Source organism: Osmia lignaria, unplaced genomic scaffold (assembly GCF_051020975.1).
Source record: "Osmia lignaria lignaria isolate PbOS001 unplaced genomic scaffold, iyOsmLign1 scaffold0005, whole genome shotgun sequence".
Taxonomy (NCBI): domain Eukaryota; kingdom Metazoa; phylum Arthropoda; class Insecta; order Hymenoptera; family Megachilidae; genus Osmia; species Osmia lignaria.
The window spans coordinates 15878223-15950311 of NW_027478162.1; positions in this window are offsets into that span (position 1 = coordinate 15878223).

A 72089-nucleotide genomic window follows, 5' to 3' on the forward strand; every position below is an offset into this window, starting at 1 on the left:
TCCAGTTTAGCTGTGCAGAAGAAGAACAACAAGAAGAAGAAATATCTCGAAATATGTCCGTCAGGACCCTTCCCTTGAGATAAATCTGCAAATATCTCGGAAACGAAGCGAGCTACGGCAAAACGTTAAGAGACCTTTTTTGTAGAGAATTATGTTTCCTACAATTTATGTTCTATGATATTTTTTGATCAGATGCGTAGTTCTCGAGATATATCAAGATATTTAAAAGTTCCGAAGCCGCACCAACATAATAGAGATACAGAAACACCGTGGCCCCTTTCTTTGAGATAACTCTGCACTATTGCGACCTGCAAACGCCAGTTCCAGCTTAGCTGTGCAGAAGAGGAACAACAAGAAGAAGAAATATCTCGAAATATGTCCGTCAGGCCCCTTCCCTTGAGATAAATCTGCAAATATCTCGGAAACGAAGCCAGCTATGGCAAAATGTTAAGAGACCTTTTTTGTAGAGAATTAAGTTTCCTACTTTTTATGTTCTATGATATTTTTTGATCAGATGCGTAGTTCTCGAGATATATCAAGATATTTAAAAGTTCCGAAGCCGCACCAACATAATAGAGATACAGAAACACCGTGGCCCCTTTCTTTGAGATAACGCTGCACTAGTGCGAGCCGCAAATGCCACTTCCAGCTTAGCTGTGCAGAAGAAGAACAACAAGAAGAAGAAATATCTCGAAATATGTCCGTCAGGCCCCTTCCCTTGAGATAAATCTGCAAATATCTCGGAAACGAAGCGAGCTATGGCAAAATGTTAAGAGACCTTTTTTGTAGAGAATTAAGTTTCCTACCTTTTATGTTCTATGATATTTTTTGATCAGATGCGTAGTTCTCGAGATATATCAAGATATTTAAAAGTTCCGAAGCCGCACCAACATAATAGAGATACAGAAACACCGTGGCCCCTTTCTTTGAGATAACTCTGCACTAGTGCGAGCCGCAAATGCCACTTCCAGCTTAGCTGTGCAGAAGAAGAACAACAAGAAGAAGAAATATCTCGAAATATGTCCGTCAGGCCCCTTCCCTTGAGATAAATCTGCAAATATCTCGGAAGCGAAGTGAGCTATGGCAAAATGTTAAGAGACCTTTTTTGTAGAGAATTAAGTTTCCTACTTTTTATGTTCTATGATATTTTTTGATCAGATGCGTAGTTCTCGAGATATATCAAGATATTTAAAAGTTCCGAAGCCGCACCAACATAATAGAGATACAGAAACACCGTCGCCCCTTTCTTTGAGATAACTTTGCACTATTGCGAGCTGTAAATGCCACTTCCAGCTTAGCTGTGCAGAAGAAGTACAACAAGAAGAAGAAATATCTCGAAATATGTCCGTCAGGCCCCTTCCCTTGAGATATATCTGCAAATATCTCGGAAACGAAGCGAGCTATGGCAAAATGTTAAGAGACCTTTTTTGTAGAGAATTATGTTTCCTACAATTTATGTTCTATGATATTTTTTGATCACAAGCGTAGTTTTCGAGATATATCGAGATATTTAAAAGTTCCGAAGCCGCACCAACATAATAGAGGTACAGAAACACCGTGGCCCCTTTCTTTGGGATAACTCTGCACTATTGCGAGCTGGAAATGCCACTTCCAGTTTAGCTGTGCAGAAGAAGAACAACAAGAAGAAGAAATATCTCGAAATATGTCCGTCAGGACCCTTCCCTTGAGATAAATCTGCAAATATCTCGGAAACGAAGCGAGCTACGGCAAAACGTTAAGAGACCTTTTTTGTAGAGAATTATGTTTCCTACAATTTATGTTCTATGATATTTTTTGATCAGATGCGTAGTTCTCGAGATATATCAAGATATTTAAAAGTTCCGAAGCCGCACCAACATAATAGAGATACAGAAACACCGTGGCCCCTTTCTTTGAGATAACTCTGCACTATTGCGACCTGCAAACGCCAGTTCCAGCTTAGCTGTGCAGAAGAGGAACAACAAGAAGAAGAAATATCTCGAAATATGTCCGTCAGGCCCCTTCCCTTGAGATAAATCTGCAAATATCTCGGAAACGAAGCCAGCTATGGCAAAATGTTAAGAGACCTTTTTTGTAGAGAATTAAGTTTCCTACTTTTTATGTTCTATGATATTTTTTGATCAGATGCGTAGTTCTCGAGATATATCAAGATATTTAAAAGTTCCGAAGCCGCACCAACATAATAGAGATACAGAAACACCGTGGCCCCTTTCTTTGAGATAACGCTGCACTAGTGCGAGCCGCAAATGCCACTTCCAGCTTAGCTGTGCAGAAGAAGAACAACAAGAAGAAGAAATATCTCGAAATATGTCCGTTAGGCCCCTTCCCTTCAGATAAATCTGCAAATATCTCGGAAACGAAGCGAGCTATGGCAAAATGCTAAGAGACCTTTTTTGTAGAGAATTATGTTTCCTACAATTTATGTTCTATGATATTTTTTGATCAGAAGCGTAGTTTTCGAGATATATCGAGATATTTAAAAGTTCCGAAGCCGCACCAACATAATAGAGATACAGAAACACCGTGGCCCCTTTCTTTGAGATAACTCTGCACTAGTGCGAGCCGCAAATGCCACTTCCAGCTTAGCTGTGCAGAAGAAGAACAACAAGAAGAAGAAATATCTCGAAATATGTCCGTCAGGCCCCTTCCCTTGAGATAAATCTGCAAATATCTCGGAAACGAAGCGAGCTATGGCAAAATGTTAACAGACCTTTTTTGTAGAGAATTAAGTTTCCTACTTTTTATGTTCTATGATATTTTTTGATCAGATGCGTAGTTCTCGAGATATATCAAGATATTTAAAAGTTCCGAAGCCGCACCAACATAATAGAGATACAGAAACACCGTGGCCCCTTTCTTTGAGATAACTCTGCACTAGTGCGAGCCGCAAATGCCACTTCCAGCTTAGCTGTGCAGAAGAAGAACAACAAGAAGAAGAAATATCTCGAAATATGTCCGTCAGGCCCCTTCCCTTGAGATAAATCTGCAAATATCTCGGAAACGAAGCGAGCTATGGCAAAATGTTAAGAGACCTTTTTTGTAGAGAATTAAGTTTCCTACTTTTTATGTTCTATGATATTTTTTGATCAGATGCGTAGTTCTCGAGATATATCAAGATATTTAAAAGTTCCGAAGCCGCACCAACATAATAGAGATACAGAAACACCGTCGCCCCTTTCTTTGAGATAACTTTGCACTATTGCGAGCTGTAAATGCCACTTCCAGCTTAGCTGTGCAGAAGAAGTACAACAAGAAGAAGAAATATCTCGAAATATGTCCGTCAGGCCCCTTCCCTTGAGATATATCTGCAAATATCTCGGAAACGAAGCGAGCTATGGCAAAATGTTAAGAGACCTTTTTTGTAGAGAATTATGTTTCCTACAATTTATGTTCTATGATATTTTTTGATCACAAGCGTAGTTTTCGAGATATATCGAGATATTTAAAAGTTCCGAAGCCGCACCAACATAATAGAGATACAGAAACACCGTGGCCCCTTTCTTTGAGATAACTCTGCACTAGTGCGAGCCGCAAATGCCACTTCCAGCTTAGCTGTGCAGAAGAAGAACAACAAGAAGAAGAAATATCTCGAAATATGTCCGTCAGGCCCCTTCCCTTGAGATAAATCTGCAAATATCTCGGAAACGAAGCGAGCTAAGGCAAAATGTTAAGAGACCTTTTTTGTAGAGAATTAAGTTTCCTACTTTTTATGTTCTATGATATTTTTTGATCAGATGCGTAGTTCTCGAGATATATCAAGATATTTAAAAGTTCCGAAGCCGCACCAACATAATAGAGATAGAGAAACACCGTGGCCCCTTTCTTTGAGATAACTCTGCACTATTGCGAGCTGGAAATGCCACTTCCAGCTTAGCTGTGCAGAAGAAGAACAACAAGAAGAAGAAATATCTCGAAATATGTCCGTCAGGCCCCTTCCCTTGAGATAAATCTGCAAATATCTCGGAAACGAAGCGAGCTATGGCAAAATGTTAAGAGACCTTTTTTGTAGAGAATTATGTTTCCTACAATTTACGTTCTCTGATATTTTTTGATCAGAAGCGTAGTTTTCGAGCTATATCGAGATATTTAAAAGTTCCGAAGCCGCACCAACATAATAGAGATACAGAAACACCGTGGCCCCTTTCTTTGAGATAACTCTGCACTATTGCGACCTGCAAACGCCAGTTCCAGCTTAGCTGTGCAGAAGAGGAACAACAAGAAGAAGAAATATCTCGGAATATGTCCGTCAGGCCCCTTCCCTTGAGCTAAATCTGCAAATATCTCGGAAACGATGCCAGCTATGGGAAAATGTTAAGAGACCTTTTTTGTAGAGAATTAAGTTTCCTACTTTTTATGTTCTATGATATTTTTTGATCAGATGCGTAGTTCTCGAAGTATATCAAGATATTTAAAAGTTCCGAAGCCGCACCAACATAATAGAGATACAGAAACAACGTGGCCCCTTTCTTTGAGATAACTCTGCACTATTGCGCGCTGCAAATGCCACTTCCAGCTTAGCTGTGCAGAAGAAGAACAGCAAGAAGAAGAAATATCTCGAAATATGTCCGTCAGGCCCCTTCCCTTGAGATAAATCTGCAAATATCTCGGAAACGAAGCCAGCTATGGCAAAATGTTAAGAGACCTTTTTTGTAGAGAATTAAGTTTCCTACTTTTTATGTTCTATGATATTTTTTGATCAGATGCGTAGTTCTCGAGATATATCAAGATATTTAAAAGTTCCGAAGCCGCACCAACATAATAGAGATACAGAAACACCGTGGCCCCTTTCTTTGAGATAACGCTGCACTAGTGCGAGCCGCAAATGCCACTTCCAGCTTAGCTGTGCAGAAGAAGAACAACAAGAAGAAGAAATATCTCGAAATATGTCCGTCAGGCCCCTTCCCTTGAGATAAATCTGCAAATATCTCGGAAACGAAGCGAGCTATGACAAAATGTTAAGAGACCTTTTTTGTAGAGAATTAAGTTTCCTACTTTTTATGTTCTATGATATTTTTTGATCAGATGCGTAGTTCTCGAGATATATCAAGATATTTAAAAGTTCCGAAGCCGCACCAACATAATAGAGATACAGAAACACCGTGGCCCCTTTCTTTGAGATAACTCTGCACTATTGCGAGCTGGAAATGCCACTTCCAGTTTAGCTGTGCAGAAGAAGAACAACAAGAAGAAGAAATATCTCGAAATATGTCCGTTAGGCCCCTTCCCTTCAGATAAATCTGCAAATATCTCGGAAACGAAGCGAGCTATGGCAAAATGTAAAGAGACCTTTTTTGTAGAGAATTAAGTTTCCTACTTTTTATGTTCTATGATATTTTTTGATCAGATGCGCAGTTCTCGAGATATATCAAGATATTTAAAAGTTCCGAAGCCGCACCAACATAATAGAGATACAGAAACACAGTGGCCCCTTTCTTTGAGATAACTTTGCACTATTGCGAGCTGCAAATGCCACTCCCAGCTTAGCTGTGCAGAAGAAGTACAACAAGAAGAAGAAATATCTCGAAATATGTCCGTCAGGCCCCTTCCCTTGACATATATCTGCAAATATCTCGGAAATGAAGCGAGCTATGGCAAAATGTTAAGAGACCTTTTTTGTAGAGAATTATGTTTCCTACAATTTATGTGCTATGATATTTTTTGATCAGATGCGTAGTTTTCGAGATATATCGAGATATTTAAAAGTTCCGAAGCCGCACCAACATAATAGAGATACAGAAACACCGTGGCCCCTTTCTTTGAGATAACTCTGCACTAGTGCGAGCCGCAAATGCCACTTCCAGCTTAGCTGTGCAGAAGAAGAACAACAAGAAGAAGAAATATCTCGAAATATGTCCGTCAGGACCCTTCCCTTGAGATAAATCTGCAAATATCTCGGAAACGAAGCGAGCTACGGCAAAACGTTAAGAGACCTTTTTTGTAGAGAATTATGTTTCCTACAATTTATGTTCTATGATATTTTTTGATCAGATGCGTAGTTCTCGAGATATATCAAGATATTTAAAAGTTCCGAAGCCGCACCAACATAATAGAGATAGAGAAACACCGTGGCCCCTTTCTTTGAGATAACTCTGCACTATTGCGAGCTGCAAATGCCACTTCCAGCTTAGCTGTGCAGAAGAAGAACAACAAGAAGAGGAAATATCTCGAAATATGTCCGTCAGGCCCCTTCCCTTGAGATAAATCTGCAAATATCTCGGAAACGAAGCGAGCTATGGCAAAATGTTAAGAGACCTTTTTTGTAGAGAATTATGTTTCCTACAATCTACGTTCTCTGATATTTTTTGATCAGAAGCGTAGTTTTCGAGATATATCGAGATATTTAAAAGTTCCGAAGCCGCACCAACATAATAGAGATACAGAAACACCGTGGCCCCTTTCTTTGAGATAACTCTGCACTATTGCGACCTGCAAACGCCAGTTCCAGCTTAGCTGTGCAGAAGAGGAACAACAAGAAGAAGAAATATCTCGGAATATGTCCGTCAGGCCCCTTCCCTTGAGATAAATCTGCAAATATCTCGGAAACGAAGCCAGCTATGGCAAAATGTTAAGAGACCTTTTTTGTAGAGAATTAAGTTTCCTACTTTTTATGTTCTATGATATTTTTTGATCAGATGCGTAGTTCTCGAGATATATCAAGATATTTAAAAGTTCCGAAGCCGCACCAACATAATAGAGATACAGAAACACCGTGGCCCCTTTCTTTGAGATAACGCTGCACTAGTGCGAGCCGCAAATGCCACTTCCAGCTTAGCTGTGCAGAAGAAGAACAACAAGAAGAAGAAATATCTCGAAATATGTCCGTCAGGCCCCTTCCCTTGAGATAAATCTGCAAATATCTCGGAAACGAAGCGAGCTATGACAAAATGTTAAGAGACCTTTTTTGTAGAGAATTAAGTTTCCTACTTTTTATGTTCTATGATATTTTTTGATCAGATGCGTAGTTCTCGAGATATATCAAGATATTTAAAAGTTCCGAAGCCGCACCAACATAATAGAGATACAGAAACACCGTGGCCCCTTTCTTTGAGATAACTCTGCACTATTGCGAGCTGGAAATGCCACTTCCAGTTTAGCTGTGCAGAAGAAGAACAACAAGAAGAAGAAATATCTCGAAATATGTCCGTTAGGCCCCTTCCCTTCAGATAAATCTGCAAATATCTCGGAAACGAAGCGAGCTATGACAAAATGTTAAGAGACCTTTTTTGTAGAGAATTAAGTTTCCTACTTTTTATGTTCTATGATATTTTTTGATCAGATGCGTAGTTCTCGAGATATATCAAGATATTTAAAAGTTCCGAAGCCGCACCAACATAATAGAGATACAGAAACACCGTGGCCCCTTTCTTTGAGATAACTCTGCACTATTGCGAGCTGGAAATGCCACTTCCAGTTTAGCTGTGCAGAAGAAGAACAACAAGAAGAAGAAATATCTCGAAATATGTCCGTTAGGCCCCTTCCCTTCAGATAAATCTGCAAATATCTCGGAAACGAAGCGAGCTATGGCAAAATGTAAAGAGACCTTTTTTGTAGAGAATTAAGTTTCCTACTTTTTATGTTCTATGATATTTTTTGATCAGATGCGCAGTTCTCGAGATATATCAAGATATTTAAAAGTTCCGAAGCCGCACCAACATAATAGAGATACAGAAACACAGTGGCCCCTTTCTTTGAGATAACTTTGCACTATTGCGAGCTGCAAATGCCACTCCCAGCTTAGCTGTGCAGAAGAAGTACAACAAGAAGAAGAAATATCTCGAAATATGTCCGTCAGGCCCCTTCCCTTGACATATATCTGCAAATATCTCGGAAATGAAGCGAGCTATGGCAAAATGTTAAGAGACCTTTTTTGTAGAGAATTATGTTTCCTACAATTTATGTTCTATGATATTTTTTGATCAGAAGCGTAGTTTTCGAGATATATCGAGATATTTAAAAGTTCCGAAGCCGCACCAACATAATAGAGATACAGAAACACCGTGGCCCCTTTCTTTGAGATAACTCTGCACTAGTGCGAGCCGCAAATGCCACTTCCAGCTTAGCTGTGCAGAAGAAGAACAACAAGAAGAAGAAATATCTCGAAATATGTCCCTCAGGCCCCTTCCCTTGAGATAAATCTGCAAATATCTCGGAAAGGAAGCGAGCTATGGCAAAATGTTAAGAGACCTTTTTTGTAGAGAATTAAGTTTCCTACTTTTTATGTTCTATGATATTTTTTGATCAGATGCGTAGTTCTCGAGATATATCAAGATATTTAAAAGTTCCGAAGCCGCACCAACAGAATAGAGATACAGAAACACCGTGGCTCCTTTCTTTGAGATAACTCTGCACTATTGCGAGCTGGAAATGCCACTTCCAGTTTAGCTGTGCAGAAGAAGAACAACAAGAAGAAGAAATAACTCGAAATATGTCCGTCAGGCCCCTTCCCTTGAGATATATCTGCAAATATCTCGGAAACGAAGCGAGCTATGGCAAAATGTTAAGAGACCTTTTTTGTAGAGAATTATGTTTCCTACAATTTATGTTCTATGATATTTTTTGATCACAAGCGTAGTTTTCGAGATATATCGAGATATTTAAAAGTTCCGAAGCCGCACCAACATAATAGAGATACAGAAACACCGTGGCCCCTTTCTTTGGGATAACTCTGCACTATTGCGAGCTGGAAATGCCACTTCCAGTTTAGCTGTGCAGAAGAAGAACAACAAGAAGAAGAAATATCTCGAAATATGTCCGTTAGGCCCCTTCCCTTCAGATAAATCTGCAAATATCTCGGAAACGAAGCGAGCTATGGCAAAATGTTAAGAGACCTTTTTTGTAGAGAATTAAGTTTCCTACTTTTTATGTTCTATGATATTTTTTGATCAGATGCGCAGTTCTCGAGATATATCAAGATATTTAAAAGCTTCGAAGCCGCACCAACATAATAGAGATACAGAAACACCGTGGCCCCTTTCTTTGAGATAACGCTGCACTAGTGCGAGCCGCAAATGCCACTTCCAGCTTAGCTGTGCAGAAGAAGAACAACAAGAAGAAGAAATATCTCGAAATATGTCCGTCAGGCCCCTTCCCTTGAGATAAATCTGCAAATATCTCGGAAACGAAGCGAGCTATGACAAAATGTTAAGAGACCTTTTTTGTAGAGAATTAAGTTTCCTACTTTTTATGTTCTATGATATTTTTTGATCAGATGCGTAGTTCTCGAGATATATCAAGATATTTAAAAGTTCCGAAGCCGCACCAACAGAATAGAGATACAGAAACACCGTGGCTCCTTTCTTTGAGATAACTCTGCACTATTGCGAGCTGGAAATGCCACTTCCAGTTTAGCTGTGCAGAAGAAGAACAACAAGAAGAAGAAATAACTCGAAATATGTCCGTTAGGCCCCTTCCCTTGAGATAAACCTGCAAATATCTCGGAAACGAAGCGAGCTATGGCAAAATGTTGAGAGACTTTATTTGTAGAGAATTAAGTTTCCTACTTTTTATGTTCTATAATATTTTTTGATCAGATGCGTAGTTCTCGAGATATATCAAGATATTTAAAAGTTCCGAAACCGCACCAACATAGTAGAGATACAGAAACACCGTGGCCCCCTTCTTTGAGATAACTCTGCACTATTGCGAGCTGGAAATGCCACTTCCAGTTTAGCTGTGCAGAAGAAGAACAACAAGAAGAAGAAATATCTCGAAATATGTCCGTTAGGCCCCTTCCCTTCAGATAAATCTGCAAATATCTCGGAAACGAAGCGAGCTATGGCAAAATGTTAAGAGACCTTTTTTGTAGAGAATTAAGTTTCCTACTTTTTATGTTCTATGATATTTTTTGATCAGATGCGCAGTTCTCGAGATATATCAAGATATTTAAAAGTTCCGAAGCCGCACCAACATAATAGAGATACAGAAACACAGTGGCCCCGTTTCTTTGAGATAACTCTGCACTATTGCGAGCTGCAAATGCCACTTCCAGCTTAGCTGTGCAGAAGAAGAACAACAAGAAGAAGAAATATCTCGAAATATGTCCGTCAGGCCCCTTCCCTTGAGATAAATCTGCAAATATCTCGGAAACGAAGCGAGCTATGGCAAAATGTTAACAGACCTTTTTTGTAGAGAATTAAGTTTCCTACTTTTTATGTTCTATGATATTTTTTGATCAGATGCGTAGTTCTCGAGATATATCAAGATATTTAAAAGTTCCGAAGCCGCACCAACATAATAGAGATACAGAAACACCGTGGCCCCTTTCTTTGAGATAACTCTGCACTAGTGCGAGCCGCAAATGCCACTTCCAGCTTAGCTGTGCAGAAGAAGAACAACAAGAAGAAGAAATATCTCGAAATATGTCCGTCAGGCCCCTTCCCTTGAGATAAATCTGCAAATATCTCGGAAACGAAGCGAGCTATGGCAAAATCTTAAGAGACCTTTTTTGTAGAGAATTAAGTTTCCTACTTTTTATGTTCTATGATATTTTTTGATCAGATGCGTAGTTCTCGAGATATATCAAGATATTTAAAAGTTCCGAAGCCGCACCAACATAATAGAGATACAGAAACACCGTCGCCCCTTTCTTTGAGATAACTTTGCACTATTGCGAGCTGTAAATGCCACTTCCAGCTTAGCTGTGCAGAAGAAGTACAACAAGAAGAAGAAATATCTCGAAATATGTCCGTCAGGCCCCTTCCCTTGAGATATATCTGCAAATATCTCGGAAACGAAGCGAGCTATGGCAAAATGTTAAGAGACCTTTTTTGTAGAGAATTATGTTTGCTACAATTTATGTTCTATGATATTTTTTGATCACAAGCGTAGTTTTCGAGATATATCGAGATATTTAAAAGTTCCGAAGCCGCACCAACATAATAGAGATACAGAAACACCGTGGCCCCTTTCTTTGGGATAACTCTGCACTATTGCGAGCTGGAAATGCCACTTCCAGTTTAGCTGTGCAGAAGAAGAACAACAAGAAGAAGAAATATCTCGAAATATGTCCGTTAGGCCCCTTCCCTTCAGATAAATCTGCAAATATCTCGGAAACGAAGCGAGCTATGGCAAAATGTTAAGAGACCTTTTTTGTAGAGAATTAAGTTTCCTACTTTTTATGTTCTATGATATTTTTTGATCAGATGCGCAGTTCTCGAGATATATCAAGATATTTAAAAGCTTCGAAGCTGCACCAACATAATAGAGGTACAGAAACACCGTGGCCCCTTTCTTTGGGATAACTCTGCACTATTGCGAGCTGGAAATGCCACTTCCAGTTTAGCTGTGCAGAAGAAGAACAACAAGAAGAAGAAATATCTCGAAATATGTCCGTTAGGCCCCTTCCCTTCAGATAAATCTGCAAATATGTCGGAAACGAAGCGAGCTATGGCAAAATGTTAAGAGACCTTTTTTGTAGAGAATTAAGTTTCCTACTTTTTATGTTCCATGATATTTTTTGATCAGATGCGCAGTTCTCGAGATATATCAAGATATTTAAAAGTTCCGAAGCCGCACCAACATAATAGAGATACAGAAACACAGTGGCCCCGTTTCTTTGAGATAACTCTGCACTATTGCGAGCTGCAAATGCCACTTCCAGCTTAGCTGTGCAGAAGAAGAACAACAAGAAGAAGAAATATCTCGAAATATGTCCGTCAGGCCCTTTGCCTTCAGATAAATCTGCAAATATCTCGGAAACGAAGCGAGCTATGGCAAAATGCTAAGAGACCTTTTTTGTAGAGAATTATGTTTCCTACAATTTATGTTCTATGATATTTTTTGATCAGAAGCGTAGTTTTCGAGATATATCGAGATATTTAAAAGTTCCGAAGCCGCACCAACATAATAAAGATACAGAAACACCGTGGCCCCTTTCTTTGAGATAACTCTGCACTAGTGCGAGCCGCAAATGCCACTTCCAGCTTAGCTGTGCAGAAGAAGAACAACAAGAAGAAGAAATATCTCGAAATATGTCCGTCAGGCCCCTTCCCTTGAGATAAATCTGCAAATATCTCGGAAACGAAGCGAGCTATGGCAAAATGTTAACAGACCTTTTTTGTAGAGAATTAAGTTTCCTACTTTTTATGTTCTATGATATTTTTTGATCAGATGCGTAGTTCTCGAGATATATCAAGATATTTAAAAGTTCCGAAGCCGCACCAACATAATAGAGATACAGAAACACCGTGGCCCCTTTCTTTGAGATAACTCTGCACTAGTGCGAGCCGCAAATGCCACTTCCAGCTTAGCTGTGCAGAAGAAGAACAACAAGAAGAAGAAATATCTCGAAATATGTCCGTCAGGCCCCTTCCCTTGAGATAAATCTGCAAATATCTCGGAAACGAAGCGAGCTATGGCAAAATGTTAAGAGACCTTTTTTGTAGAGAATTAAGTTTCCTACTTTTTATGTTCTATGATATTTTTTGATCAGATGCGTAGTTCTCGAGATATATCAAGATATTTAAAAGTTCCGAAGCCGCACCAACATAATAGAGATACAGAAACACCGTCGCCCCTTTCTTTGAGATAACTTTGCACTATTGCGAGCTGTAAATGCCACTTCCAGCTTAGCTGTGCAGAAGAAGTACAACAAGAAGAAGAAATATCTCGAAATATGTCCGTCAGGCCCCTTCCCTTGAGATATATCTGCAAATATCTCGGAAACGAAGCGAGCTATGGCAAAATGTTAAGAGACCTTTCTTGTAGAGAATTATGTTTCCTACAATTTATGTTCTATGATATTTTTTGATCACAAGCGTAGTTTTCGAGATATATCGAGATATTTAAAAGTTCCGAAGCCGCACCAACATAATAGAGATACAGAAACACCGTGGCCCCTTTCTTTGAGATAACTCTGCACTAGTGCGAGCCGCAAATGCCACTTCCAGCTTAGCTGTGCAGAAGAAGAACAACAAGAAGAAGAAATATCTCGAAATATGTCAGTCAGGCCCCTTTCCTTGAGATAAATCTGCAAATATCTCGGAAACGAAGCGAGCTATGGCAAAATGTTAAGAGACCTTTTTTGTAGAGAATTAAGTTTCCTACTTTTTATGTTCTATGATATTTTTTGATCAGATGCGCAGTTCTCGAGATATATCAAGATATTTAAAAGCTTCGAAGCTGCACCAACATAATAGAGGTACAGAAACACCGTGGCCCCTTTCTTTGGGATAACTCTGCACTATTGCGAGCTGGAAATGCCACTTCCAGTTTAGCTGTGCAGAAGAAGAACAACAAGAAGAAGAAATATCTCGAAATATGTCCGTCAGGACCCTTCCCTTGAGATAAATCTGCAAATATCTCGGAAACGAAGCGAGCTACGGCAAAACGTTAAGAGACCTTTTTTGTAGAGAATTATGTTTCCTACAATTTATGTTCTATGATATTTTTTGATCAGATGCGTAGTTCTCGAGATATATCAAGATATTTAAAAGTTCCGAAGCCGCACCAACATAATAGAGATAGAGAAACACCGTGGCCCCTTTCTTTGAGATAACTCTGCACTATTGCGAGCTGCAAATGCCACTTCCAGCTTAGCTGTGCAGAAGAAGAACAACAAGAAGAAGAAATATCTCGAAATATGTCCGTCAGGCCCCTTCCCTTGAGATAAATCTGCAAATATCTCGGAAACGAAGCGAGCTATGGCAAAATGTTGAGACCTTTTTTGTAGAGAATTATGTTTCCTACAATTTACGTTCTCTGATATTTTTTGATCAGAAGCGTAGTTTTCGAGATATATCGAGATATTTAAAAGTTCCGAAGCCGCACCAACATAATAGAGATACAGAAACACCGTGGCCCCTTTCTTTGAGATAACTCTGCACTATTGCGACCTGCAAATGCCAGTTCCAGCTTAGCTGTGCAGAAGAAGAACAACAAGAAGAAGAAATATCTCGGAATATGTCCATCAGGACCCTTCCCTTGAGATAAATCTGCAAATATCTCGGAAACGAAGCGAGCTATGGCAAAATGTTAAGAGACCTCTTTTGTAGAGAATTATGGTTCCTACAATTTATGTTCTATGATATTTTTTGATCAGAAGCGTAGTTCTCGAGATATATCAAGATATTTAAAAGTTCCGAAGCCGCACCAACATAATAGAGATACAGAAACACCATGGCCCCTTTCTTTGAGATAACTCTGCACTATTGCGAGCTGCAAATGCCACTTCCAGCTTAGCTGTGCAGAGGAAGAACAACAAGAAGAAGAAATATCTCGAAATATGTCCGTCAGGCCCCTTCCCTTGAGATAAATCTGCAAATATCTCGGAAACGAAGGGAGCTATGGCAAAATGGTAAGAGACCTTTTTTGTAGAGAATTAAGTTTCCTACTTTTTATGTTCTATGATATTTTTTGATCAGATGCGCAGTTCTCGAGATATATCAAGATATTTAAAAGTTCCGAAGCCGCACCAACATAATAGAGATACAGAAACACCGTGGCCCCTTTCTTTGAGATAACTTTCCACTATTGCGAGCTGTAAATGCCACTTCCAGCTTAACTGTGCAGAAGAAGAACAACAAGAAGAAGAAATATCTCGAAATATGTCCGTCAGGACCCTTCCCTTGAGATAAATCTGCAAATATCTCGGAAACGAAGCGAGCTATGGCAAAACGTTAAGAGACCTTTTTTGTAGAGAATTATGTTTCCTACAATTTATGTTCTATGATATTTTTTGATCAGATGCGTAGTTCTCGAGATATGTCAAGATATTTAAAAGCTTCGAAGCTGCACCAACATAATAGAGGTACAGAAACACCGTGGCCCCTTTCTTTGAGATAACTCTGCACTATTGCGAGCTGCAAATGCCACTTCCAGCTTAGCTGTGCAGAAGAAGAACAACAAGAAGAAGAAATATCTCGAAATATGTCCGTCAGGCCCCTTCCCTTGAGATAAATCTGCAAATATCTCGGAAACGAAGCGAGCTATGGCAAAATGTTAAGAGACCTTTTTTGTAGAGAATTAAGTTTGCTACTTTTTATGTTCTATGATATTTTTTGATCAGATGCGTAGTTCTCGAAGTATATCAAGATATTTAAAAGTTCCGAAGCCGCACCAACATAATAGAGATACAGAAACACCGTGGCCCCTTTCTTTGAGATAACTTTCCACTATTGCGAGCTGTAAATGCCACTTCCAGCTTAGCTGTGCAGAACAAGAACAACAACAAGAAGAAATATCTCGAAATATGTCCGTCAGGACCCTTCCCTTGAGATAAATCTGCAAATATCTCGGAAACGAAGCGAGCTATGGCAAAACGTTAAGAGACCTTTTTTGTAGAGAATTATGTTTCCTACAATTTATGTTCTATGATATTTTTTGATCAGATGCGTAGTTCTCGAGATATGTCAAGATATTTAAAAGCTTCGAAGCTGCACCAACATAATAGAGGTACAGAAACACCGTGGCCCCTTTCTTTGAGATAACTCTGCACTATTGCGAGCTGCAAATGCCACTTCCAGCTTAGCTGTGCAGAAGAAGAAGAACAAGAAGAAGAAATATTTCGAAATATGTCCGTCAGGTCCCTTCCCTTGAGATAAATCTGCAAATATCTCGGAAACGAAGCGAGCTATGGCAAAATGTTAAGAGACCTCTTTTGTAGAGAATTACGTTTCCTATTTTTTATGTTCTATGATATTTTTTGATCAGATGCGTAGTTCTCGAGATATATCAAGATATTGAAAAGTTCCGAAGCCGCACCAACATAATAGAGATACAGAAACACCGTGGCCCCTTTCTTTGAGATAACTCTGCACTAGTGCGAGCCGCAAATGCCACTTCCAGCTTAGCTGTGCAGAAGAAGAACAACAAGAAGAAGAAATATCTCGAAATATGTCCGTCAGGCCCCTTTCCTTGAGATAAATCTGCAAATATCTCGGAAACGAAGCCAGCTATGGCAAAATGTTAAAAGACTTTTTTGTAGAGAATCATGTTTCCTACAATTTATGTTCTATGATATTTTTTGATCAGAAGCGTAGTTTTCGAGGTATATCGAGATATTTAAAAGTTCCGAAGCCGCACCAACATAATAGAGATTCAGAAACACCGTGGCCCCTTTCTTTGAGATAACTCTGCACTAGTGCGAGCCGCAAATGCCACTTCCAGCTTAGCTGTGCAGAAGAAGAACAACAAGAAGAAGAAATATCTCGAAATATGTCCGTCAGGCCCCTTCCCTTGAGATAAATCTGCAAATATATCGGAAACGAAGCGAGCTATGGCAAAATGTTAAGAGACCTTTTTTGTAGAGAATTAAGTTTCCTACTTTTTATGTTGTATGATATTTTTTGATCAGATGCGTAGTTCTCGAGATATATCAAGATATTTAAAAGTTCCGAAGCCGCACCACCATAATAGAGATACAGAAACACCGTGGCCCCTTTCTCTGAGATAACTCTGCACTATTGCGAGCTGGAAATGCCACTTCCAGTTTAGCTGTGCAGAAGAAGAACAACAAGAAGAAGAAATATCTCGAAATATGTCCGTCAGGCCCCTTCCCTTGAGCTGAATCTGCAAATATCTCGGAAACGAAGCGAGCTATGGCAAAATGATAAGAGACGTTTTGTGTAGAGAATTATGTTTCCTACAATTTATGCTCTATGATATTTTTTGATCAGAAGCGTAGTTTTCGAGATATATCGAGATATTTAAAAGTTCCGAAGACGCACCAACATAATAGAGATACAGAAACACCGTGGCCCCTTTCTTTGAGATAACTCTGCACTAGTGCGAGCCGCAAATGCCACTTCCAGCTTAGCTGTGCAGAAGAAGAACAACAAGAAGAAGAAATATCTCGAAATATGTCCGTCAGGCCCCTTCCCTTGAGATAAATCTGCAAATATCTCGGAACGAAGCGAGCTATGGCAAAATGTTAAGAGACCTTTCTTGTAGAGAATTAAGTTTCCTACTTTTTATCTTCTATGATATTTTTTGATCAGATGCGTAGTTCTCGAGATATATCAAGATATTTAAAAGTTCCGAAGCCGCACAAACATAATAGAGATACAGAAACACCGTGGCCCCTTTCTTTGAGATAACTCTGCACTATTGCGAGCTGAAATGCCACTTCCAGTTTAGCTGTGCAGAAGAAGAACAACAAGAAGAAGAAACATCTCGAAATATGTCCGTCAGGCCCCTTCCCTTGAGATAAATCTGCAAATATCTCGGAAACGAAGCGAGCTATGGCAAAATGTGAAGAGACCTTTTTTGTAGAGAATTATGTTTCCTACTTTTTATCTTCTATGATATTTTTTGATCAGATGCGTAGTTCTCGAGACATATCAAGGTATTTAAAAGTTCCGAAGCCGCACCAACATAATAGAGATACAGAAACACCGTGGCCCCTCTCTTTAAGATAACTCTGCACTATTGCGAGCTGGAAATGCCACTTCCAGTTTAGCTGTGCAGAAGAAGAACAACAAGAAGAAGAAATATCTCGAAATATGTCCGTCAGGCCCCTTCCCTTGAGCTGAATCTGCAAATATCTCGGAAACGAAGCGAGCTATGGCAAAATGATAAGAGACGTTTTGTGTAGAGAATTATGTTTCCTACAATTTATGCTCTATGATATTTTTTGATCAGAAGCGTAGTTTTCGAGATATATCGAGATATTTAAAAGTTCCGAAGCCGCACCAACATAATAGAGATACAGAAACACCGTGGCCCCTTTCTTTGAGATAACTCTGCACTATTGCGAGCCGCAAATGCCACTTCCAGCTTAGCTGTGCAGAAGAAGAACAACAAGAAGAAGAAATATCTCGAAATATGTCCGTCAGACCCCTTCCCTTGAGATGAATCTGCAAATATCTCGGAAACGAAGCGAGCTATGGCAAAATGTTAAGAGACCTTTTTTGTAGAGAATAATGTTTCCTACAATTTACGTTCTATGATATTTTTTGATCAGAAGCGTAGTTCTCGAGATATATCAAGATATTTAAAAGTTCCGAAGCCGCACCAACATAATAGAGATACAGAAACACCGTGGCCCCTTTCTTTGAGATAACTCTGCACTATTGCGAGCTGAAATGCCACTTCCAGTTTAGCTGTGCAGAAGAAGAACAACAAGAAGAAGAAACATCTCGAAATATGTCCGTCAGGCCCCTTCCCTTGAGATAAATCTGCAAATATCTCGGAAACGAAGCGAGCTATGGCAAAATGTTAAGAGACCTTATTTGTAGAGAATTAAGTTTCCTACTTTTTATCTTCTATGATATTTTTTGATCAGATGCGTAGTTCTCGAGATATATCAAGATATTTAAAAGTTCCGAAGCCGCACCAACATAATAGAGATACAGAAACACCGTGGCCCCTCGCTTTGAGATAACTCTGCACTATTGCGAGCTGCAAATGCCACTTCCAGCTTAGCTGTGCAGAAGAAGAACAACAAGAAGAAGAAATATCTCGATATATGTCCGTCACGCCCCTTCCCTTGAGATAAATCTGCAAATATCTCGGAAACGAAGCGAGCTATGGCAAAATGATAAGAGACGTTTTGTGTAGAGAATTATGTTTCCTACAATTTATGCTCTATGATATTTTTTGATCAGAAGTGTAGTTTTCGAGATATATCGAGATATTTAAAAGTTCCGAAGACGCACCAACATAATAGAGATACAGAAACACCGTGGCCCCTTTCTTTGAGATAACTCTGCACTAGTGCGAGCCGCAAATGCCACTTCCAGCTTAGCTGTGCAGAAGAAGAACAACAAGAAGAAGAAATATCTCGAAATATGTCCGTCAGGCCCCTTCCCTTGAGATAAATCTGCAAATATCTCGGAACGAAGCGAGCTATGGCAAAATGTTAAGAGACCTTTTTTGTAGAGAATTAAGTTTCCTACTTTTTATCTTCTATGATATTTTTTGATCAGATGCGTAGTTCTCGAGATATATCAAGATATTTAAAAGTTCCGAAGCCGCACCAACATAATAGAGATACAGAAACACCGTGGCCCCTTTCTTTGAGATAACTCTGCACTATTGCGAGCTGCAGATGCCACTTCCAGCTTAGCTGTGCAGAGGAAGAACAACAAGAAGAAGAAATATCTCGAAATATGTCCGTCAGGCCAGTTCCTTTGAGCTGAATCTGCAAATATCTCGGAAACGAAGCGAGCTATGGCAAAATGTGAAGAGACCTTTTTTGTAGAGAATTAAGTTTCCTACTTTTTATCTTCTATGATATTTTTTGATCAGATGCGTAGTTCTCGAGATATATCAAGATATTTAAAAGTTCCGAAGCCGCACCAACATAATAGAGATACAGAAACACCGTGGCCCCTCGCTTTGAGATAACTCTGCACTATTGCGAGCTGCAAATGCCACTTCCAGCTTAGCTGTGCAGAAGAAGAACAACAAGAAGAAGAAATATCTCGATATATGTCCGTCACGCCCCTTCCCTTGAGATAAATCTGCAAATATCTCGGAAACGAAGCGAGCTATGGCAAAATGATAAGAGACGTTTTGTGTAGAGAATTATGTTTCCTACAATTTATGCTCTATGATATTTTTTGATCAGAAGCGTAGTTTTCGAGATATATCGAGATATTTAAAAGTTCCGAAGACGCACCAACATAATAGAGATACAGAAACACCGTGGCCCCTTTCTTTGAGATAACTCTGCACTAGTGCGAGCCGCAAATGCCACTTCCAGCTTAGCTGTGCAGAAGAAGAACAACAAGAAGAAGAAATATCTCGAAATATGTCCGTCAGGCCCCTTCCCTTGAGATAAATCTGCAAATATCTCGGAACGAAGCGAGCTATGGCAAAATGTTAAGAGACCTTTTTTGTAGAGAATTAAGTTTCCTACTTTTTATCTTCTATGATATTTTTTGATCAGATGCGTAGTTCTCGAGATATATCAAGATATTTAAAAGTTCCGAAGCCGCACCAACATAATAGAGATACAGAAACACCGTGGCCCCTTTCTTTGAGATAACTCTGTACTATTGCGAGCTGAAATGCCACTTCCAGTTTAGCTGTGCAGAAGAAGAACAACAAGAAGAAGAAACATCTCGAAATATGTCCGTCAGGCCCCTTCCCTTGAGATAAATCTGCAAATATCTCGGAAACGAAGCGAGCTATGGCAAAATGTGAAGAGACCTTTTTTGTAGAGAATTAAGTTTCCTACTTTTTATCTTCTATGATATTTTTTGATCAGATGCGTAGTTCTCGAGACATATCAAGGTATTTAAAAGTTCCGAAGCCGCACCAACATAATAGAGATACAGAAACACCGTGGCCCCTCTCTTTAAGATAACTCTGCACTATTGCGAGCTGGAAATGCCACTTCCAGTTTAGCTGTGCAGAAGAAGAACAACAAGAAGAAGAAATATCTCGAAATATGTCCGTTAGGCCCCTTCCCTTGAGATAAATGTGCAAATATCTCGGAAACGAAGCGAGCTATGGCAAAATGTTGAGAGACCTTTTTTGTAGAGAATTATGTTTCCTACAATTTATGTTCTATGATATTTTTTTATCAGAAGCGTAGTTTTCGAGATATATCGAGATATTTAAAAGTTCCGAAGCCGCACCAACATAATAGAGATACAGAAACACCGTGGCCCCTTTCTTTGAGATAACTCTGCACTATTGCGAGCTGCAGATGCCACTTCCAGCTTAGCTGTGCAGAGGAAGAACAACAAGAAGAAGAAATATCTCGAAATATGTCCGTCAGGCCAGTTCCTTTGAGCTGAATCTGCAAATATCTCGGAAACGAAGCGAGCTATGGCAAAATGTGAAGAGACCTTTTTTGTAGAGAATTAAGTTTCCTACTTTTTATCTTCTATGATATTTTTTGATCAGATGCGTAGTTCTCGAGACATATCAAGGTATTTAAAAGTTCCGAAGCCGCACCAACATAATAGAGATACAGGAACACCGTGGCCCCTCTCTTTAAGATAACTCTGCACTATTGCGAGCTGGAAATGCCACTTCCAGTTTAGCTGTGCAGAAGAAGAACAACAAGAAGAAGAAATATCTCGAAATATGTCCGTTAGGCCCCTTCCCTTGAGATAAATGTGCAAATATCTCGGAAACGAAGCGAGCTATGGCAAAATGTTAAGAGACCTTTTTTGTAGAGAATTATGTTTCCTACAATTTATGTTCTATGATAATTTTTTATCAGAAGCGTAGTTTTCGAGATATATCGAGATATTTAAAAGTTCCGAAGCCGCACCAACATAATAGAGATACAGAAACACCGTGGCCCCTTTCTTTGAGATAACTCTGCACTATTGCGAGCTGCAAATGCCACTTCTAGCTTAGCTGTGCAGAAGAAGAACAACAAGAAGAAGAAATATCTCGAAATATGTCCGTCAGACCCCTTCCCTTGAGATGAATCTGCAAATATCTCGGAAACGAAGCGAGCTATGGCAAAATGTTAAGAGAGCTTTTTTGTAGAGAATAATGTTTCCTACAATTTACGTTCTATGATATTTTTTGATCAGAAGCGTAGTTCTCGAGATATATCAAGATATTTAAAAGTTCCGAAGCCGCACCAACATAATAGAGATACAGAAACACCGTGGCCCCTCGCTTTGAGATAACTCTGCACTATTGCGAGCTGCAAATGCCACTTCCAGCTTAGCTGTGCAGAAGAAGAACAACAAGAAGAAGAAATATCTCGATATATGTCCGTCACGCCCCTTCCCTTGAGATAAATCTGCAAATATCTCGGAAACGAAGCGAGCTATGGCAAAATGATAAGAGACGTTTTGTGTAGAGAATTATGTTTCCTACAATTTATGTTCTATGATATTTTTTGATCAGATGGGTAGTTCTCGAGATATATCAAGATATTTAAAAGTTCCGAAGCCGCACCAACATAATAGAGATACAGAAATACCGTGGCCCCTTTCTTTGAGATAACTGTGCACTAGTGCGAGCCGCAAATGCCACTTCCAGCTTAGCTGTACAGAAGAAGAACAACAAGAAGAAGAAATATCTCGAAATATGTCCGTCAGGCCCCTTCCCTTGAGATAAATCTGCAAATATCTCGGAAACGAAGCGAGCTATGGCAAAATGTTAAGAGAGCGTTTTTGTAGAGAATTAAGTTTCCTACTTTTTATGTTCTATGATATTTTTTGATCAGACGCGTAGTTCTCGAGATATATCAAGATATTTAAAAGTTCCGAAGCCGCACCAACATAATAGAGATACAGAAACACCGTGGCCCCTTTCTTTGAGATAACTCTGCACTAGTGCGAGCCGCAAATGCCACTTCCAGCTTAGCTGTACAGAAGAAGAACAACAAGAAGAAGAAATATCTCGAAATATGTCCGTCAGGCCCCTTCCCTTGAGATAAATCTGCAAATATCTCGGAAACGAAGCGAGCTATGGCAAAATGTTAAGAGAGCGTTTTTGTAGGGAATTAAGTTTCCTACTTTTTATGTTCTATGATATTTTTTGATCAGATGCGTAGTTTTCGAGATATATCGAGATGTTTAAAAGTTCCGAAGCCGCACCAACATAATAGAGATACAGAAACACCGTGGCCCCTCTCTTTGAGATAACTCTGCACTATTGCGAGCTGAAATGCCACTTCCAGTTTAGCTGTGCAGAAGAAGAACAACAAGAAGAAGAAATATCTCGAAATATGTCCGTCAGGCCCCTTCCCTTGAGATAAATCTGCAAATATCTCGGAAACGAAGAGAGCTATGGCAAAATGTTAAGAGACCTTTTTTGTAGAGAATTAAGTTTCCTACTTTTCATGTTCTATGATATTTTTTGATCAGAAGCGTAGTTTTCGAGATATATCGAGATATTTAAAAGTTCCGAAGCCGCACCAACATAATAGAGATACAGAAACACCGTGGCCCCTTTCTTTGAGATAACTCTGCACTAGTGCGAGCCGCAAATGCCACTTCCAGCTTAGCTGTGCAGAAGAAGAACAACAAGAAGAAGAAATATCTCGAAATATGTCCGTCAGGCCCCTTCCCTTGAGATAAATGTGCAAATATCTCGGAAACGAAGCGAGCTATGGCAAAATGTTAAGAGACCTTTTTTGTAGAGAATTAAGTTTCCTACTTTTTATGTTCTATGATATTTTTTGATCAGATGCGTAGTTTTCGAGATATATCGAGATATTTAAAAGTTCCGAAGCCGCACCAACATAATAGAGATACAGAAACACCGTGGCCCCTCTCTTTGAGATAACTCTGCACTATTGCGAGCTGAAATGCCACTTCCAGTTTAGCTGTGCAGAAGAAGAACAACAAGAAGAAGAAATATCTCGAAATATGTCCGTCAGGCCCCTTCCCTTGAGATAAATCTGCAAATATCACGGAAACGAAGAGAGCTATGGCAAAATGTTAAGAGACCTTTTTTGTAGAGAATTAAGTTTCCTACTTTTCATGTTCTATGATATTTTTTGATCAGAAGCGTAGTTTTCGAGATATATCGAGATATTTAAAAGTTCCGAAGCCGCACCAACATAATAGAGATACAGAAACACCGTGGCCCCTTTCTTTGAGATAACTCTGCACTAGTGCGAGCCGCAAATGCCACTTCCAGCTTAGCTGTGCAGAAGAAGAACAACAAGAAGAAGAAATATCTCGAAATATGTCCGTCAGGCCCCTTCCCTTGAGATAAATCTGCAAATATCTCGGAAACGAAGCGAGCTATGGCAAAATGTTAAGAGACCTTTTTTGTAGAGAATTAAGTTTCCTACTTTTTATCTTCTATGATATTTTTTGATCAGATGCGTAGTTCTCGAGATATATCAAGATATTTAAAAGTTCCGAAGGCGCACCAACATAATAGAGATACAGAAACACCGTGGCCCCTCTCTTTGAGATAACTCTGCACTATTGCGAGCTGGAAATGCCACTTCCAGTTTAGCTGTGCAGAAGAAGAACAACAAGAAGAAGAAATATCTCGAAATATGTCCGTTAGGCCCCTTCCCTTGAGATAAATCTGCAAATATCTCGGAAACGAAGCGAGCTATGGCAAAATGTTAAGAGACCTTTTTTGTAGAGAGTTAAGTTTCCTACTTTTTATGTTCTATGATATTTTTTGATCAGATGGGTAGTTCTCGAGATCTATCAAGATATTTAAAAGTTCCGAAGCCGCACCAACATAATAGAGATACAGAAACACCGTGGCCCCTTTCTTTGAGATAACTCTGCACTATTGCGAGCTGTAAATGCCACTTCCAGCTTAGCTGTGCAGAAGAAGAACAACAAGAAGAAGAAGTATCTCGAAATATGTCCGTCAGGCCCCTTCCCTTGAGATAAATCTGCAAATATCTCGGAAACGGAGCGAGCTATGGCAAAATGTTAAGAGACCTTTTTTGTAGAGAATTAAGTTTCCTACTTTTTATGTTCTATGATATTTTTTGATCAGATGCGTAGTTCTCGAGATATATCAAGATATTTAAAAGTTCCGAAGGCGCACCAACATAATAGAGATACAGAAACACCGTGGCCCCTCTCTTTGAGATAACTCTGCACTATTGCGAGCTGGAAATGCCACTTCCAGTTTAGCTGTGTAGAAGAAGAACAACAAGAAGAAGAAATATCTCGAAATATGTCCGTTAGGCCCCTTCCCTTGAGATAAATCTGCAAATATCTCGGAAACGAAGAGAGCTATGGCAAAATGTTAAGAGACCTTTTTTGTAGAGAATTAAGTTTCCTACTTTTTATCTTCTATGATATTTTTTGATCAGATGCGTAGTTCTCGAGATATATCAAGATATTTAAAAGTTCCGAAGGCGCACCAACATAATAGAGATACCGAAACACCGTGGCCCCTCTCTTTGAGATAACTCTGCACTATTGCGAGCTGGAAATGCCACTTCCAGTTTAGCTGTGCAGAAGAAGAACAACAAGAAGAAGAAATATCTCGAAATATGTCCGTTAGGCCCCTTCCCTTGAGATAAATCTGCAAATATCTCGGAAACGAAGCGAGCTATGGCAAAATGTTAAGAGACCTTTTTTGTAGAGAGTTAAGTTTCCTACTTTTTATGATCTATGATATTTTTTGATCAGATGGGTAGTTCTCGAGATATATCAAGATATTTAAAAGTTCCGAAGCCGCAACAACATAATAGAGATACAGAAACACCGTGGCCCCTTTCTTTGAGATAACTCTGCACTAGTGCGAGCCGCAAATGCCACTTCCAGCTTAGCTGTGCAGAAGAAGAACAACAAGAAGAAGAAATATCTCGAAATATGTCCGTCAGGCCCCTTCCCTTGAGATATATCTGCAAATATCTCGGAAACGAAGCGAGCTATGGCAAAATGTTAAGAGACCTTTTTTGTAGAGAATTAAGTTTTCTACTTTTTATGTTCTATGATATTTTTTGATCAGATGCGTAGTTCTCGAGATATATCAAGATATTTAAAAGTTCCGAAGCCGCACCAACATAATAGAGATACCGAAACACCGTGGCCCCTCTCTTTGAGATAACTCTGCACTATTGCGAGCTGGAAATGCCACTTCCAGTTTAGCTGTGCAGAAGAAGAACAACAAGAAGAAGAAATATCTCGAAATATGTCCGTTAGGCCCCTTCCCTTGAGATAAATCTGCAAATATCTCGGAAACGAAGCGAGCTATGGCAAAATGTTAAGAGACCTTTTTTGTAGAGAGTTAAGTTTCCTACTTTTTATGTTCTACGATATTTTTTGATCAGATGGGTAGTTCTCGAGATATATCAAGATATTTAAAAGTTCCGAAGCCGCACCAACATAATAGAGATACAGAAACACCGTGGCCCCTTTCTTTGAGATAACTCTGCACTATTGCGAGCTGTAAATGCCACTTCCAGCTTAGCTGTGCAGAAGAAGAACAACAAGAAGAAGAAATATCTCGAAATATGTCCGTCAGGCCCCTTCCCTTGAGATATATCTGCAAATATCTCGGAAACGAAGCGAGCTATGGCAAAATGTTAAGAAACCTTTTTTGTAGAGAATTATGTTTCCTACAATTTATGTTCTATGATATTTTTTGATCAGAAGCGTAGTTTTCGAGATACATCGAGATATTTAAAAGTTCCGAAGGCGCACCAACATAATAGAGATACAGAAACACCGTGGCGCCTCTCTTTGAGATAACTCTGCACTATCGCGAGCTGGAAATGCCACTTCCAGTTTAGCTGTGTAGAAGAAGAACAACAAGAAGAAGAAATATCTCGAAATATGTCCGTTAGGCCCCTTCCCTTGAGATAAATCTGCAAATATCTCGGAAACGAAGCGAGCTATGGCAAAATGTTAAGAGACCTTTTTTGTAGAGAGTTAAGTTTCCTACTTTTTATGTTCTATGATATTTTTTGATCAGATGCGTAGTTCTCGAGATATATCAAGATATTTAAAAGTTCCGAAGCCGCACCAACATAATAGAGATACAGAAACACCGTGGCCCCTTTCTTTGAGATAACTCTGCACTATTGCGAGCTGAAATGCCACTTCCAGTTTAGCTGTGCAGAAGAAGAACAACAAGAAGAAGAAATATCTCGAAATATGTCCGTCAGGCCCCTTCCCTTGAGATAAATCTGCAAATATCTCGGAAACGAAGAGAGCTATGGCAAAATGTTAAGAGACCTTTTTTGTAGAGAATTAAGTTTCCTACTTTTCATGTTCTATGATATTTTTTGATCAGAAGCGTAGTTTTCGAGATATATCGAGATATTTAAAAGTTCCGAAGCCGCACCAACATAATAGAGATACAGAAACACCGTGGCCCCTTTCTTTGAGATAACTCTGCACTAGTGCGAGCCGCAAATGCCACTTCCAGCTTAGCTGTGCAGAAGAAGAACAACAAGAAGAAGAAATATCTCGAAATATGTCCGTCAGGCCCCTTCCCTTGAGATAAATGTGCAAATATCTCGGAAACGAAGCGAGCTACGGCAAAATGTTAAGAGACCTTTTTTGTAGAGAATTAAGTTTCCTACTTTTGATGTTCTATGATATTTTTTTATCAGATGCGTAGTTCTCGAGATATATCAAGATATTTAAAAGTTCCGAAGCTGCACCAACATAATAGAGGTAGAGAAACACCGTGGCCTCTTTCTTTGAGATAACTCTGCACTATTGCGAGCTGCAAATGCCACTTCCAGCTTAGCTGTGAAGAAGAAGAACAACAAGAACAAGAAATATCTCGGAATATGTCCGTCAGGCCCCTTCCCTTGAGCTAAATCTGCAAATATCTCGGAAACGATGCCAGCTATGTGAAAATGTTAAGAGACCTTTTTTGTAGAGAATTAAGTTTCCTACTTTTTATGTTCTATGATATTTTTTGATCAGAAGCGTAGTTCTCGAGATATATCAAGATATTTAAAAGTTCCGAAGCTGCACCAACATAATAGAGGTACAGAAACACGTTGGCCTCTTCCTTTGAGATAACTCTGCACTATTGCGAGCTGCAAATGCCACTTCCAGCTTAGCTGTGCAGAAGAAGAACAACAAGAAGAAGAAATATCTCGAAATATGTCCGTCAGGCCCCTTCCCTTGAGATAAATCTGCAAATATCTCGGAAACGAAGCGAGCTACGGCAAAATGGTAAGAGACCTTTTTTGTAGAGAATTAAGTTTCCTACTTTTTATGTTCTACGATATTTTTTGATCAGATGCGTAGTTCTCGAGATATATCAAGATATTTAAAAGCTCCGAAGCTGCACCAACATAATAGAGGTACAGAAACACCGTGGCCCCTTTCTTTGAGATAACTCTGCACTATTGCGAGCTGCAAATGCCACTTCCAGCTTAGCTGTGCAGAAGAAGAACAACAAGAAGAAGAAATATCTCGAAATATGTCCGTCAGGCCCCTTCCCTTGAGATAAATCTGCAAATATCTCGGAAACGAAGCGAGCTATGGCAAAATGTTAAGAGACCTTTTTTGTAGAGAATTAAGTTTCCTACTTTTTATGTTCTATGATATTTTTTGATCAGATGCGTAGTTCTCGAGATATATCAAGATATTTAAAAGTTCCGAAGCCGCACCAACATAATAGAGATACAGAAACACCGTGGCCTCTTTCTTTGAGATAACTCTGCACTATTGCGAGCTGCAAATGCCACTTCCAGCTTAGCTGTGCAGAAGAAGAACAACAAGAAGAAGAAATATCTCGAAATATGTCCGTCAGGCCCCTTCCCTTGAGATAAATCTGCAAATATCTCGGAAACGAAGCGAGCTATGGCAAAACGTTAAGAGACCTTTTTTGTAGAGAATTAAGTTTCCTACTTTTTATGTTCTATGATATTTTTTGATCAGATGCGTAGTTCTCGAGATATATCAAGATATTTAAAAGTTCCGAAGCCGCACCAACATAATAGAGATACAGAAACACCGTGGCCCCTTTCTTTGAGATAACTCTGCACTATTGCGACCTGCAAATGCCACTTCCAGCTTAGCTGTGCAGAAGAAGAACAACAAGAAGAAGAAATATCTCGAAATATGTCCGTCAGGCCCCTTCCCTTGAGATAAATCTGCAAATATCTCGGAAACGAAGCGAGCTATGGCAAAATGTTAAGAGACCTTTTTTGTAGAGAATTAAGTTTTCCACTTTTTATGATCCATGATATTTTTTGATCAGATGCGTAGTTCTCGAGATATAACAAGATATTTAAAAGTTCCGAAGCTGCACCAACATAATAGAGATACAGAAACACCGTGGCCCCTTTCTTTGAGGTAACTCTGCACTAGTGCGAGCCGCAAATGCCACTTCCAGCTTAGCTGTGCAGAAGAAGAACAACAAGAAGAAGAAATATCTCGAAATATGTCCGTCAGGCCCCTTCCCTTGAGATAAATCTGCAAATATCTCGGAAACAAAGCGAGCTATGGCAAAATGTTAAGACACCTTTTTTGTAGAGAATTAAGTTTCCTACTTTTTATGTTGTATGATATTTTTTGATCAGATGCGTTGTTCTCGAGATATATCAAGATATTTAAAAGTTCCGAAGCTGCACCAACATAATAGAGATACAGAAACACCGTGGCCCCTTTCTTTGAGATAACTCTGCACTATTGCGAGCTGCAAATGCCACTTCCAGCTTAGCTGTGCAGAAGAAGAACAACAAGAAGAAGAAATATCTCGAAATATGTCCGTCAGACCCCTTCCCTTGAGATAAATCTGCAAATATCTCGGAAACGAAGCGAGCTATGGCAAAATGTTAAGAGACCTTTTTTGTAGAGAATTAAGTTTCCTACTTTTTATGTTGTATGATATTTTTTGATCAGATGCGTTGTTCTCGAGATATATCAAGATATTTAAAAGTTCCGAAGCTGCACCAACATAATAGAGATACAGAAACACCGTGGCCCCTTTCTTTGAGATAACTCTGCACTATTGCGTGCTGCAAATGCCACTTCCAGCTTAGCTGTGAAGAAGAAGAACAACAAGAAGAAGAAATATCTCGAAATATGTCCGTTAGGCCCCTTCCCTTGAGATAAATCTGCAAATATCTCGGAAACGAAGCGAGCTATGGCAAAATGTTAAGAGACCTTTTTTGTAGAGAATTAAGTTTCCTACTTTTTATGTTCTATGATATTTTTTGATCAGATGCGCAGATCTCCAGATATATCAAGATATTTAAAAGTTCCGAAGCCGCACCAACATAATAGAGATACAGAAACACCGTGGCCCCTTTCTTTGAGATAACTCTGCACTATTGCGAGCTGCAAATGCCACTTCCAGCTTAGCTGTGCAGAAGAAGAACAACAAGAAGAAGAAATATCTCGAAATATGTCCGTCAGGCCCCTTCCCTTGAGATAAATCTGCAAATATCTCGGAAACGAAGCGAGCTATGGCAAAATGTTAAGAGACCTTTTTTGTAGAGAATTAAGTTTTCCACTTTTTATGATCCATGATATTTTTTGATCAGATGCGTAGTTCTCGAGATACAACAAGATATTTAAAAGTTCCGAAGCTGCACCAACATAATAGAGATACAGAAACACCGTGGCCCCTTTCTTTGAGGTAACTCTGCACTAGTGCGAGCCGCAAATGCCACTTCCAGCTTAGCTGTGCAGAAGAAGAACAACAAGAAGAAGAAATATCTCGAAATATGTCCGTCAGGCCCCTTCCCTTGAGATAAATCTGCAAATATCTCGGAAACGATGCCAGCTATGGGAAAATCTTAAGAGACCTTTTTTGTAGAGAATTAAGTTTCCTACTTTTTATCTTCTATGATATTTTTTGATCAGATGCGTAGTTCTCGAGATATATCAAGATATTTAAAAGTTCCGAAGCTGCACCAACATAATAGAGGTACAGAAACACCGTGGCCCCTTTCTTTGAGATAACTCTGCACTATTGCGAGCTGCAAATGCCACTTCCAGCTTAGCTGTGAAGAAGAAGAACAACAAGAAGAAGAAATATCTCGAAATATGTCCGTTAGGCCCCTTCCCTTGAGATAAATCTGCAAATATCTCGGAAACGAAGCGAGCTATGGCAAAATGTTAAGAGACCTTTTTTGTAGAGAATTAAGTTTCCTACTTTTTATGTTCTATGATATTTTTTGATCAGATGCGTAGTTCTCGAGATATATCAAGATATTTAAAAGTTCCGAAGCTGCACCAACATAATAGAGGTACAGAAACACCGTGGCCTCTTCCTTTGAGATAACTCTGCACTATTGCGAGCTGCAAATGCCACTTCCAGCTTAGCTGTGCAGAAGAAGAACAACAAGAAGAAGAAATATCTCGAAATATGTCCGTCAGGCCACTTCCCTTGAGATAAATCTGCAAATATCTCGGAAACGAAGCGAGCTATGGCAAAATGTTAAGAGACCTTTTTTGTAGAGAATTAAGTTTCCTACTTTTTATGTTCTATGATATTTTTTGATCAGATGCGTAGTTCTCGAGATATATCAAGATATTTAAAAGCTCGGAAGCTGCACCAACATAATAGAGGTACAGAAACACCGTGGCCCCTTTCTTTGAGATAACTCTGCACTATTGCGAGCTGCAAATGCCACTTCCAGCTTAGCTGTGCAGAAGAAGAACAACAAGAATAAGAAATATTTCGAAATATGTCCGTCAGGCCTCTTCCCTTGAGATAAATCTGCAAATATCTCGGAAACGAAGCGAGCTACGGCAAAATGTTAACAGACCTTTTTTGTAGAAAATTAGGTTTCCTACTTTTTATGTTCTATGATATTTTTTTATCAGATGCGTAGTTCTCGAGATATATCAAGATATTTAAAAGTTCCGAAGCTGCACCAACATAATAGAGGTAGAGAAACACCGTGGCCTCTTTCTTTGAGATAACTCTGCACTATTGCGAGCTGCAAATGCCACTTCCAGCTTAGCTGTGCAGAAGAGGAACAACAAGAAGAAGAAATATCTCGGAATATGTCCGTCAGGCCCCTTCCCTTGAGCTAAATCTGCAAATATCTCGGAAACGATGCCAGCTATGGGAAAATGTTAAGAGACCTTTTTTGTAGAGAATTAAGTTTCCTACTTTTTATCTTCTATGATATTTTTTGATCAGATGCGTAGTTCTCGAGATATATCAAGATATTTAAAAGTTCCGAAGCTGCACCAACATAATAGAGGTACAGAAACACCGTGGCCTCTTCCTTTGAGATAACTCTGCACTATTGCGAGCTGCAAATGCCACTTCCAGCTTAGCTGTGCAGAAGAAGAACAACAAGAAGAAGAAATATCTCGAAATATGTCCGTCAGGCCACTTCCCTTGAGATAAATCTGCAAATATCTCGGAAACGAAGCGAGCTATGGCAAAATGTTAAGAGACCTTTTTTGTAGAGAATTAAGTTTCCTACTTTTTATGTTCTATGATATTTTTTGATCAGATGCGTAGTTCTCGAGATATATCAAGATATTTAAAAGCTCGGAAGCTGCACCAACATAATAGAGGTACAGAAACACCGTGGCCCCTTTCTTTGAGATAACTCTGCACTATTGCGAGCTGCAAATGCCACTTCCAGCTTAGCTGTGCAGAAGAAGAACAACAAGAATAAGAAATATTTCGAAATATGTCCGTCAGGCCTCTTCCCTTGAGATAAATCTGCAAATATCTCGGAAACGAAGCGAGCTACGGCAAAATGTTAACAGACCTTTTTTGTAGAAAATTAGGTTTCCTACTTTTTATGTTCTATGATATTTTTTTATCAGATGCGTAGTTCTCGAGATATATCAAGATATTTAAAAGTTCCGAAGCTGCACCAACATAATAGAGGTAGAGAAACACCGTGGCCTCTTTCTTTGAGATAACTCTGCACTATTGCGAGCTGCAAATGCCACTTCCAGCTTAGCTGTGAAGAAGAAGAACAACAAGAAGAAGAAATATCTCGGAATATGTCCGTCAGGCCCCTTCCCTTGAGCTAAATCTGCAAATATCTCGGAAACGATGCCAGCTATGTGAAAATGTTAAGAGACCTTTTTTGTAGAGAATTAAGTTTCCTACTTTTTATGTTCTATGATATTTTTTGATCAGAAGCGTAGTTCTCGAGATATATCAAGATATTTAAAAGTTCCGAAGCTGCACCAACATAATAGAGGTACAGAAACACGTTGGCCTCTTCCTTTGAGATAACTCTGCACTATTGCGAGCTGCAAATGCCACTTCCAGCTTAGCTGTGCAGAAGAAGAACAACAAGAAGAAGAAATATCTCGAAATATGTCCGTCAGGCCCCTTCCCTTGAGATAAATCTGCAAATATCTCGGAAACGAAGCAAGCTACGGCAAAATGTTAACAGACCTTTTTTGTAGAAAATTAGGTTTCCTACTTTTTATGTTCTATGATATTTTTTTATCAGATGCGTAGTTCTTGAGATATATCAAGATATGTAAAAGTTCCGAAGCTGCACCAACATAATAGAGGTACAGAAACACCGTGGCCTCTTTCTTTGAGATAACTCTGCACTATTGCGAGCTGCAAATGCCACTTCCAGCTTAGCTGTGCAGAAAAGGAACAACAAGAAGAAGAAATATCTCGGAATATGTCCGTCAGGCCCCTTCCCTTGAGCTAAATCTGCAAATATCTCGGAAACGATGCCAGCTATGGGAAAATGTTAAGAGACCTTTTTTGTAGAGTTAAGTTTCCTACTTTTTATGTTCTATGATATTTTTTGATCAGATGCGTAGTTCTCGAGATATATCAAGATATTTAAAAGTTCCGAAGCCGCACCAACATAATAGAGATACAGAAACACCGTGGCCTCTTTCTTTGAGATAACTCTGCACTATTGCGCGCTGCAAATGCCACTTCCAGCTTAGCTGTGCAGAAGAAGAACAACAAGAAGAAGAAATATCTCGAAATATGTCCGTCAGGCCCCTTCCCTTGAGATAAATCTGCAAATATCTCGGAAACGAAGCGAGCTATGGCAAAATGTTAACAGACCTTTTTTGTAGAAAATTAGGTTTCCTACTTTTTATGTTCTATGATATTTTTTGATCAGAAGCGTAGTTTTCGAGATATATCGAGATATTTAAAAGTTCCGAAGCCGCACCAACATAATAGAGATACAGAAACACCGTGGCCCCTTTCTTTGAGATAACTCTGCACTATTGCGAGCTGCAAATGCCACTTCCAGCTTAGCTGTGCAGAAGAAGAACAACAAGAAGAAGAAATATCTCGAAATATGTCCGTCAGGCCCCTGCCCTTGAGATAAATCTGCAAATATCTCGGAAACGAAGCGAGCTATGGCAAAATGTTAAGAGACCTTTTTTGTAGAGAATTACGTTTCCTACTTTTTAAGTTCTATGATATTTTTTGATCAGAAGCGTAGTTTTCGAGATATATCGAGATATTTAAAGGTTCCGAAGCCGCACCAACATAATAGAGATACAGAAACACCGTGGCCCCTTTCTTTGAGATAACTCTGCACTATTGCGACCTGCAAATGCCACTTCCAGCTTAGCTGTGCAGAAGAAGCACAACAAGAAGAAGAAATATCTCGAAATATGTCCGTCAGGCCCCTTCCCTTGAGATAAATCTACAAATATCTCGGAAACGAAGCGAGCTATGGCAAAATGTTAAGAGACCTTTTTTGTAGAGAATTATGTTTCCTACAATTTATGTTCTATGATATTTTTTGATCAGAAGCGTAGTTTTCGAGATATATCGAGATATTTAAAAATTCCGAAGCCGCACCAACATAATAGAGGTACAGAAACACCGTGGCCTCTTTCTTTGAGATAACTCTGCACTATTGCGAGCTGCAAATGCCACTTCCAGCTTAGCTGTGCAGAAGAAGAACAACAAGAAGAAGAAATATCTCGAAATATGTCCGTCAGGCCCCTTCCCTTGAGATAAATCTGCAAATATCTCGGAAACGAAGCGAGCTATGGCAAAACGTTAAGAGACCTTTTTTGTAGAGAATTAAGTTTCCTACTTTTTATGTTCTATGATATTTTTTGATCAGATGCGTAGTTCTCGAGATATATCAAGATATTTAAAAGTTCCGAAGCCGCACCAACATAATAGAGATACAGAAACACCGTGGCCCCTTTCTTTGAGATAACTCTGCACTATTGCGACCTGCAAATGCCACTTCCAGCTTAGCTGTGCAGAAGAAGAACAACAAGAAGAAGAAATATCTCGAAATATGTCCGTCAGGCCCCTTCCCTTGAGATAAATCTGCAAATATCTCGGAAACGAAGCGAGCTATGGCAAAATGTTAAGAGACCTTTTTTGTAGAGAATTAAGTTTTCCACTTTTTATGATCCATGATATTTTTTGATCAGATGCGTAGTTCTCGAGATACAACAAGATATTTAAAAGTTCCGAAGCTGCACCAACATAATAGAGATACAGAAACACCGTGGCCCCTTTCTTTGAGGTAACTCTGCACTAGTGCGAGCCGCAAATGCCACTTCCAGCTTAGCTGTGCAGAAGAAGAACAACAAGAAGAAGAAATATCTCGAAATATGTCCGTTAGGCCCCTTCCCTTGAGATAAATCTGCAAATATCTCGGAAACGAAGCGAGCTATGGCAAAATGTTAAGAGACCTTTTTTGTAGAGAATTAAGTTTCCTACTTTTTATCTTCTATGATATTTTTTGATCAGATGCGTAGTTCTCGAGATATATCAAGATATTTAAAAGTTCCGAAGCTGCACCAACATAATAGAGGTACAGAAACACCGTGGCCCCTTTCTTTGAGATAACTCTGCACTATTGCGAGCTGCAAATGCCACTTCCAGCTTAGCTGTGAAGAAGAAGAACAACAAGAAGAAGAAATATCTCGAAATATGTCCGTTAGGCCCCTTCCCTTGAGATAAATCTGCAAATATCTCGGAAACGAAGCGAGCTATGGCAAAATGTTAAGAGACCTTTTTTGTAGAGAATTAAGTTTCCTACTTTTTATGTTCTATGATATTTTTTGATCAGATGCGCAGATCTCCAGATATATCAAGATATTTAAAAGTTCCGAAGCCGCACCAACATAATAGAGATACAGAAACACCGTGGCCCCTTTCTTTGAGATAACTCTGCACTATTGCGAGCTGCAAATGCCACTTCCAGCTTAGCTGTGCAGAAGAGGAACAACAAGAAGAAGAAATATCTCGGAATATGTCCGTCAGGCCCCTTCCCTTGAGCTAAATCTGCAAATATCTCGGAAACGATGCCAGCTATGGGAAAATGTTAAGAGACCTTTTTTGTAGAGAATTAAGTTTCCTACTTTTTATCTTCTATGATATTTTTTGATCAGATGCGTAGTTCTCGAGATATATCAAGATATTTAAAAGTTCCGAAGCTGCACCAACATAATAGAGGTACAGAAACACCGTGGCCTCTTCCTTTGAGATAACTCTGCACTATTGCGAGCTGCAAATGCCACTTCCAGCTTAGCTGTGCAGAAGAAGAACAACAAGAAGAAGAAATATCTCGAAATATGTCCGTCAGGCCACTTCCCTTGAGATAAATCTGCAAATATCTCGGAAACGAAGCGAGCTATGGCAAAATGTTAAGAGACCTTTTTTGTAGAGAATTAAGTTTCCTACTTTTTATGTTCTATGATATTTTTTGATCAGATGCGTAGTTCTCGAGATATATCAAGATATTTAAAAGCTCGGAAGCTGCACCAACATAATAGAGGTACAGAAACACCGTGGCCCCTTTCTTTGAGATAACTCTGCACTATTGCGAGCTGCAAATGCCACTTCCAGCTTAGCTGTGCAGAAGAAGAACAACAAGAATAAGAAATATTTCGAAATATGTCCGTCAGGCCTCTTCCCTTGAGATAAATCTGCAAATATCTCGGAAACGAAGCGAGCTACGGCAAAATGTTAACAGACCTTTTTTGTAGAAAATTAGGTTTCCTACTTTTTATGTTCTATGATATTTTTTTATCAGATGCGTAGTTCTCGAGATATATCAAGATATTTAAAAGTTCCGAAGCTGCACCAACATAATAGAGGTAGAGAAACACCGTGGCCTCTTTCTTTGAGATAACTCTGCACTATTGCGCGCTGCAAATGCCACTTCCAGCTTAGCTGTGCAGAAGAAGAACAACAAGAAGAAGAAATATCTCGAAATATGTCCGTCAGGCCCCTTCCCTTGAGATAAATCTGCAAATATCTCGGAAACGAAGCGAGCTACGGCAAAATGTTAACAGACCTTTTTTGTAGAAAATTAGGTTTCCTACTTTTTATGTTCTATGATATTTTTTGATCAGAAGCGTAGTTTTCGAGATATATCGAGATATTTAAAAGTTCCGAAGCCGCACCAACATAATAGAGATACAGAAACACCGTGGCCCCTTTCTTTGAGATAACTCTGCACTATTGCGAGCTGCAAATGCCACTTCCAGCTTAGCTGTGCAGAAGAAGAACAACAAGAAGAAGAAATATCTCGAAATATGTCCGTCAGGCCCCTGCCCTTGAGATAAATCTGCAAATATCTCGGAAACGAAGCGAGCTATGGCAAAATGTTAAGAGACCTTTTTTGTAGAGAATTACGTTTCCTACTTTTTAAGTTCTATGATATTTTTTGATCAGAAGCGTAGTTTTCGAGATATATCGAGATATTTAAAGGTTCCGAAGCCGCACCAACATAATAGAGATACAGAAACACCGTGGCCCCTTTCTTTGAGATAACTCTGCACTATTGCGACCTGCAAATGCCACTTCCAGCTTAGCTGTGCAGAAGAAGAACAACAAGAAGAAGAAATATCTCGAAATATGTCCGTCAGGCCCCTTCCCTTGAGATAAATCTACAAATATCTCGGAAACGAAGCGAGCTATGGCAAAATGTTAAGAGACCTTTTTTGTAGAGAATTATGTTTCCTACAATTTATGTTCTATGATATTTTTTGATCAGAAGCGTAGTTTTCGAGATATATCGAGATATTTAAAAATTCCGAAGCCGCACCAACATAATAGAGGTACAGAAACACCGTGGCCTCTTTCTTTGAGATAACTCTGCACTATTGCGAGCTGCAAATGCCACTTCCAGCTTAGCTGTGCAGAAGAAGAACAACAAGAAGAAGAAATATCTCGAAATATGTCCGTCAGGCCCCTTCCCTTGAGATAAATCTGCAAATATCTCGGAAACGAAGCGAGCTATGGCAAAATGTTAAGAGACCTTTTTTGTAGAGAATTAAGTTTTCCACTTTTTATGATCCATGATATTTTTTGATCAGATGCGTAGTTCTCGAGATACAACAAGATATTTAAAAGTTCCGAAGCTGCACCAACATAATAGAGATACAGAAACACCGTGGCCCCTTTCTTTGAGGTAACTCTGCACTAGTGCGAGCCGCAAATGCCACTTCCAGCTTAGCTGTGCAGAAGAAGAACAACAAGAAGAAGAAATATCTCGAAATATGTCCGTCAGGCCCCTTCCCTTGAGATAAATCTGCAAATATCTCGGAAACGATGCCAGCTATGGGAAAATGTTAAGAGACCTTTTTTGTAGAGAATTAAGTTTCCTACTTTTTATCTTCTATGATATTTTTTGATCAGATGCGTAGTTCTCGAGATATATCAAGATATTTAAAAGTTCCGAAGCTGCACCAACATAATAGAGGTACAGAAACACCGTGGCCCCTTTCTTTGAGATAACTCTGCACTATTGCGAGCTGCAAATGCCACTTCCAGCTTAGCTGTGAAGAAGAAGAACAACAAGAAGAAGAAATATCTCGAAATATGTCCGTTAGGCCCCTTCCCTTGAGATAAATCTGCAAATATCTCGGAAACGAAGCGAGCTATGGCAAAATGTTAAGAGACCTTTTTTGTAGAGAATTATGTTTCCTACAATTTATGTTCTATGATATTTTTTGATCAGAAGCGTAGTTTTCGAGATATATCGAGATATTTAAAAATTCCGAAGCCGCACCAACATAATAGAGGTACAGAAACACCGTGGCCTCTTTCTTTGAGATAACTCTGCACTATTGCGAGCTGCAAATGCCACTTCCAGCTTAGCTGTGCAGAAGAAGAACAACAAGAAGAAGAAATATCTCGAAATATGTCCGTCAGGCCCCTTCCCTTGAGATAAATCTGCAAATATCTCGGAAACGAAGCGAGCTATGGCAAAATGTTAAGAGACCTTTTTTGTAGAGAATTAAGTTTTCCACTTTTTATGATCCATGATATTTTTTGATCAGATGCGTAGTTCTCGAGATACAACAAGATATTTAAAAGTTCCGAAGCTGCACCAACATAATAGAGATACAGAAACACCGTGGCCCCTTTCTTTGAGGTAACTCTGCACTAGTGCGAGCCGCAAATGCCACTTCCAGCTTAGCTGTGCAGAAGAAGAACAACAAGAAGAAGAAATATCTCGAAATATGTCCGTCAGGCCCCTTCCCTTGAGATAAATCTGCAAATATCTCGGAAACGATGCCAGCTATGGGAAAATGTTAAGAGACCTTTTTTGTAGAGAATTAAGTTTCCTACTTTTTATCTTCTATGATATTTTTTGATCAGATGCGTAGTTCTCGAGATATATCAAGATATTTAAAAGTTCCGAAGCTGCACCAACATAATAGAGGTACAGAAACACCGTGGCCCCTTTCTTTGAGATAACTCTGCACTATTGCGAGCTGCAAATGCCACTTCCAGCTTAGCTGTGAAGAAGAAGAACAACAAGAAGAAGAAATATCTCGAAATATGTCCGTTAGGCCCCTTCCCTTGAGATAAATCTGCAAATATCTCGGAAACGAAGCGAGCTATGGCAAAATGTTAAGAGACCTTTTTTGTAGAGAATTAAGTTTCCTACTTTTTATGTTCTATGATATTTTTTGATCAGATGCGCAGATCTCCAGATATATCAAGATATTTAAAAGTTCCGAAGCCGCACCAACATAATAGAGATACAGAAACACCGTGGCCCCTTTCTTTGAGATAACTCTGCACTATTGCGAGCTGCAAATGCCACTTCCAGCTTAGCTGTGCAGAAGAGGAACAACAAGAAGAAGAAATATCTCGGAATATGTCCGTCAGGCCCCTTCCCTTGAGCTAAATCTGCAAATATCTCGGAAACGATGCCAGCTATGGGAAAATGTTAAGAGACCTTTTTTGTAGAGAATTAAGTTTCCTACTTTTTATCTTCTATGATATTTTTTGATCAGATGCGTAGTTCTCGAGATATATCAAGATATTTAAAAGTTCCGAAGCTGCACCAACATAATAGAGGTACAGAAACACCGTGGCCTCTTCCTTTGAGATAACTCTGCACTATTGCGAGCTGCAAATGCCACTTCCAGCTTAGCTGTGCAGAAGAAGAACAACAAGAAGAAGAAATATCTCGAAATATGTCCGTCAGGCCACTTCCCTTGAGATAAATCTGCAAATATCTCGGAAACGAAGCGAGCTATGGCAAAATGTTAAGAGACCTTTTTTGTAGAGAATTAAGTTTCCTACTTTTTATGTTCTATGATATTTTTTGATCAGATGCGTAGTTCTCGAGATATATCAAGATATTTAAAAGCTCGGAAGCTGCACCAACATAATAGAGGTACAGAAACACCGTGGCCCCTTTCTTTGAGATAACTCTGCACTATTGCGAGCTGCAAATGCCACTTCCAGCTTAGCTGTGCAGAAGAAGAACAACAAGAATAAGAAATATTTCGAAATATGTCCGTCAGGCCTCTTCCCTTGAGATAAATCTGCAAATATCTCGGAAACGAAGCGAGCTACGGCAAAATGTTAACAGACCTTTTTTGTAGAAAATTAGGTTTCCTACTTTTTATGTTCTATGATATTTTTTTATCAGATGCGTAGTTCTCGAGATATATCAAGATATTTAAAAGTTCCGAAGCTGCACCAACATAATAGAGGTAGAGAAACACCGTGGCCTCTTTCTTTGAGATAACTCTGCACTATTGCGAGCTGCAAATGCCACTTCCAGCTTAGCTGTGCAGAAGAGGAACAACAAGAAGAAGAAATATCTCGGAATATGTCCGTCAGGCCCCTTCCCTTGAGCTAAATCTGCAAATATCTCGGAAACGATGCCAGCTATGGGAAAATGTTAAGAGACCTTTTTTGTAGAGAATTAAGTTTCCTACTTTTTATCTTCTATGATATTTTTTGATCAGATGCGTAGTTCTCGAGATATATCAAGATATTTAAAAGTTCCGAAGCTGCACCAACATAATAGAGGTACAGAAACACCGTGGCCTCTTCCTTTGAGATAACTCTGCACTATTGCGAGCTGCAAATGCCACTTCCAGCTTAGCTGTGCAGAAGAAGAACAACAAGAAGAAGAAATATCTCGAAATATGTCCGTCAGGCCCCTTCCCTTGAGATAAATCTACAAATATCTCGGAAACGAAGCGAGCTATGGCAAAATGTTAAGAGACCTTTTTTGTAGAGAATTATGTTTCCTACAATTTATGTTCTATGATATTTTTTGATCAGAAGCGTAGTTTTCGAGATATATCGAGATATTTAAAAATTCCGAAGCCGCACCAACATAATAGAGGTACAGAAACACCGTGGCCTCTTTCTTTGAGATAACTCTGCACTATTGCGAGCTGCAAATGCCACTTCCAGCTTAGCTGTGCAGAAGAAGAACAACAAGAAGAAGAAATATCTCGAAATATGTCCGTCAGGCCCCTTCCCTTGAGATAAATCTGCAAATATCTCGGAAACGAAGCGAGCTATGGCAAAATGTTAAGAGACCTTTTTTGTAGAGAATTAAGTTTTCCACTTTTTATGTTCTATGATATTTTTTTATCAGATGCGTAGTTCTCGAGATATATCAAGATATTTAAAAGTTCCGAAGCTGCACCAACATAATAGAGGTAGAGAAACACCGTGGCCTCTTTCTTTGAGATAACTCTGCACTATTGCGAGCTGCAAATGCCACTTCCAGCTTAGCTGTGAAGAAGAAGAACAACAAGAAGAAGAAATATCTCGGAATATGTCCGTCAGGCCCCTTCCCTTGAGCTAAATCTGCAAATATCTCGGAAACGATGCCAGCTATGTGAAAATGTTAAGAGACCTTTTTTGTAGAGAATTAAGTTTCCTACTTTTTATGTTCTATGATATTTTTTGATCAGAAGCGTAGTTCTCGAGATATATCAAGATATTTAAAAGTTCCGAAGCTGCACCAACATAATAGAGGTACAGAAACACGTTGGCCTCTTCCTTTGAGATAACTCTGCACTATTGCGAGCTGCAAATGCCACTTCCAGCTTAGCTGTGCAGAAGAAGAACAACAAGAAGAAGAAATATCTCGAAATATGTCCGTCAGGCCCCTTCCCTTGAGATAAATCTGCAAATATCTCGGAAACGAAGCAAGCTACGGCAAAATGTTAACAGACCTTTTTTGTAGAAAATTAGGTTTCCTACTTTTTATGTTCTATGATATTTTTTTATCAGATGCGTAGTTCTTGAGATATATCAAGATATGTAAAAGTTCCGAAGCTGCACCAACATAATAGAGGTACAGAAACACCGTGGCCTCTTTCTTTGAGATAACTCTGCACTATTGCGAGCTGCAAATGCCACTTCCAGCTTAGCTGTGCAGAAAAGGAACAACAAGAAGAAGAAATATCTCGGAATATGTCCGTCAGGCCCCTTCCCTTGAGCTAAATCTGCAAATATCTCGGAAACGATGCCAGCTATGGGAAAATGTTAAGAGACCTTTTTTGTAGAGTTAAGTTTCCTACTTTTTATGTTCTATGATATTTTTTGATCAGATGCGTAGTTCTCGAGATATATCAAGATATTTAAAAGTTCCGAAGCCGCACCAACATAATAGAGATACAGAAACACCGTGGCCTCTTTCTTTGAGATAACTCTGCACTATTGCGCGCTGCAAATGCCACTTCCAGCTTAGCTGTGCAGAAGAAGAACAACAAGAAGAAGAAATATCTCGAAATATGTCCGTCAGGCCCCTTCCCTTGAGATAAATCTGCAAATATCTCGGAAACGAAGCGAGCTACGGCAAAATGTTAACAGACCTTTTTTGTAGAAAATTAGGTTTCCTACTTTTTATGTTCTATGATATTTTTTGATCAGAAGCGTAGTTTTCGAGATATATCGAGATATTTAAAAGTTCCGAAGCCGCACCAACATAATAGAGATACAGAAACACCGTGGCCCCTTTCTTTGAGATAACTCTGCACTATTGCGAGCTGCAAATGCCACTTCCAGCTTAGCTGTGCAGAAGAAGAACAACAAGAAGAAGAAATATCTCGAAATATGTCCGTCAGGCCCCTGCCCTTGAGATAAATCTGCAAATATCTCGGAAACGAAGCGAGCTATGGCAAAATGTTAAGAGACCTTTTTTGTAGAGAATTACGTTTCCTACTTTTTAGGTTCTATGATATTTTTTGATCAGAAGCGTAGTTTTCGAGATATATCGAGATATTTAAAGGTTCCGAAGCCGCACCAACATAATAGAGATACAGAAACACCGTGGCCCCTTTCTTTGAGATAACTCTGCACTATTGCGACCTGCAAATGCCACTTCCAGCTTAGCTGTGCAGAAGAAGAACAACAAGAAGAAGAAATATCTCGAAATATGTCCGTCAGGCCCCTTCCCTTGAGATAAATCTACAAATATCTCGGAAACGAAGCGAGCTATGGCAAAATGTTAAGAGACCTTTTTTGTAGAGAATTATGTTTCCTACAATTTATGTTCTATGATATTTTTTGATCAGAAGCGTAGTTTTCGAGATATATCGAGATATTTAAAAATTCCGAAGCCGCACCAACATAATAGAGGTACAGAAACACCGTGGCCTCTTTCTTTGAGATAACTCTGCACTATTGCGAGCTGCAAATGCCACTTCCAGCTTAGCTGTGCAGAAGAAGAACAACAAGAAGAAGAAATATCTCGAAATATGTCCGTCAGGCCCCTTCCCTTGAGATAAATCTGCAAATATCTCGGAAACGAAGCGAGCTATGGCAAAACGTTAAGAGACCTTTTTTGTAGAGAATTAAGTTTCCTACTTTTTATGTTCTATGATATTTTTTGATCAGATGCGTAGTTCTCGAGATATATCAAGATATTAAAAAGTTCCGAAGCCGCACCAACATAATAGAGATACAGAAACACCGTGGCCCCTTTCTTTGAGATAACTCTGCACTATTGCGACCTGCAAATGCCACTTCCAGCTTAGCTGTGCAGAAGAAGAACAACAAGAAGAAGAAATATCTCGAAATATGTCCGTCAGGCCCCTTCCCTTGAGATAAATCTGCAAATATCTCGGAAACGAAGCGAGCTATGGCAAAATGTTAAGAGACCTTTTTTGTAGAGAATTAAGTTTTCCACTTTTTATGATCCATGATATTTTTTGATCAGATGCGTAGTTCTCGAGATATAACAAGATATTTAAAAGTTCCGAAGCTGCACCAACATAATAGAGATACAGAAACACCGTGGCCCCTTTCTTTGAGGTAACTCTGCACTAGTGCGAGCCGCAAATGCCACTTCCAGCTTAGCTGTGCAGAAGAAGAACAACAAGAAGAAGAAATATCTCGAAATATGTCCGTCAGGCCCCTTCCCTTGAGATAAATCTGCAAATATCTCGGAAACGAAGCGAGCTATGGCAAAATGTTAAGACACCTTTTTTGTAGAGAATTAAGTTTCCTACTTTTTATGTTGTATGATATTTTTTGATCAGATGCGTTGTTCTCGAGATATATCAAGATATTTAAAAGTTCCGAAGCTGCACCAACATAATAGAGATACAGAAACACCGTGGCCCCTTTCTTTGAGATAACTCTGCACTATTGCGAGCTGCAAATGCCACTTCCAGCTTAGCTGTGCAGAAGAAGAACAACAAGAAGAAGAAATATCTCGAAATATGTCCGTCAGGCCCCTTCCCTTGATATATATCTGCAAATATCTCGGAAACGAAGCGAGCGATGGCAAAATGTTAAGAGACCTTTTTTGTAGAGAATTAAGTTTCGTACTTTTTATGTTCTATGATATTTTTTGATCAGATGCGTAGTTCTCGAGATATATCAAGATATTTAAAAGTTCCGAAGCCGCACCAACATAATAGAGATACAGAAACACCGTGGCCCCTTTCTTTGAGATAACTCTGCATTATTGCGAGCTGCAAATGCCACTTCGAGCTTAGCTGTGCAGAAGAAGAACAACAAGAAGAAGAAATATCTCGAAATATGTCCGTCAGACCCCTTCCCTTGAGATAAATCTGCAAATATCTCGGAAACGAAGCGAGCTATGGCAAAATGTTAAGAGACCTTTTTTGTAGAGAATTAAGTTTCCTACTTTTTATGTTGTATGATATTTTTTGATCAGATGCGTTGTTCTCGAGATATATCAAGATATTTAAAAGTTCCGAAGCTGCACCAACATAATAGAGATACAGAAACACCGTGGCCCCTTTCTTTGAGATAACTCTGCACTATTGCGAGCTGCAAATGCCACTTCCAGCTTAGCTGTTCAGAAGAAGAACAACAAGAAGAAGAAATATCTCGAAATATGTCCGTCAGGCCCCTTCCCTTGAGATATATCTGCAAATATCTCGGAAACGAAGCGAGCTATGGCAAAATGTTAAGAGACCTTTTTTGTAGAGAATTATGTCTCCTACAAGTTATGTTCTATGATATTTTTTGATCAGAAGCGTAGTTTTCGAGATATATCGAGATATTTAAAAGTTCCGAAGCCGCACCAACATAATAGAGATACAGAAACACCGTGGCCCCTTTCTTTGAGATAACTCTGCACTAGTGCGGGCCGCAAATGCCATTTCCAGCTTAGCTGTGCAGAAGAAGAACAACAAGAAGAAGAAATATCTCGAAATATGTCCGTCAGGCCCCTTCCCTTGAGATAAATCTGCAAATATCTCGGAAACGAAGCGAGCTATGGCAAAATGTTAAGAGACCTTTTTTGTAGAGACTTAAGTTTCCTACTTTTTATGTTCTATGATATTTTTTGATCAGATGCGTAGTTCTCGAGATATATCAAGATATTTAAAAGTTCCGAAGCCGCACCAACATAATAGAGATACAGAAACACCGTGGCCCCTTTCTTTCAGATAACTCTGCACTATTGCGAGCTGGAAATGCCACTTCCAGTTTAGCTGTGCAGAAGAAGAACAACAAGAAGACAAAATATCTCGAAATATGTCCGTCAGGCCCCTTCCCTTGAGATATATCTGCAAATATCTCGGAAACGAAGCGAGCTATGGCAAAATGTTAAGAGACCTTTTTTGTAGAGAATTATGTCTCCTACAAGTTATGTTCTATGATATTTTTTTATCAGAAGCGTAGTTTTCGAGATATATCGAGATATTTAAAAGTTCCGAAGCCGCACCAACATAATAGAGATACAGAAACACCGTGGCCCCTTTCTTTGAGATAACTCTGCACTAGTGCGGGCCGCAAATGCCACTTCCAGCTTAGCTGTGCAGAAGAAGAACAACAAGAAGAAGAAATATCTCCAAATATGTCCCTCAGGCCCCTTCCCTTCATATAAATCTGCAAATATCTCGGAAACGAAGCGAGCTAAGGCAAAATGTTAAGGGACTTTATTTGTAGAGAATTAAGTTTCCTACTTTTTATGTTCTATGATATTTTTTGATCATATGCGTAGTTCTCGAGATATATCAAGATATTTAAAAGTTCCGAAGCCGCACCAACATAATAGAGATACAGAAACACCGTGGCCCCTTTCTTTGAGATAACTCTGCACTTGTGCGAGCCGCAAATGCCACTTCCAGCTTAGCTGTGCAGAAGAAGAACAACAAGAAGAAGAAATATCTCGAAATATGTCCGTCAGGCCCCTTCCCTTGAGATAAATCTGCATATATCTCGGAAACCAAGCGAGCTATGGCAAAATGTTAAGAGACCTTATTTGTAGAGAATTAAGTTTCCTACTTTTTGTGTTCTATGATATTTTTTGATTAGATGCGTAGTTCTCGAGATATATCAAGATATTTAAAAGTTCCGAAGCTGCACCAACATAATAGAGGTACAGAAACACCGTGGCTTCTTTCTTTGAGATAACTCTGCGCTATTGCGAGCTGCAAATGCCACTTCCAGCTTAGCTGTGCAGAACAAGAACAACAAGAAGAAGAAATATCTCGAAATATGTCCGTCAGGCCCCTTCCCTTGAGATAAATCTGCATATATCTCGGAAACCAGGCGAGCTATGGCAAAATGTTAAGAGACCTTTTTTGTAGAGAATTAAGTTTCGTACTTCTTATGTTCTATGATATTTTTTGATCAGATGCGTAGTTCTCGAGATATATCAAGATATTTAAAAGTTCCGAAGCCGCACCAACATAATAGAGATACAGAAACACCGTGGACCCTTTCTTTGAGATAACTATGCACTATTGCGAGCTGCAAATGCCACTTCCAGCTTAGCTGTGCAGAAGAAGAACAACAAGAAGAAGAAATATCTCGAAATATGTCCGTCAGGCCCCTTCCCTTGAGATAAATCTGCAAATACCTCGAAAACGAAGCGAGCTATGGCAGAATGTTAAGAGACCTTTCTTGTAGAGAATTAAGTTTCCTACTTTTTATGTAGTATGATATTTTTTGATCAGATGCGTAGTTCTCGAGATATATCAAGATATTTAAAAGTTCCGAAGCCGCACCAACATAATAGAGATACAGAAACACCGTGGCCCCTTTCTTTGAGATAACTCTGCACTTGTGCGAGCCGCAAATGCCACTTCCAGCTTAGCTGTGCAGAAGAAGAACAACAAGAAGAAGAAATATCTCGAAATATGTCCGTCAGGCCCCTTCCCTTGAGATAAATCTGCATATATCTCGGAAACCAGGCGAGCTATGGCAAAATGTTAAGAGACCTTTTTTGTAGAGAATTAAGTTTCGTACTTCCTATGTTCTATGATATTTTTTGATCAGATGCGTAGTTCTCGAGATATATCAAGATATTTAAAAGTTCCGAAGCCGCACCAGCATAATAGAGATACAGAAACACCGTGGACCCTTTCTTTGAGATAACTCTGCACTATTGCGAGCTGCAAATGCCACTTCCAGCTTAGCTGTGCAGAAGAAGAACAACAAGAAGAAGAAATATCTCGAAATATGTCCGTCAGGCCCCTTCCCTTGAGATAAATCTGCAAATATCTCTGAAACGAAGCGAGCTATGGCAAAATGTTAAGAGACCTTATTTGTAGAGAATTAAGTTTCCTACTTTTTATGTTCTATGATATTTTTTGATCAGATGCGTAGTTCTCGAGATATATCAAGATATTTAAAAGTTCCGAAGCCGCACCAACATAATAGAGATACAGAAACACCGTGGCCCCTTTCTTTGAGATAACTCTGCACTATTGCGAGCTGGAAATGCCACTTCCAGTTTAGCTGTGCAGAAGAAGAACAACAAGAAGAAGAAATATCTCGAAATATGTCCGTCAGGCCCCTTCCCTTGAGATAAATCAGCAAATATCTCGGAAACGAAGCGAGCTATGGCATAATGTTAAGAGACCTTTTTTGTAGAGAATTAAGTTGCCTACTTTTTATGTTCTATGATATTTTTTGATCAGATGCGTAGTTCTCGAGATATATCAAGATATTTAAAAGTTCCGAAGCCGCACCAACATAATAGAGATACAGAAACACCGTGGCCCCTTTCTTTGAGATAACTCTGCACTATTGCGAGCTGGAAATGCCACTTCCAGTTTAGCTGTGCAGAAGAAGAACAACAAGAAGAAGAAATATCTCGAAATATGTCCGTCAGGCCCCTTCCCTTGAGATATATCTGCAAATATCTCGGAAACGAAACGAGCTATGGCAAAATGTTAAGAGACCTTTTTTGTAGAGAATTATGTTTCCTACAATTTATCTTCTATGATATTTTTTGACCAGAAGCGTAGTTTTCGAGATATATCGAGATATTTAAAAGTTCCGAAGCCGCACCAACATAATAGAGATCCAGAAACACCGTGGCCCCTTTCTTTGAGATAACTCTGCACTAGTACGAGCCGCAAATGCCACTTCCAGCTTAGCTGTGCAGAAGAAGAACAACAAGAAGAAGAAATATCTCGAAATATGTCCGTCAGGCCCCTTCCCTCGAGATAAATCTGCAAATATCTCGGAAACGAAGCGAGCTATGGCAAAATGTTACGAGACCTTTTTTGTAGAGAATTAAGTTTCCTACCTTTTATGTTCTATGATATTCTTTGATCAGATGCGTAGTTCTCGAGATATATCAAGATATTTAAAAGTTCCGAAGCCGCACCAACATAATAGAGATACAGAAACACCGTGGCCCCTTTCTTTGAGATAACTATGCACTATTGCGAGCTGCAAATGCCACTTCCAGCTTAGCTGTGCAGAAGAAGAACAACAAGAAGAAGAAATATCTCGAAATATGTCCGTCAGGCCCCTTCCCTTGAGATAAATCTGCAAATACCTCGAAAACGAAGCGAGCTATGGCAGAATGTTAAGAGACCTTTCTTGTAGAGAATTAAGTTTCCTACTTTTTATGTAGTATGATATTTTTTGATCAGATGCGTAGTTCTCGAGATATATCAAGATATTTAAAAGTTCCGAAGCCGCACCAACATAATAGAGATACAGAAACACCGTGGCCCCTTTCTTTGAGATAACTCTGCACTAGTGCGAGCCGCAAATGCCACTTCCAGCTTAGCTGTGCAGAAGAAGAACAACAAGAAGAAGAAATATCTCGAAATATGTCCGTCAGGCCCCATCCCTTGAGATAAATCTGCAAATATCTCGGAAACGAAGCGAGCTATGGCAAAATGTTAAGAGACCTTTCTTGTAGAGAATTAAGTTTCCTACTTTTTATGTTCTATGATATTTTTTGATCAGATGCGTAGTTCTCGAGATATATCAAGATATTTAAAAGTTCCGAAGCCGCACCAACATAATAGAGATACAGAAACACCGTGGCCCCTTTCTTTGAGATAACTCTGCACTATTGCGAGCTGGAAATGCCACTTCCAGTTTAGCTGTGCAGAAGAAGAACAACAAGAAGAAGAAATATCTCGAAATATGTCCGTCAGGCCCCTTCCCTTGAGATAAATCAGCAAATATCTCGGAAACGAAGCGAGCTATGGCATAATGTTAAGAGACCTTTTTTGTAGAGAATTAAGTTTCCTACTTTTTATGTTCTATGATATTTTTTGATCAGATGCGTAGTTCTCGAGATATATCAAGATATTTAAAAGTTCCGAAGCCGCACTAACATAATAGAGATACAGAAACACCGTGGCCCCTTTCTTTGAGATAACTCTGCACTATTGCGAGCTGGAAATGCCACTTCCAGTTTAGCTGTGCAGAAGAAGAACAACAAGAATAAGAAATATCTCGAAATATGTCCGTCAGGCCCCTTCCCTTGAGATATATCTGCAAATATCTCGGAAACGAAACGAGCTATGGCAAAATGTTAAGAGACCTTTTTTGTAGAGAATTATGTTTCGTACAATTTATGTTCTGTGATATTTTTTGATCAGAAGCGTAGTTTTCGAGATATATCGAGATATTTAAAAGTTCCGAAGCCGCACCAACATAATAGAGATACAGAAACACCGTGGCCCCTTTCTTTGAGATAACTATGCACTATTGCGAGCTGCAAATGCCACTTCCAGCTTAGCTGTGCAGAAGAAGAACAACAAGAAGAAGAAATATCTCGAAATATGTCCGTCAGGCCCCTTCCCTTGAGATAAATCTGCAAATACCTCGAAAACGAAGCGAGCTATGGCAGAATGTTAAGAGACCTTTCTTGTAGAGAATTAAGTTTCCTACTTTTTATGTAGTATGATATTTTTTGATCAGATGCGTAGTTCTCGAGATATATCAAGATATTTAAAAGTTCCGAAGCCGCACCAACATAATAGAGATACAGAAACACCGTGGCCCCTTTCTTTGAGATAACTCTGCACTAGTGCGAGCCGCAAATGCCACTTCCAGCTTAGCTGTGCAGAAGAAGAACAACAAGAAGAAGAAATATCGCGAAATATGTCCGTCAGGCCCCATCCCTTGAGATAAATCTGCAAATATCTCGGAAACGAAGCGAGCTATGGCAAAATGTTAAGAGACCTTTCTTGTAGAGAATTAAGTTTCCTACTTTTTATGTTCTATGATATTTTTTGATCAGATGCGTAGTTCTCGAGATATATCAAGATATTTAAAAGTTCCGAAGCCGCACCAACATAATAGAGATACAGAAACACCGTGGCCCCTTTCTTTGAGATAACTCTGCACTATTGCGAGCTGGAAATGCCACTTCCAGTTTAGCTGTGCAGAAGAAGAACAACAAGAAGAAGAAATATCTCGAAATATGTCCGTCAGGCCCCTTCCCTTGAGATAAATCAGCAAATATCTCGGAAACGAAGCGAGCTATGGCATAATGTTAAGAGACCTTTTTTGTAGAGAATTAAGTTTCCTACTTTTTATGTTCTATGATATTTTTTGATCAGATGCGTAGTTCTCGAGATATATCAAGATATTTAAAAGTTCCGAAGCCGCACTAACATAATAGAGATACAGAAACACCGTGGCCCCTTTCTTTGAGATAACTCTGCACTATTGCGAGCTGGAAATGCCACTTCCAGTTTAGCTGTGCAGAAGAAGAACAACAAGAATAAGAAATATCTCGAAATATGTCCGTCAGGCCCCTTCCCTTGAGATATATCTGCAAATATCTCGGAAACGAAACGAGCTATGGCAAAATGTTAAGAGACCTTTTTTGTAGAGAATTATGTTTCGTACAATTTATGTTCTATGATATTTTTTGATCAGAAGCGTAGTTTTCGAGATATATCGAGATATTTAAAAGTTCCGAAGCCGCACCAACATAATAGAGATCCAGAAACACCGTGGCCCCTTTCTTTGAGATAACTCTGCACTAGTGCGAGCCGCAAATGCCACTTCCAGCTTAGCTGTGCAGAAGAAGAACAACAAGAAGAAGAAATATCTCGAAATATGTCCGTCAGGCCCCTTCCCTCGAGATAAATCTGCAAATATCTCGGAAACGAAGCGAGCTATGGCAAAATGTTTAGAGACCTTTGTTGTAGAGAATTAAGTTTCCTACTTTTTATGTTCTATGATATTTTTTGATCAGATGCGTTGTTCTTGAGATATATCAAGATATTTAAAAGTTCCGAAGCCGCACCAACATAATAGAGATACAGAAACACCGTGGCCCCTTTCTTTGAGATAACTATGCACTATTGCGAGCTGCAAATGCCACTTCCAGCTTAGCTGTGCAGAAGAAGAACAACAAGAAGAAGAAATATCTCGAAATATGTCCGTCAGGCCCCTTCCCTTGAGATAAATCTGCAAATACCTCGAAAACGAAGCGAGCTATGGCAGAATGTTAAGAGACCTTTCTTGTAGAGAATTAAGTTTCCTACTTTTTATGTAGTATGATATTTTTTGATCAGATGCGTAGTTCTCGAGATATATCAAGATATTTAAAAGTTCCGAAGCCGCACCAACATAATAGAGATACAGAAACACCGTGGCCCCTTTCTTTGAGATAACTCTGCACTAGTGCGAGCCGCAAATGCCACTTCCAGCTTAGCTGTGCAGAAGAAGAACAACAAGAAGAAGAAATATCGCGAAATATGTCCGTCAGGCCCCATCCCTTGAGATAAATCTGCAAATATCTCGGAAACGAAGCGAGCTATGGCAAAATGTTAAGAGACCTTTCTTGTAGAGAATTAAGTTTCCTACTTTTTATGTTCTATGATATTTTTTGATCAGATGCGTAGTTCTCGAGATATATCAAGATATTTAAAAGTTCCGAAGCCGCACCAACATAATAGAGATACAGAAACACCGTGGCCCCTTTCTTTGAGATAACTCTGCACTATTGCGAGCTGGAAATGCCACTTCCAGTTTAGCTGTGCAGAAGAAGAACAACAAGAAGAAGAAATATCTCGAAATATGTCCGTCAGGCCCCTTCCCTTGAGATAAATCAGCAAATATCTCGGAAACGAAGCGAGCTATGGCATAATGTTAAGAGACCTTTTTTGTAGAGAATTAAGTTTCCTACTTTTTATGTTCTATGATATTTTTTGATCAGATGCGTAGTTCTCGAGATATATCAAGATATTTAAAAGTTCCGAAGCCGCACTAACATAATAGAGATACAGAAACACCGTGGCCCCTTTCTTTGAGATAACTCTGCACTATTGCGAGCTGGAAATGCCACTTCCAGTTTAGCTGTGCAGAAGAAGAACAACAAGAAGAAGAAATATCTCGAAATATGTCCGTCAGGCCCCTTCCCTTGAGATATATCTGCAAATATCTCGGAAACGAAACGAGCTATGGCAAAATGTTAAGAGACCTTTTTTGTAGAGAATTATGTTTCCTACAATTTATCTTCTATGATATTTTTTGATCAGAAGCGTAGTTTTCGAGATATATCGAGATATTTAAAAGTTCCGAAGCCGCACCAACATAATAGAGATCCAGAAACACCGTGGCCCCTTTCTTTGAGATAACTCTGCACTAGTGCGAGCCGCAAATGCCACTTCCAGCTTAGCTGTGCAGAAGAAGAACAACAAGAAGAAGAAATATCTAGAAATATGTCCGTCAGGCCCCTTCCCTCGAGATAAATCTGCAAATATCTCGGAAACGAAGCGAGCTATGGCAAAATGTTACGAGACCTTTTTTGTAGAGAATTAAGTTTCCTACCTTTTATGTTCTATGATATTCTTTGATCAGATGCGTAGTTCTCGAGATATATCAAGATATTTAAAAGTTCCGAAGCCGCACCAACATAATAGAGATACAGAAACACCGTGGCCCCTTTCTTTGAGATAACTATGCACTATTGCGAGCTGCAAATGCCACTTCCAGCTTAGCTGTGCAGAAGAAGAACAACAAGAAGAAGAAATATCTCGAAATATGTCCGTCAGGCCCCTTCCCTTGAGATAAATCTGCAAATACCTCGAAAACGAAGCGAGCTATGGCAGAATGTAAAGAGACCTTTCTTGTAGAGAATTAAGTTTCCTACTTTTTATGTAGTATGATATTTTTTGATCAGATGCGTAGTTCTCGAGATATATCAAGATATTTAAAAGTTCCGAAGCCGCACCAACATAATAGAGATACAGAAACACCGTGGCCCCTTTCTTTGAGATAACTCTGCACTAGTGCGAGCCGCAAATGCCACTTCCAGCTTAGCTGTGCAGAAGAAGAACAACAAGAAGAAGAAATATCTCGAAATATGTCCGTCAGGCCCCATCCCTTGAGATAAATCTGCAAATATCTCGGAAACGAAGCGAGCTATGGCATAATGTTAAGAGACCTTTTTTGTAGAGAATTAAGTTTCCTACTTTTTATGTTCTATGATATTTTTTGATCAGATGCGTAGTTCTCGAGATATATCAAGATATTTAAAAGTTCCGAAGCCGCACTAACATAATAGAGATACAGAAACACCGTGGCCCCTTTCTTTGAGATAACTCTGCACTATTGCGAGCTGGAAATGCCACTTCCAGTTTAGCTGTGCAGAAGAAGAACAACAAGAAGAAGAAATATCTCGAAATATGTCCGTCAGGCCCCTTCCCTTGAGATATATCTGCAAATATCTCGGAAACGAAACGAGCTATGGCAAAATGTTAAGAGACCTTTTTTGTAGAGAATTATGTTTCCTACAATTTATGTTCTATGATATTTTTTGATCAGAAGCGTAGTTTTCGAGATATATCGAGATATTTAAAAGTTCCGAAGCCGCACCAACATAATAGAGATCCAGAAACACCGTGGCCCCTTTCTTTGAGATAACTCTGCACTAGTGCGAGCCGCAAATGCCACTTCCAGCTTAGCTGTGCAGAAGAAGAACAACAAGAAGAAGAAATATCTCGAAATATGTCCGTCAGGCCCCTTCCCTCGAGATAAATCTGCAAATATCTCGGAAACGAAGCGAGCTATGGCAAAATGTTTAGAGACCTTTGTTGTAGAGAATTAAGTTTCCTACTTTTTATGTTCTATGATATTTTTTGATCAGATGCGTTGTTCTTGAGATATATCAAGATATTTAAAAGTTCCGAAGCCGCACCAACATAATAGAGATACAGAAACACCGTGGCCCCTTTCTTTGAGATAACTCTGCACTATTGCGAGCTGCAAATGCCACTTCCAGCTTAGCTGTGCAGAAGAAGAACAACAAGAAGAAGAAATAACACGAAATATGTCCGTTAGGCCCCTTCCCTTGAGATAAATCTGCAAATATCTCGGAAACGAAGCGAGCTATGGCAAAATGTTAAGAGACCTTTTTTGTAGAGAATTAAGTTTCCTACTTTTTATGTTCTATGATATTTTTTGATCAGATGCGTAGTTCTCGAGATATATCAAGATATTTAAAAGTTCCGAAGCCGCACCAACATAATAGAGATACAGAAACACCGTGGCCCCTTTCTTTGAGATAACTCTGCACTAGTGCGAGCCGCAAATGCCACTTCCAGCTTAGCTGTGCAGAAGAAGAACAACAAGAAGAAGAAATATCTCGAAATATGTCCGTCAGGCCCCTTCCCTTGAAATAAATCTGCCAATATCTCGGAAACGAAGCGAGCTATGGCAAAATGTTAAGAGACCTTTTTTGTAGAGAATTAAGTTTCCTACTTTCTATGTTCTATGATATTTTTTGATCAGATGCGTAGATCTCGAGATATATCAAGATATTTAAAAGTTCCGAAGCCGCACCAACATAATAGAGATACAGAAACACCGTGGCCCCTTTCTTTGAGATAACTCTGCACTATGGCGAGCTGCAAATGCCACTTCCAGCTTAGCTGTGCAGAAGAAGAACAACAAGAAGAAGAAATATCTCGAAATATGTCCGTTAGGCCCCTTCCCTTGAGATAAATCTGCAAATATCTCGGAAACGAAGCGAGCTATGGCAAAATGTTAAGAGACCTTTTTTGTAGAGAGTTAAGTTTCCTACTTTTTATGTTCTATGATATTTTTTGATCAGATACGTAGTTCTCGAGATATATCAAGATATTTAAAAGTTCCGAAGCCGCACCAACATAATAGAGATACAGAAACACCGTGGCCCCTTTGTTTGAGATAACTCTGCACTATTGCGAGCTGCAAATGCCACTTCCAGCTTAGCTGTGCAGAGGAAGAACAACAAGAAGAAGAAATATCTCGAAATATGTCCGTCAGGCCCCTTCCCTTGAGATAAATCTGCAAATACCTCGGAAACGAAGCGAGCTATGGCAAAATGTTAAGAGACCTTATTTGTAGAGAATTAAGTTTCCTACTTTTTATGTTCTATGATATTTTTTGATCAGATGCGTAGTTCTCGAGATATATCAAGATATTTAAAAGTTCCGAAGCCGCACCAACATAATAGAGATACAGAAACACCGTGGCCCCTTTCTTTGAGATAACTCTGCACTAGTGCGAGCCGCAAATGCCACTTCCAGCTTAGCTGTGCAGAAGAAGAACAACAAGAAGAAGAAATATCTCGAAATATGTCAGTCAGGCCCCTTCCCTTGAGATAAATCTGCAAATATCTCGGAAACGAAGCGAGCTATGGCAAAATGTTAAGAGACCTTTTTTGTAGAGAATTAAGTTTCCTACTTTTTATGTTCTATGATATTTTTTGATCAGATGCGTAGTTCTCGAGATATATCAAGATATTTAAAAGTTCCGAAGCCGCACCAACATAATAGAGATACAGAAACACCGTGGCCCCTTTCTTTGAAATAACTCTGCACTATTGCGAGCTGCAAATGCCACTTCCAGCTTAGCTGTGCAGAGGAAGAACAACAAGAAGAAGAAATATCTCGAAATATGTCCGTCAGGCCCGTTCCTTTGAGCTGAATCTGCAAATATCTCGGAAACGAAGCGAGCTATGGCAAAATGTTAAGAGACGTTTTGTGTAGAGAATTATGTTTCCTACAATTTATGTTCTATGATGTTTTTTGATCAGAAGCGTAGTTTTCGAGATATATCGAGATATTCAAAAGTTCCGAAGCGGCACCAACATAATAGAGATACAGAAACACCGTGGCCCCTTTCTTTGAGATAACTCTGCACTATTGCGAGCTGCAAACGCCACTCCCAGCTTAGCTGTGCAGAAGAAGAACAACGAGAAGAAGAAATATCTCGAAATATGTCCGTCAAGCCCCTTCCCTTGAGATAAATCTGCAAATATCTCGGAAACGAAGCGAGCTATGGCAAAATGTTAAGAGACCTTTTTTGTAGAGAATTAAGTTTCCTACTTTTTATGTTCTATGATATTTTTTGATCAGATGCGTAGTTCTCGAGATATATCAAGATACTTAAAAGTTCCGAAGCCGCACCAACATAATAGAGACACAGAAACACCGTGGCCCCTCTCTTTGAGATAACTCTGCACTATTGCGAGCTGCAAATGCCACTTCCAGCTTAGCTGTGCAGAGGAAGAACAACAAGAAGAAGAAATATCTCGAAATATGTCCGTCAGGCCCGTTCCTTTGAGCTGAATCTGCAAATATCTCGGAAACGAAGCGAGCTATGGCAAAATGTTAAGAGACGTTTTTTGTAGGGAATTATGTTTCCTACAATTTATGTTCTATGATATTTTTTGATCAGAAGCGTAGTTTTCGAGATATATCGAGATATTTAAAAGTTCCGAAGCCGCACCAACATAATAGAGATACAGAAACACCGTGGCCCCTTTCTTTGAGATAACTCTGCACTAGTGCGAGCCGCAAATGCCACTTCAGCTTAGCTGTGCAGAAGAAGGACAACAAGAAGAAGAAATATCTCGAAATATGTCCGTCAGGCCCCTTCCCTTGAGATAAATCTGCAAATATCTCGGAAACAAAGCGAGCTATGGCAAAATGTTAAGAGACCTTTTTTGTAGAGAATTAAGTTTCCTACTTTTTATCTTCTATGATATTTTTTTATCAGATGCGTAGTTCTCGAGATATATCAAGATATTTAAAAATTCCGAAGCCGCACCAACATAATAGAGATACAGAAACACCGTGGCCCCTCTCTTTGAGATAACTCTGCACTATTGCGAGCTGGAAATGCCACTTCCAGTTTAGCTGTGCAGAAGAAGAACAACAAGAAGAAGAAATATCTCGAAATATGTCCGTTAGGCCCCTTCCCTTGAGATAAATCGGCAAATATCTCGGAAACAAAGCGAGCTATGGCAAAATGTTAAGAGACCTTTTTTGTAGAGAATTATGTTTCCTACTTTTTATGTTCTATGATATTTTTTGATCAGATGCGTAGTTCTCGAGATATATCAAGATATTTAAAAGTTCCGAAGCCGCACCAACATAATAGAGATACAGAAACACCGTGGCCCCTTTCTTTGAGATAACTCTGCACTAGTGCGAGCCGCAAATGCCACTTCCAGCTTAGCTGTGCAGAAGAAGAACAACAAGAAGAAGAAATATCTCGAAATATGTCCGTCAGGCCCCTTCCCTTGAGATAAATCTGCAAATATCTCGGAAACGAAGCGAGCTATGGCAAAATGTTAAGAGACCTTTTTTGTAGAGAATTAAGTTTCCTACTTTTTATGTTCTATGATATTTTTTGATCAGATGCGTAGTTCTCGAGATATATCAAGATATTTAAAAGTTCCGAAGCCGCACCAACATAATAGAGATACAGAAACACCGTGGCCCCTTTCCTTGAGATAACTCTGCACTATTGCGAGCTGTAAATGCCACTTCCAGCTTAGCTGTGCAGAAGAAGAACAACAAGAAGAAGAAATATCTCGAAATATGTCCGTCCGGCCCCTTCCCTTGAGATAAATCTGCAAATATCTCGGAAACGAAGCGAGCTATGGCAAAATGTTAAGAGACCTTTTTTGTAGAGAATTAAGTTTCCTACTTTTTATGTTGTATGATATATTTTGATCAGATGCGTAGTTCTCGAGATATATCAAGATATTTAAAAGTTCCGAAGCCGCACCAACATAATAGAGATACAGAAACACCGTGGCCCCTTTCTTTGAGATAACTCTGCACTATTGCGAGCTGCAAATGCCACTTCCAGCTTAGCTGTGCAGAAGAAGAACAACAAGAAGAAGAAATATCTAGAAATATGTCCGTCAGGCCCCTTTCCTTGAGATAAATCTGCAAATATCTCGGAAACGAAGCGAGCTATGGCAAAATGTTAAGAGACTTTATTTGTAGAGAATTAAGTTTCCTACTTTTTATGTTCTATGATATTTTTTGATCAGATGCGTAGTTCTCGAGATATATCAAGATATTTAAAAGTTCCGAAGCCGCACCAACATAATAGAGATACAGAAACACCGTGGCCCCTTTCTTTGAGATAACTCTGCACTATTGCGAGCTGCAAATGCCACTTCCAGCTTAGCTGTGCAGAGGAAGAACAACAAGAAGAAGAAATATCTCGAAATATGTCCGTCAGGCCCGTTCCTTTGAGCTGAATCTGCAAATATCTCGGAAACGAAGCGAGCTATGGCAAAATGTTAAGAGACGTTTTGTGTAGAGAATTATGTTTCCTACAATTTATGTTCTATGATGTTTTTTGATCAGAAGCGTAGTTTTCGAGATATATCGAGATATTCAAAAGTTCCGAAGCGGCACCAACATAATAGAGATACAGAAACACCGTGGCCCCTTTCTTTGAGATAACTCTGCACTATTGCGAGCTGCAAACGCCACTCCCAGCTTAGCTGTGCAGAAGAAGAACAACGAGAAGAAGAAATATCTCGAAATATGTCCGTCAAGCCCCTTCCCTTGAGATAAATCTGCAAATATCTCGGAAACGAAGCGAGCTATGGCAAAATGTTAAGAGACCTTTTTTGTAGAGAATTAAGTTTCCTACTTTTTATGTTCTATGATATTTTTTGATCAGATGCGTAGTTCTCGAGATATATCAAGATACTTAAAAGTTCCGAAGCCGCACCAACATAATAGAGACACAGAAACACCGTGGCCCCTCTCTTTGAGATAACTCTGCACTATTGCGAGCTGCAAATGCCACTTCCAGCTTAGCTGTGCAGAGGAAGAACAACAAGAAGAAGAAATATCTCGAAATATGTCCGTCAGGCCCGTTCCTTTGAGCTGAATCTGCAAATATCTCGGAAACGAAGCGAGCTATGGCAAAATGTTAAGAGACGTTTTTTGTAGGGAATTATGTTTCCTACAATTTATGTTCTATGATATTTTTTGATCAGAAGCGTAGTTTTCGAGATATATCGAGATATTTAAAAGTTCCGAAGCCGCACCAACATAATAGAGATACAGAAACACCGTGGCCCCTTTCTTTGAGATAACTCTGCACTAGTGCGAGCCGCAAATGCCACTTCAGCTTAGCTGTGCAGAAGAAGGACAACAAGAAGAAGAAATATCTCGAAATATGTCCGTCAGGCCCCTTCCCTTGAGATAAATCTGCAAATATCTCGGAAACAAAGCGAGCTATGGCAAAATGTTAAGAGACGTTTTTTGTAGAGAATTATGTTTCCTACAATTTATGTTTTACGATGTTTTTTGATCAGAAGCGTAGTTTTCGAGATATATCGAGGTATCTAAAAGTTCCGAAGCCGCACCAACATAATAGAGATACAGAAACAACGTGGCCCCTTTCTTTGAGTTCACTCTGCACTAGTGCGAGCCGCAAATGCCACTTCCAGCTTAGCTGTGCAGAAGAAGAACAACAAGAAGAAGAAATATCTCGAAATATGTCCGTCAGGCCCCTTCCCTTGAGATAAATCTGCAAATATCTCGGAAACGAAGCGAGCTATGGCAAAATGTTAAGAGACCTTTTTTGTAGAGAATTAAGTTTCCTACTTTCTATGTTCTATGACATTTTTTGATCAGATGCGTAGTTCCCGAGATATATCAAGATATTTAAAAGTTCCGAAGCCGCACCAACATAATAGAGATACAGAAACACCGTGGCCCCTTTCTTTGAGATAACTCTGCGCTATTGCGAGCTGGAAACGCCACTTCCAGTTCAGCTGTGCAGAAGAAGAACAACAAGAAGAAGAAATATCTCGAAATATGTCCGTCAGGCCCCTTCCCTTGAGATATATCTGCAAATATCTCGGAAACGAAACGAGCTATGGCAAAATGTTAAGAGACCTTTTTTGTAGAGAATTATGTTTCCTACAATTTATGTTCTATGATATTTTTTGATCAGAAGCGTAGTTCTCGAGATATATCGAGATATTTAAAAGTTCCGAAGCCGCACCAACATAATAGAGATTCAGAAACACCGTGGCCCCTTTCTTTCAGATAACTCTGCACTATTGCGAGCTGTAAATGCCACTTCCAGCTTAGCTGTGCAGAAGAAGAACAACAAGAAGAAGAAATATCTCGAAATATGTCCGTCAGGCCCCTTCCCTTGAGATAAATCTGCATATATCTCGGAAACGATGCGAGCTATGGCAAAATGTTAAGAGACCTTTTTTGTAGAGAATTAAGTTTCCTACTTTTTATGTTCTATGATATTTTTTGATCAGATGCGTAGTTCTCGAGATATATCAAGATATTTAAAAGTTCCGAAGCCGCACCAACATAATAGAGATACAGAAACACCGTGGCCCCTTTCTTTGAGATAACTCTGCGCTATTGCGAGCTGGAAACGCCACTTCCAGTTTAGCTGTGCAGAAGAAGAACAACAAGAAGAAGAAATATCTCGAAATATGTCCGTCAGGCCCCTTCCCTTGAGATATATCTGCAAATATCTCGGAAACGAAACAAGCTATGGCAAAATGTTAAGAGACGTTTTTTGTAGAGAATTATGTTTCCTACAATTTATGTTCTATGATATTTTTTGATCAGAAGCGTAGTTTTCGAGATATATCGTGATATTTAAAAGTTCCGAAGCCGCACCAACATAATAGAGATACAGAAACACCGTGGCCCCTTTCTTTGAGATAACTCTGCACTAGCGCGAGCCGCAAATGCCACTTCCAGCTTAGCTGTGCAGAAGAAGAACAACAAGAAGAAGAAATATCTCGAAATATGTCCGTCAGGCCCCTTCCCTTGAGATAAATCTGCAAATATCTCGGAAACGAAGCGAGCTATGGCAAAATGTTAAGAGACCTTTTTTGTAGAGAATTAAGTTTCCTACTTTTTATGTTGTATGATATTTTTTGATCAGATGCGTAGTTCTCGAGATATATCAAGATATTTAAAAGTTCCGAAGCCGCACCAACATAATAGAGATACAGAAACACCGTGGCCCCTTTCTTTGAGATAACTCTGCACTATTGCGAGCTGGAAATGCCACTTCCAGTTTAGCTGTGCAGAAGAAGAACAACAAGAAGAAGAAATATCTCGAAATATGTCCGTCAGGCCCGTTCCTTTGAGCTGAATCTGCAAATATCTCGGAAACGAAGCGAGCTATGGCAAAATGTTAAGAGACGTTTTTTGTAGAGAATTATGTTTCCTACAATTTATGTTTTATGATGTTTTTTGATCAGAAGCGTAGTTTTCGAGATATATCGAGGTATTTAAAAGTTCCGAAGCCGCACCAACATAATAGAGATACAGAAACAACGTGGCCCCTTTCTTTGAGATAACTCTGCACTAGTGCGAGCCGCAAATGCCACTTCCAGCTTAGCTGTGCAGAAGAAGGACAACAAGAAGAAGAAATATCTCGAAATATGTCCGTCAGACCCCTTCACTTGAGATAAATCTGCAAATATCTCGCAAACGAAGCGAGCTATGGCAAAATGTTAAGAGACCTTTTTTGTAGAGAATTAAGTTTCCTACTTTTTATGTTCTATGATATTTTTTGATCAGATGCGTAGTTCTCGAGATATATCAAGATATTTAAAAGTTCCGAAGCCGCACCAACATAATAGAGATACAGAAACACCGTGGCCCCTTTCTTTGAGATAACTCTGCACTATTGCGAGCTGCAAATGCCACTTCCAGCTTAGCTGTGCAGAGGAAGAACAACAAGAAGAAGAAATATCTCGAAATATGTCCGTCAGGCCCGTTCCTTTGAGCTGAATCTGCAAATATCTCGGAAACGAAGCGAGCTATGGCAAAATGTTAAGAGACGTTTTGTGTAGAGAATTATGTTTCCTACAATTTATGTTCTATGATGTTTTTTGATCAGAAGCGTAGTTTTCGAGATATATCGAGATATTCAAAAGTTCCGAAGCGGCACCAACATAATAGAGATACAGAAACACCGTGGCCCCTTTCTTTGAGATAACTCTGCACTATTGCGAGCTGCAAACGCCACTCCCAGCTTAGCTGTGCAGAAGAAGAACAACGAGAAGAAGAAATATCTCGAAATATGTCCGTCAAGCCCCTTCCCTTGAGATAAATCTGCAAATATCTCGGAAACGAAGCGAGCTATGGCAAAATGTTAAGAGACCTTTTTTGTAGAGAATTAAGTTTCCTACTTTTTATGTTCTATGATATTTTTTGATCAGATGCGTAGTTCTCGAGATATATCAAGATACTTAAAAGTTCCGAAGCCGCACCAACATAATAGAGACACAGAAACACCGTGGCCCCTCTCTTTGAGATAACTCTGCACTATTGCGAGCTGCAAATGCCACTTCCAGCTTAGCTGTGCAGAGGAAGAACAACAAGAAGAAGAAATATCTCGAAATATGTCCGTCAGGCCCGTTCCTTTGAGCTGAATCTGCAAATATCTCGGAAACGAAGCGAGCTATGGCAAAATGTTAAGAGACGTTTTTTGTAGGGAATTATGTTTCCTACAATTTATGTTCTATGATATTTTTTGATCAGAAGCGTAGTTTTCGAGATATATCGAGATATTTAAAAGTTCCGAAGCCGCACCAACATAATAGAGATACAGAAACACCGTGGCCCCTTTCTTTGAGATAACTCTGCACTAGTGCGAGCCGCAAATGCCACTTCAGCTTAGCTGTGCAGAAGAAGGACAACAAGAAGAAGAAATATCTCGAAATATGTCCGTCAGGCCCCTTCCCTTGAGATAAATCTGCAAATATCTCGGAAACAAAGCGAGCTATGGCAAAATGTTAAGAGACGTTTTTTGTAGAGAATTATGTTTCCTACAATTTATGTTTTACGATGTTTTTTGATCAGAAGCGTAGTTTTCGAGATATATCGAGGTATCTAAAAGTTCCGAAGCCGCACCAACATAATAGAGATACAGAAACAACGTGGCCCCTTTCTTTGAGTTCACTCTGCACTAGTGCGAGCCGCAAATGCCACTTCCAGCTTAGCTGTGCAGAAGAAGAACAACAAGAAGAAGAAATATCTCGAAATATGTCCGTCAGGCCCCTTCCCTTGAGATAAATCTGCAAATATCTCGGAAACGAAGCGAGCTATGGCAAAATGTTAAGAGACCTTTTTTGTAGAGAATTAAGTTTCCTACTTTCTATGTTCTATGACATTTTTTGATCAGATGCGTAGTTCCCGAGATATATCAAGATATTTAAAAGTTCCGAAGCCGCACCAACATAATAGAGATACAGAAACACCGTGGCCCCTTTCTTTGAGATAACTCTGCGCTATTGCGAGCTGGAAACGCCACTTCCAGTTCAGCTGTGCAGAAGAAGAACAACAAGAAGAAGAAATATCTCGAAATATGTCCGTCAGGCCCCTTCCCTTGAGATATATCTGCAAATATCTCGGAAACGAAACGAGCTATGGCAAAATGTTAAGAGACCTTTTTTGTAGAGAATTATGTTTCCTACAATTTATGTTCTATGATATTTTTTGATCAGAAGCGTAGTTCTCGAGATATATCGAGATATTTAAAAGTTCCGAAGCCGCACCAACATAATAGAGATTCAGAAACACCGTGGCCCCTTTCTTTCAGATAACTCTGCACTATTGCGAGCTGTAAATGCCACTTCCAGCTTAGCTGTGCAGAAGAAGAACAACAAGAAGAAGAAATATCTCGAAATATGTCCGTCAGGCCCCTTCCCTTGAGATAAATCTGCATATATCTCGGAAACGATGCGAGCTATGGCAAAATGTTAAGAGACCTTTTTTGTAGAGAATTAAGTTTCCTACTTTTTATGTTCTATGATATTTTTTGATCAGATGCGTAGTTCTCGAGATATATCAAGATATTTAAAAGTTCCGAAGCCGCACCAACATAATAGAGATACAGAAACACCGTGGCCCCTTTCTTTGAGATAACTCTGCGCTATTGCGAGCTGGAAACGCCACTTCCAGTTTAGCTGTGCAGAAGAAGAACAACAAGAAGAAGAAATATCTCGAAATATGTCCGTCAGGCCCCTTCCCTTGAGATATATCTGCAAATATCTCGGAAACGAAACAAGCTATGGCAAAATGTTAAGAGACGTTTTTTGTAGAGAATTATGTTTCCTACAATTTATGTTCTATGATATTTTTTGATCAGAAGCGTAGTTTTCGAGATATATCGTGATATTTAAAAGTTCCGAAGCCGCACCAACATAATAGAGATACAGAAACACCGTGGCCCCTTTCTTTGAGATAACTCTGCACTAGCGCGAGCCGCAAATGCCACTTCCAGCTTAGCTGTGCAGAAGAAGAACAACAAGAAGAAGAAATATCTCGAAATATGTCCGTCAGGCCCCTTCCCTTGAGATAAATCTGCAAATATCTCGGAAACGAAGCGAGCTATGGCAAAATGTTAAGAGACCTTTTTTGTAGAGAATTAAGTTTCCTACTTTTTATGTTGTATGATATTTTTTGATCAGATGCGTAGTTCTCGAGATATATCAAGATATTTAAAAGTTCCGAAGCCGCACCAACATAATAGAGATACAGAAACACCGTGGCCCCTTTCTTTGAGATAACTCTGCACTATTGCGAGCTGGAAATGCCACTTCCAGTTTAGCTGTGCAGAAGAAGAACAACAAGAAGAAGAAATATCTCGAAATATGTCCGTCAGGCCCGTTCCTTTGAGCTGAATCTGCAAATATCTCGGAAACGAAGCGAGCTATGGCAAAATGTTAAGAGACGTTTTTTGTAGAGAATTATGTTTCCTACAATTTATGTTTTATGATGTTTTTTGATCAGAAGCGTAGTTTTCGAGATATATCGAGGTATTTAAAAGTTCCGAAGCCGCACCAACATAATAGAGATACAGAAACAACGTGGCCCCTTTCTTTGAGATAACTCTGCACTAGTGCGAGCCGCAAATGCCACTTCCAGCTTAGCTGTGCAGAAGAAGGACAACAAGAAGAAGAAATATCTCGAAATATGTCCGTCAGACCCCTTCACTTGAGATAAATCTGCAAATATCTCGCAAACGAAGCGAGCTATGGCAAAATGTTAAGAGACCTTTTTTGTAGAGAATTAAGTTTCCTACTTTTTATGTTCTATGATATTTTTTGATCAGATGCGTAGTTCTCGAGATATATCAAGATATTTAAAAGTTCCGAAGCCGCACCAACATAATAGAGATACAGAAACACCGTGGCCCCTTTCCTTGAGATAACTCTGCACTATTGCGAGCTGTAAATGCCACTTCCAGCTTAGCTGTGCAGAAGAAGAACAACAAGAAGAAGAAATATCTCGAAATATGTCCGTCCGGCCCCTTCCCTTGAGATAAATCTGCAAATATCTCGGAAACGAAGCGAGCTATGGCAAAATGTTAAGAGACCTTTTTTGTAGAGAATTAAGTTTCCTACTTTTTATGTTGTATGATATATTTTGATCAGATGCGTAGTTCTCGAGATATATCAAGATATTTAAAAGTTCCGAAGCCGCACCAACATAATAGAGATACAGAAACACCGTGGCCCCTTTCTTTGAGATAACTCTGCGCTATTGCGAGCTGGAAACGCCACTTCCAGTTTAGCTGTGCAGAAGAAGAACAACAAGAAGAAGAAATATCTCGAAATATGTCCGTCAGGCCCCTTCCCTTGAGATAAATCTGCAAATATCTCGGAAACGAAGCGAGCTATGGCAAAATGTTAAGAGACGTTTTTTGTAGAGAATTATGTTTCCTACAATTTATGTTTTACGATGTTTTTTGATCAGAAGCGTAGTTTTCGAGATATATCGAGGTATTTAAAAGTTCCGAAGCCGCACCAACATAATAGAGATTCAGAAACACCGTGGCCCCTTTCTTTCAGATAACTCTGCACTATTGCGAGCTGTAAATGCCACTTCCAGCTTAGCTGTGCAGAAGAAGAACAACAAGAAGAAGAAATATCTCGAAATATGTCCGTCAGGCCCCTTCCCTTGAGATAAATCTGCATATATCTCGGAAACGATGCGAGCTATGGCAAAATGTTAAGAGACCTTTTTTGTAGAGAATTAAGTTTCCTACTTTCTATGTTTTATGATATTTTTTGATCAGATGCGTAGTTCTCGAGATATATCAAGATATTTAAAAGTTCCGAAGCCGCACCAACATAATAGAGATACAGAAACACCGTGGCCCCTTTCTTTGAGATAACTCTGCGCTATTGCGAGCTGGAAACGCCACTTCCAGTTTAGCTGTGCAGAAGAAGAACAACAAGAAGAAGAAATATCTCGAAATATGTCCGTCAGGCCCCTTCGCTTGAGATAAATCTGCAAATATCTCGGAAACGAAGCGAGCTATGGCAAAATGTTAAGAGACCTTTTTTGTAGAGAATTAAGTTTCCTACTTTTTATGTTCTATGATATTTTTTGATCAGATGCGTAGCTCTCGAGATATATCAAGATATTTAAAAGTTCCGAAGCCGCACCAACATAATAGAGATACAGAAACACCGTGGCCCCTTTCTTTGAGATAACTCTGCACTATTGCGAGCTGTAAATGCCACTTCCAGCTTAGCTGTGCAGAAGAAGAACAACAAGAAGAAGAAATATCTCGAAATATGTCCGTCAGGCCCCTTCCCTTGAGATAAATCTGCAAATATCTCGGAAACGAAGCGAGCTATGGCAAAATGTTAAGAGACCTTTTTTGTAGAGAATTAAGTTTCCTACTTTTTATGTTGTATGATATTTTTTGATCAGATGCGTAGTTCTCGAGATATATCAAGATATTTAAAAGTTCCGAAGCCGCACCAACATAATAGAGATACAGAAACACCGTGGCCCCTTTCTTTCAGATAACTCTGCACTATTGCGAGCTGGAAATGCCACTTCCAGTTTAGCTGTGCAGAAGAAGAACAACAAGAAGAAGAAATATCTCGAAATATGTCCGTCAGGCCCCTTCCCTTGAGATATATCTGCAAATATCTCGGAAACGAAGCGAGCTATGGCAAAATGTTAAGAGACCTTTTTTGTAGAGAATTATGTCTCCTACAAGTTATGTTCTATGATATTTTTTGATCAGAAGCGTAGTTTTCGAGATATATCGAGATATTTAAAAGTTCCGAAGCCGCACCAACATAATAGAGATACAGAAACACCGTGGCCCCTTTCTTTCAGATAACTCTGCACTATTGCGAGCTGCAAATGCCACTTCTAGCTTAGCTGTGCAGAAGAAGAACAACAAGAAGAAGAAATATCTCGAAATATGTCCGTCAGGCCCCTTCCCTTGAGATAAATCTGCATATATCTCGGAAACGAAGCGAGCTATGGCAAAATGTTAAGAGACCTTTTTTGTAGAGAATTAAGTTTTCTACTTTTTATGTTCTATGATATTTTTTGATCAGATGCGTTGTTCTCGAGATATATCAAGATATTTAAAAGTTCCGAAGCTGCACCAACATAATAGAGATACAGAAACACCGTGGCCCCTTTCTTTGAGATAACTCTGCACTATTGCGAGCTGCAAATGCCACTTCTAGCTTAGCTGTGCAGAAGAAGAACAACAAGAAGAAGAAATATCTCGAAATATGTCCGTCAGGCCCCTTCCCTTGAGATAAATCTGCATATATCTCGGAAACGAAGCGAGCTATGGCAAAATGTTAAGAGACCTTTTTTGTAGAGAATTAAGTTTTCTACTTTTTATGTTCTATGATATTTTTTGATCAGATGCGTTGTTCTCGAGATATATCAAGATATTTAAAAGTTCCGAAGCTGCACCAACATAATAGAGATACAGAAACACCGTGGCCCCTTTCTTTGAGATAACTCTGCACTAGTGCGGGCCGCAAATGCCACTTCCAGCTTAGCTGTGCAGAAGAAGAACAACAAGAAGAAGAAATATCTCCAAATATGTCCCTCAGGCCCCTTCCCTTGAGATAAATCTGCAAATATCTCGGAAACGAAGCGAGCTATGGCAAAATGTTAAGAGACTTTATTTGTAGAGAATTAAGTTTCCTACTTTTTATGTTCTATGATATTTTTTTATCAGATGCGTAGTTCCCTAGATATATCAAGATATTTAAAAGTTCCGAAGCCGCACCAACATAATAGAGATACAGAAACACCGTGGCCCCTTTCTTTCAGATAACTCTGCACTATTGCGAGCTGCAAATGCCACTTCTAGCTCAGGTGTGCAGAAGAAGAACAACAAGAAGAAGAAATATCTCGAAATATGTCCGTCAGGCCCCTTCCCTTGAGATAAATCTGCAAATATCTCGGAAACGAAGCGAGCTATGGCAAAACGTTAAGAGACGTTTTTTGTAGAGAATTGTGTTTCCTACAATTTATGTTCTGTGATATTTTTTGATCAGAAGCGTAGTTTTCGAGATATATCGTGATATTTAAAAGTTCCGAAGCCGCACCAACATAATAGAGATACAGAAACACCGTGGCCCCTTTCTTTGAGTTCACTCTGCACTAGTGCGAGCCGCAAATGCCACTTCCAGCTTAGCTGTGCAGAAGAAGAACAACAAGAAGAAGAAATATCTCGAAATATGTCCGTCAGGCCCCTTCCCTTGAGATAAATCTGCAAATATCTCGGAAACGAAGCGAGCTATGGCAAAATGTTAAGAGACCTTTTTCGTAGAGCATTAAGTTTCCTACTTTCTATGTTCTATGATATTTTTTGATCAGATGCGTAGTTCTCGAGATATATCAAGATATTTAAAAGTTCCGAAGCCGCACCAACATAATAGAGATACAGAAACACCGTGGCCCTTTCTTTGAGATAACTCTGCACTATTGCGAGCTGCAAATGCCACTTCCAGCTTAGCTGTGCAGAAGAAGAACAACAAGAAGAAGAAATATCTCGAAATATGTCCGTCAGGCCCCTTCCCTTGAGATAAATCTGCAAATATCTCGGAAACGAAGCGAGCTATGGCAAAATGTTAAGAGACCTTTTTTGTAGAGAATTAAGTTTCCTACTTTCTATGTTCTATGACATTTTTTGATCAGATGCGTTGTTCTCGAGATATATCAAGATATTTAAAAGTTCCGAAGCTGCACCAACATAATAGAGATACAGAAACACCGTGGCCCCTTTCTTTGAGATAACTCTGCGCTATTGCGAGCCGCAAATGCCACTTCCAGCTTAGCTGTGCAGAAGAAGAACAACAAGAAGAAGAAATATCTCCAAATATGTCCGTCAGGCCCCTTCCCTTGAGATAAATCTGCAAATATCTCGGAAACGAAGCGAGCTATGGCAAAATGTTAAGAGACTTTATTTGTAGAGAATTAAGTTTCCTACAATTTATGTTCTATGATATTTTTTGATCAGAAGCGTAGTTTTCGAGATATATCGAGATATTTAAAAGTTCCGAAGCCGCACCAACATAATAGAGATACAGAAACACCGTGGCCCCTTTCTTTCAGATAACTCTGCACTATTGCGAGCTGGAAATGCCACTTCCAGTTTAGCTGTGCAGAAGAAGAACAACAAGAAGAAGAAATATCTCGAAATATGTCCGTCAGGCCCCTTCCCTTGAGATATATCTGCAAATATCTCGGAAACGAAGCGAGCTATGGCAAAATGTTAAGAGACTTTATTTGTAGAGAATTAAGTTTCCTACTTTTTATGTTCTATGATATTTTTTTATCAGATGCGTAGTTCCCGAGATATATCAAGATATTTAAAAGTTCCGAAGCCGCACCAACATAATAGAGATACAGAAACACCGTGGCCCCTTTCTTTGAGATAACTCTGCGCTATTGCGAGCTGGAAACGCCACTTCCAGTTTAGCTGTGCAGAAGAAGAACAACAAGAAGAAGAAATATCTCGAAATATGTCCGTCAGGCCCCTTCCCTTGAGATAAATCTGCATATATCTCGGAAACGAAGCGAGCTATGGCAAAATGTTAAGAGACCTTTTTTGTAGAGAATTAAGTTTTCTACTTTTTATGTTCTATGATATTTTTTGATCAGATGCGTTGTTCTCGAGATATATCAAGATATTTAAAAGTTCCGAAGCTGCACCAACATAATAGAGATACAGAAACACCGTGGCCCCTTTCTTTGAGATAACTCTGCACTATTGCGAGCTGCAAATGCCACTTCTAGCTTAGCTGTGCAGAAGAAGAACAACAAGAAGAAGAAATATCTCGAAATATGTCCGTCAGGCCCCTTCCCTTGAGATAAATCTGCATATATCTCGGAAACGAAGCGAGCTATGGCAAAATGTTAAGAGACCTTTTTTGTAGAGAATTAAGTTTTCTACTTTTTATGTTCTATGATATTTTTTGATCAGATGCGTTGTTCTCGAGATATATCAAGATATTTAAAAGTTCCGAAGCTGCACCAACATAATAGAGATACAGAAACACCGTGGCCCCTTTCTTTGAGATAACTCTGCACTAGTGCGGGCCGCAAATGCCACTTCCAGCTTAGCTGTGCAGAAGAAGAACAACAAGAAGAAGAAATATCTCCAAATATGTCCCTCAGGCCCCTTCCCTTGAGATAAATCTGCAAATATCTCGGAAACGAAGCGAGCTATGGCAAAATGTTAAGAGACTTTATTTGTAGAGAATTAAGTTTCCTACTTTTTATGTTCTATGATATTTTTTTATCAGATGCGTAGTTCCCTAGATATATCAAGATATTTAAAAGTTCCGAAGCCGCACCAACATAATAGAGATACAGAAACACCGTGGCCCCTTTCTTTCAGATAACTCTGCACTATTGCGAGCTGCAAATGCCACTTCTAGCTTAGGTGTGCAGAAGAAGAACAACAAGAAGAAGAAATATCTCGAAATATGTCCGTCAGGCCCCTTCCCTTGAGATAAATCTGCAAATATCTCGGAAACGAAGCGAGCTATGGCAAAATGTTAAGAGACCTTTTTCGTAGAGAATTAAGTTTCCTACTTTCTATGTTCTATGATATTTTTTGATCAGATGCGTAGTTCTCGAGATATATCAAGATACTTAAAAGTTCCGAAGCCGCACCAACATAATAGAGATACAGAAACACCGTGGCCCTTTCTTTGAGATAACTCTGCACTATTGCGAGCTGCAAATGCCACTTCCAGCTTAGCTGTGCAGAAGAAGAACAACAAGAAGAAGAAATATCTCCAAATATGTCCGTCAGGCCCCTTCCCTTGAGATAAATCTGCAAATATCTCGGAAACGAAGCGAGCTATGGCAAAATGTTAAGAGACTTTATTTGTAGAGAATTAAGTTTCCTACAATTTATGTTCTATGATATTTTTTGATCAGAAGCGTAGTTTTCGAGATATATCGAGATATTTAAAAGTTCCGAAGCCGCACCAACATAATAGAGATACAGAAACACCGTGGCCCCTTTCTTTCAGATAACTCTGCACTATTGCGAGCTGGAAATGCCACTTCCAGTTTAGCTGTGCAGAAGAAGAACAACAAGAAGAAGAAATATCTCGAAATATGTCCGTCAGGCCCCTTCCCTTGAGATATATCTGCAAATATCTCGGAAACGAAGCGAGCTATGGCAAAATGTTAAGAGACTTTATTTGTAGAGAATTAAGTTTCCTACTTTTTATGTTCTATGATATTTTTTTATCAGATGCGTAGTTCCCGAGATATATCAAGATATTTAAAAGTTCCGAAGCCGCACCAACATAATAGAGATACAGAAACACCGTGGCCCCTTTCTTTGAGATAACTCTGCGCTAT